This window comes from Megalops cyprinoides, chromosome 11 (assembly GCF_013368585.1).
Source record: "Megalops cyprinoides isolate fMegCyp1 chromosome 11, fMegCyp1.pri, whole genome shotgun sequence".
In the NCBI taxonomy this organism is placed as follows: domain Eukaryota; kingdom Metazoa; phylum Chordata; class Actinopteri; order Elopiformes; family Megalopidae; genus Megalops; species Megalops cyprinoides.
The window spans coordinates 15,045,420-15,106,367 of NC_050593.1; the positions used below are offsets into that span (position 1 = coordinate 15,045,420).

The 60,948-nt window shown below is 41.5% G+C and overlaps 2 protein-coding genes across 3 annotated transcripts; both read right to left on the bottom strand.

Annotated features, from left to right (window-relative positions):
• Positions 1-47,333: 47,333 nt before the first annotated feature.
• Positions 47,334-50,720, bottom strand: LOC118786269 (N-myc-interactor-like). Its single transcript, XM_036541395.1, has 10 exons — positions 50,637-50,720; positions 50,450-50,488; positions 50,204-50,263; positions 49,933-50,091; positions 49,237-49,353; positions 48,985-49,147; positions 48,649-48,755; positions 48,228-48,414; positions 48,001-48,104; positions 47,334-47,675 (listed from the first exon to the last, which is right to left on the bottom strand). Exons 2-10 carry the CDS (start codon positions 50,480-50,482, stop codon positions 47,472-47,474), a joined length of 1,134 nt encoding a protein of 377 aa, XP_036397288.1. The 5' UTR covers positions 50,483-50,488; positions 50,637-50,720; the 3' UTR covers positions 47,334-47,471.
• Positions 50,721-52,757: 2,037 nt separating this feature from the next.
• On the bottom strand, positions 52,758-58,684 carry LOC118785831 (UBX domain-containing protein 4-like). Of its 2 annotated transcripts, none has more exons than XM_036540771.1 (13): positions 58,530-58,684; positions 57,801-57,903; positions 57,528-57,556; positions 57,153-57,271; positions 56,438-56,645; positions 55,993-56,125; positions 55,822-55,876; positions 55,353-55,517; positions 54,963-55,090; positions 54,553-54,655; positions 54,180-54,311; positions 53,611-53,813; positions 52,758-53,412 (listed from the first exon to the last, which is right to left on the bottom strand). In XM_036540771.1, exons 1-13 carry the CDS (start codon positions 58,609-58,611, stop codon positions 53,274-53,276), a joined length of 1,599 nt encoding a protein of 532 aa, XP_036396664.1. In that variant the 5' UTR covers positions 58,612-58,684; the 3' UTR covers positions 52,758-53,273. The 2 variants fall into 2 exon arrangements, with proteins under 2 accessions (XP_036396664.1, XP_036396663.1); XM_036540770.1 differs by having other exon boundaries at positions 53,611-53,816.
• Between the last annotated feature and the right edge of the window lie 2,264 nt (positions 58,685-60,948).

The window sequence follows — 60,948 nt, forward strand, 5'->3', positions numbered from 1 at the left end:
TCGCCTTTCTTCTGCATTTGAGGAAGCGGCGCACTCCTCCCCTTTCCCCACATGGAGACAAAAGACAGTAGGAAGAACCGCAGCCACTGTGAAAACAACGAATAGAAGAGCGCCCTCCATCGGTTTTTGTTATAACGCACAAACTTTTTCAAATGTCATTGAAAAAGTCATGTTATGAAATGACGAATAATAGCAAATACGACCCCTCTTTCTTTAACTGTTTCTGGTAATCACCGCAATGATGACATTAGACAGCTTACAGGAGAACATAAACACAAGAAAGCATACACCACCATACCATAACCACTGACACCTGCACGCATTATATATGGGGAAAAACAGCACGAGAAGCAGTGGTAAAGTGAGATCATGCGCGTTTTTAAACGCACCTGCGGAAACGCGGCAGACACGGTGTCGCTGCTCTCCCCGGGAACAGACACGGCACATGTATGGAATTACTTCAAAGGCTCCTTTTCCTTTCTTGGGCCTGCATCTGGCTGCAGATTCACGGCCCAATTTGGCATTCACATCCTCGCCAAAGCCTCGCCTGCGGCGGAAGAAAAAAGATGAATTCAATTAACGTTAGAAATTTGTGATAAAGGGATTTTTAGTGGGGCTTGATGTGGGGGGGTGGGAATGGATGAGCTACATTCTCCTAAAATGGGAATGATTCATTTTTAAATTTGTGGACACTGTTTGTAATAGAGATAAAATATATTATTTTTGGCGTGTCTTTTTATGTGTTATTGTTGGTCCTTATAGATTTATTTATTCAAATGAAATAATGAATCTGATACATTCAAACATTTCTGATCGTGGACAAAGCTGTAATTGCAGTATTTGTGATTCTATTCATGTTATCCAAAGAGTCCTTCAAAGAACATTTTGAGCCGGAACACTTTGTGGCACACTTCACTCAGCATGTGGTTGACCACTCACACACTGCCCCACACTCTGGCTTGCTCGCTGGGGTTATTTGAGGTCTTCACTACTTACATAACGTTTACCTTATTGTGTGTGTGGAATGCATGGGTGGTTTCAACCTATGCAACCTATGAAGATCCATTTTGTGATGCAAGTAAGGATATCAGCACAGAGGCAGGCAGCTCTCCTCAGAGACGCCTGGCAAAAGTGCTGATCTTTTAGTCCTTCTTTCAGCGTATTCAAAGTGCTGTGACAGTGTCACACTGCATCAGCTGTTCCTGAACTCTGTCCAGACACTGCTCAATGGAAAATCTAAGATATTCCTTTTTGTTACAGCTGTCAAAGAAATGCTGGTACTGGGTCGTCACCTCACTCAGGGCATGAGTGTATAAATGGACTAGAATCTGAGCACGGAATGCAGCATATCGGCCACCTAGGATTTTGTCGGGAAATGTGGATTAATTCAGCCACGATATCTTTGTTCAACCATGCTGAAAAAATGTTACACTATCTATCGATGTTCTTCTTAGATTAGTTCTTCTTAGATTCTTCTTAGATTCTACTAGTAAAGACAATTGCCATGATCCTATTTGTACCATCCTAAGTGGCTTATTTCCAGGTATGTTTTGTCAATAATTACATTCGTAATTTTCTTGCAGTGATTTTTCCGTTTTGTACTTTGCTAAGTAATCTATGAAATCTCATTGTAAAAAGTGTTGTGTCAAATTTAAGGGATAAGAAATAATGGCTTTAATGGATTTTTTTTTTCATTCATTGGTTTTGTAATACAAGACAATGCTACACAAAATTCACATCGATGAGGGTTTCGCTCAGAGATCATTTATACCCTACTGAAACACATACAGTCCTCAACAAGGACAACAGTCTGAAACCTGGAACTTCAAACTTATTTGTGCAACAGTGACTGTGATAGTGCACACAGGATGTAGATGACAGTTCATTACCTCTCTATTAAGAGGGACAGTGAATTAATCCTGTCATTGTCCAGTGGGATTATATCCATCCCAGTGGTTAGAAATGATGAGTTCGCTGACATTGTCTAGCTGCAGTTAATCATATTACATGCATTAGAAGAGTGCACAGAGAGCATTCTCTATTAACAAATTCACTCTATCTGCAACTTCACTCAATGCCCAGTGTTTTCTTGTATAAAAGAGACAGAAATGGTTCCCACTGCAGTAAACCTCCACAGAGTTGTAGATATTTCATTTATGAATATGTATAGAGCTATAGTATATAAAATGGTATGATGTAAAATCATTACATGTTATTCTGGTAGTGCTCACTACAAAAGCTATATGAACAGAAAGATAGTGAAACCATATTAAAATTATTTTACCAATGATATCCTTTCAGACCTACCTGGATTGATAACACTGGCTGATTTTAGACTGTGTAATAAATAAATCATTACTTATCTTACAAAAGAAATGGAAAAGAGGACACTATATTTATGCCCACCTCCTTCTACCAACAGTTAAAATCAATGTCACATTCAGTAAATTGCTCTGCACTACAGCTGAGATGCTACATGCCTGACAGGTAGACTCTGGTATTCTATTTTCTTGTCTCCGATAATTGAAGGAAATTGCTGATCTGAGGTTACCAGAGTGCCTCTTTGGATTTTACCAGGTTGACTTATTAAGGGTGGAACTGGTGATAAATCGTTAGAGGGAAAACTCCTACTCTTGCCACTCACTCATCCCTTTCTACCAAATAAAAGACAAAACGTTCACAATGGATCTGTATTATGCACAAGACCAGCTCTTTAAAATGTTCTTAGCTCCATGACCTGTTATTTTCACACTTTCATGCCTCTTAATACCATTCTTGATTTCATTTAATGTGTAGTAACAGCTTCATTGTTGTGGGCGTGGGGGCTACTTAAATTAAACATCTTGTCCTGTCAGTTACAGGCCACAAGAAAGGCGCCATGGAAACTCAGCTGTAGGCTGCTCTGTGACGAGATTGTCATAGCGATTGAGCTGGTTGTTTGTGATCCTAAGAGTCTGCAGGCATCTGGCTCAGCTCTCTCCGCACACACCCTCCCACAGTGGACAGAGAGAGAGAGAGAGAGAGAGAGAGAGAGAGAGAGAGAGAGGAAGAGGTGTGAGCATGTGTGGGTGCGGGTGGCTCAGGCCGCCCAGAGGGGCCCAGACTGCATGTGGCTAATTATGCAGAATCAGCGTGCTTCAGTGGGCTCCGGCCTCACCGAAGTGCCATTGGCGGACACATGAAAGCGCTCACCAGAGTGCATTAATTGACTTCTGTCTGAGCACGTTTGGGCAAGGAGAGAGCAAGGGGCTACAGCGGGTATCCAACCCAGGCTGCGGGCTGTTTTGCCCTGTCTTCAGCAAAGCTCAACTCCCTGCATTTTTCAGACTGTCAGTCAAGCCAGGCCAGATCCATGTGCTGATGTAAGGCGATTCCAAACATGAAGTATTAGCTTTGCTGACTCACAGTTCCTGGTATGTGTTACCAACGGTAACGGGTTTGGCTGTTATAACACAGACCATGGGTGTTGACAGTAATGATGCATGCCCAAAAATGGGCATATGTGACTAATGTCAACATCGATGGTCTGTGTTACAATCTCTGCTTATATGTCACAATATAACTTTACAGAAAATGTGTCACTACTTATAATAATGAGAAAACACCTCTTACTTTAATGTAAACGGATAGATGAACAATGATGGTAACTGAAATATATAAATAGATATTTTGCATTAACAACATAAATAAATATTTTTAAACATTTAAATGTGTATCAAACGTGGCTTATTATTAATTCAGAATGCCAATTACAAATATAAACAAAGGAATTGTTTAGAAAACAGGAAGGAAATCTCTGCTAATGTTTTTGAGCTTTTTTTTCCATTTCTCTATAATAAATTCAGAACCTCCAATATTTCTGCTCCTCTCCTCATCTGCAGTTTGGATAGGGAACTTGAGGGTATTGGTACCATAGCAAGGCGGGATGATATTTGGGATAATCATTTTTCTTCTTGAAACAATTAAGCTCATCAGTACATACACTTTAGATTTGCTCAAATATTCTATACAACTGATGTCAGTCTGGTTTTGTTATACAGCTAAACCTGTTGTCTGTAGCTACACTGTACAAAGCCAGCATTATCACATTGACTGGATCAAATGTTAGTGTCAAATGTCAAATAAAGAAACATTGGGTGGAATAGCAGGTTGTATGAGTTAAGAGTATGAAGTCTGATTGGTGTATCTCCATGGACCAGCCACTGAAATTGAGGATTGCCTGTATTCTGCAAGTAACCACAGCAGCCGGCATTTTGTCCATCTCTAGTGTAAACACACTGGAAAGTTTTGCATGAGGTTCTCCAGTGCAGTTTCCTTCCCATGGCAAGAAAGAACGCTCATCCATTAAGCCCAGATTTCCAGGTGCGGTTTTTGGCAATCTTGCTTTGCTTCTTTTGATCAATTAATTTGTCCAGAATAAAGTTTCACTGTTTTGTGTAAAGGTAACTTCCAGAAAAAGGTATGTCTCATCAATCTATCTTTGGTAGACCTCTTTTGTATATCCTACAGCATAATACCATATGACATTGCCATTACCTGTCTAACAGCCAAGTCATCATTTTACACTGTATTGATCTGTTTTCTCTTTGATCTGTCTTTCTGAGGACATTTCTTAGTGGAGTACGGGACTGTTGATACCACACCAGCCCAGGCCTGGGATCCTCATTGCCTTGAGGGTACGGAGGAGCCATTATGCATGTCCTTGAGTCATGAGCTCACAATGCAGTACAACGAAAAATCGAAGCTAAGGTATCATTTAAGGTCATCACATGCTATTATAGTGTTTTCTTCCTCAAGACAAATACTGGCTTAGTATGAACCTAGAAATGGCAAGGTTTTAAACATCAATTTTGGTCTGGCCAAATTGAGGGGAGTGATTTCCTGTAATACAGGCATTGTTGGCACAAATGTCATGGAATGGTACAAGGAAACCACATGATATTGTGTCACATTGATCACAACCTGTAGGTTCAACCAGTGAGAGGCCATTCTCCCTTTCTGCCATGAAAAGTTAATGAGTGTGTAGATCAATAGAAAGTGTGTGAAGGCTGTAGTCTGAGAAGTGAAACCGCAGGTTAGAGCCAGTGAATTAAAGCTCTTCCTGCTTCATATTACCAGTCAAAAGTTTGGACACACAACTCATGGAGAGGTTTTTCCTCATTATTTATATTTTCCAAATTTTAGAACAACAGTAAATACAGAAGCACTGAAGCAGCCATTAAAGCCACAAGCGGGCCAATACACTATTCATTTTTTGTAATGATGACACTACTCATGTTCCATGACTTTTTGTAGGCTAGTGTAACTGGACACTCATGTTACCATGTTCTTAAAAGCATCTCAGTAGAGAAACATTGGCTGATGTGCGAGGTTTTACATTACCGCAGTGGCAGGGCATGTGTGTCAATGGTATTTATTAGCGCAAACAGTCGCCAGCAGGACATGGACTCTCACATGTTGACTGAAAACAAAGTGTAGAAACCTGCAGAGTCAGATGGGTGGAGCGTCCATGCGAGGAACCTCTCTTCCTCTCTACCTTTGTCTCTCTGAAAGACGACACCTGTGGTCTTGATAACAGCATTAATTGTAGAGTTCTCCCCCATCTGCTGCCCACAGTGAATAGGACTGAGAGTGGAGGGGCTTCATTTAAGCAACACTAAATGTTTTGGATGCTACAGCACAATGGTAATGGATTGACAGTCTTGCTTTATTTCCCTTTCCATTCAGCATGCCAGATGTACTCTGATCATTTTTATTCAAAGCTGCACATTCAATGCCTTGAGTGCTAGCACTAGAATGTGTTTATTTTAAGACAAATAAATACCAATGTACTCTTTACATTGTATGCACTGTTTTAACAAAATAAAAGTTTAACCAATACTAAACTTGATTCACAATGGCAAAACTATTGCATCCTTAGTCCTGCTTGTGAAAGGGAAAGGGAAACTAATTAGCACACAGGCTCGCTCAGTGTGCTTCACTGGTTGACTGTCCCTAAATGTATTGAGGGACAATCCACAGCAATCTAGCTCCAGGTGAAATCTAATGAAAACAGGTACAGGTTGACTGCATCTTCAATAAAGAGCTTCCCGCCTCCAGAGAGCCTTGATAAATGGACTGTTAAGAATAAGCACAGGTCCTGTCCTCAGCCCAAGACCTGCCTGTGTATCACACCAAAACCACCATTAGCTTTGGATCATTAGAGTTGGAGCCCTAAGCTTATTATTGTAACATATTGGATTTTACCACTTTGATATGATCAGTTTGTTGTGACTTGTGAGTCTTGCGCGTTTGGACTGGGGCAGCCTTGCCTCAGCCCTTGCCTGCAGTCTCATTCCTGCAGCGAAGTGCATTGTGTGTATTTAAAATGACAGAGGGATTAAGAGCTTTCTTCCATCTCCTCTGAAATCAAATCACACCCTAGGTGTTTACATGAAGGTCACATTCATTTGAAATTCCCATTAAAATGTTGTGCTAGACCAGTAGCGAAAGTCAAATGAAAATAAGCACTTACAAGTAGTCAAGTGAGGAAAGGTATAATTACACTTTTATTCACAGCAGACACAATTAAAAAGTCTTCAAAAAAACCCTGAGCCTCAGAGTAAATCGGTTTCTTCCATCCACAACTGCAGGTTTAAAATCCATTAGTACATTTGAATAATGTAAAGACCTGCTGCAAAGCTGTATTTCATCAATAATGATATTCAAAGCTGCCAGTTCATTTCGGGATTAAGTTACTCTAGATCTTTGTTTTGCATGTTCATTTGCAGAGGAGTGTAGAAAGATCACTTTGTCTGAATATAACACAATGTGTTGCGCATTATTCTAATAGTGCAATCAGTCCTGTTTAAAGGCAGGTATTTTGTGAGAAAGAATACTTTAAACATTCTTGATGTTCTTGTCTGGATTTGACTGGACATCCATCACAGCCTGAGTGAGTAAAAGCATCAACTTGCCATAACAAGGTCACATGACCACTTGCATGAACAGAATCTTTACATCATGCATATCAACACTTCTAAGATGGTCCACAGCACAGTATTGTAATGATGTCCTTGTCCTGCTGCACTTTCAATGATACGTATATTAAATGTAATCTATCCATAAGAGAATGTTAAAAATATTATTAACTGATAAAAACAAAATATGTTGAGCCATATTATAGCTGAACAGAATTCCATGTGTTTCAGATTAGCGTTAATTCAATTACAACTGTTAGCCGTACTACAGGCCTAGGGTGGAGATCTGCAGACGACAGGTTTTGGACTGGACCCAGACTGCCTGGCTTGATGTAGAACCAGGCTCAGTTACACCCTGGATATGTGCCAGATCTATCTAATGCTTTACGATTGAGCCCTCAGCAAATCATAAATTCAGCCAAACAGACTTCAGTTTAATATTTGAATCCATGCCAAAATTAAATAAATTGTACAGAGAAAAGTATGCTGCAGGTATTTCCTGTATGCCTCTCCCTATGTAACAGAATCACTGTGTAGATAGGAGTGTCTGTCTAAGGCATAAATGATAAGCTGATGGGAGCGCTACAACAGGCCCTGTGTGGGCTGAACTGGCAGTTTTCCTGCTGTTGTGTGGTGATTCCAGCCCTTCTGTTCTGATGGCAGAAGTGCTGTGAAATATCACAGGGAAGGTGAGTGAGACGGTTTGAAAGGACGGATAGTTGCAGTTGATAGAACAAGATAAAACAGAAATGTGATACATCACTGTGATACAGATGTAGACAACCCACTGCCAGAATCACCTTAGCTGTTTTGTATGAAATTAAAGAAAAAAAACATACATTGCATTGATGTGTAGATGATGGTGCATATTGATATTCCTTCACCAGCAAGCATTTCAGACCCTTCCAAGGTTCCAGTTATTCATTGCATTTACTCTTCATTTAGATTTGATTGGCAGCATGCCTAATTATTCCACTATTTTAGTAATGTGTAGCACATTTTGCTATATTCAGACAGAATAACAGTATTCACTGTGTCTGATATTGGGTGGATGGGTGGCAGAAAAGGAATGGTTAATGTTTGTTTTATTTAAATCTTCTACAATTAAAATCTTATGGAAAGCAATCCCAAAAAACATTATACATAATTCTATGGTCTCCTCATATTCCATCAGTGCATAGAAAATACAGTTAAGCATTCTTTATGTGATGAATCTGAAGGCCATGTAGTATGTAGGCCATACTAATGCAATATGCAATTTTTTTGCTGGTAGACAAAATTTTGCCTTGAGGGACAACAAGTCTTTGATTAACCATCCCCCAGTACTGCTACAGTTATGAAAATTAATGATAGAGAATTAGTGGAGCATCCTAGGAAATAATTTGAAAAGAAGTCATGCATACATGAAAAAAAATCAAATATTTCTAATACATGAGTCCAAAATGAAATGCAGCTGTGTCCTACAAGTTTTGGGACATTAATATTCATCCTCAGAAAATATGAGGTATTTCCTCATATTTCCTCATATGCAGTTTTTTTTAAACATAAGCAATCATTTTCCAAATACCTTTTCCTTCAGAACATGTACAAAGCACAATGAGAAGAATATCCATGATGAAATATTGACCATTTGAAAACTGATCAGGTTCATAATAATAAATCAGTCAGAATATTTGTGCGTAAGAAACAAAAAAACAGGAGAAATGCTTGCAAAGCACATTTCACCTTATCTCCTTATAGCTTCTCCTTTAGGGCACTGAAACTTCTCTCTTTAGCACAGAGGGCTGGGAATATTTGAGTTGTATTTTCTTTGATTTATTTTGTTTATTCCCATGACAATCCACTGGATTTTTCCTTAATTTAGACAAACAACAAAGGCTCTTGCTCCAGCTCCAGGAGGGGCACTGGTTGAACACGCTTGACCTAAGCCAATTCATTCACAAGAATCCTGCCAGAACAAGTCCTGAAGTAATTTTTTTCCATAAACTCAGCATGGTGACAGTTTTCTTCTCCATCCAGTACAATTTCTCTGGCCACTATAGCTCTCAGGATTGTCACAGTTTTTTTTTTTTTCTTGAGCCATTTGATCTCATCAGTGAGGGGTTTGTTCTTGGCCTCTGAGTGAGTGATCTGACCATTGTGTTCAGTCACTGCAAACTCAGTCTCGCCCACTCAAGATACCACTTCAGCTGGTGTTCTCCGAATGGCCTTCAGTGTAGGATTCTGTCCCTTTATGTTCTGCTGAGATTTTCAATGACAGAAAATGGCATCCTAGGAATATTTGCATCATGACTCTCATCGACATTTAAAGCTGGGTGTTCCCCCTTTCAACTATTGTGCACTTCTGTGGTCATTATGCATTTTAGCAGCTTTTTAACTACTGTCTCTGTTAATCAAGGATCTATTGTACAAGGACGTACTGCTCCATTTCATGGAAGCTTTACCATGTATTTCATTTGTAAAATATGAGCACTTTTGCTGTCATTGCACTCCATCTGTCTCTAATGGCACCAAATTTAAAAGGCAGTGAGATTCTACGAACCAAGAGGACCGTTTGTTTCTTGGTAATGCGTAATTAAACTTGACATAGTTTACCATGGGGATAAAAACTTGGCAAATGTACTCAAACAGCATGTGCCATCAGGTCAGCTAAAAGACTGATCAATATTGAGTGGAAAGCTGAGGAGACTGTTTATGTCTATAGTCAAAATCAGCTGCAATGTGGGTTAGCAGCAGCCACTCAATAACCATCAGAACTTCTCTCAGAGATTCCAGAACTCGTGCTGCACCTACAAGTGCAGATGGATGATGTGTAATTTGAGGACAGGGAGTCAGCGCTCCAACATATGCATATACTTTGTGCAAGCACTCTAATGAGCATCCTAAACCAGTGTAATATATAAAAACAATTCCTGGGCTCTGGTGAAATGGATCCTGCACAGACGTCCCATCATTCTTTGCACACCTATTTCAGGTTTGAGACACAGGCAGGGTTGAGAGAGCATTGCAGGTGTCAAAGGTGCAATCTGAGGTTTTCCTATAGACTATGCTGTAGTTATGTGGTATGTGATGTTTTGCTTAGACCAGAATGCTTAGGGCTCCCTATATACAGACCCCTCTTTCCTAATTGGGTGCACAACCCTATAGGGCCTACCCTATGGACCCATAGGCAGAACTGAACCAGAGTAAAACAGACACAGATGAAGGAGACGCTCAAGCTTGACTGAGCTTAGTGCTACATCCACTACATCCAGGAGCAAAGAGAAACCATCTGAACTGTCTGTTAATCTACCATGGCTACTGAACCATTTCAAATGATGCATAACAGACCAAATCCCATTTGATCATCTAATTATTCATTTAATTGGAGTGCCATGTATAAGTCCTCCAAGAAGCCATCTTTTATTAAAACCTCATGTGGCCTCCCTCATAGACATGGGTATGTTCTACACAGAGCTCTATGTCTACAGGAGACAGGGCAATTATTATTTCCCATGAACATATCATATCAAATCTCACTTCATAACTTCGGAAAATAAAGGGATGAAGGAATGTCTCCATAGGCAATTATTTTAATACGAGTGAAATGTATGAGTGTATGTATGTTGCTTGTGCTTGCATGTATAACACGTCATATATCTCTCTCTCACACATACACACACACACACACGCACACACATATATATATGTATGTATTTATACACCCATTGCATGTGATAAAATTTTTAGAAGATGACTGGGAAGTTATCTAATGAAACTTTTCAAATTTTCCAGCAAGGAGAAAACTGTATTTTTGTACTAAATATGATTTTGGGGAATGACTGAGTCATCTTACTTTGGATCCATTCATAGGGCGTTGTCAGCAACTGTAATCTAGAATTTTTTTTCCTGAGGTAGGTCTTCTAGCTAAATGGTTCAATCCACATCTCCTATGTTTATTTAAGAACCAGTTAACAATTACAGCAATATGTGAAACATTCTGCAATGGTCTTTCTCAGTTGTAGGCACACCTTCCATGTAAAATGCACCCCCCCCCCCCCCCCCCCCAACCATAAACAAGAGCTCATACTGGAAAATACCTGTTTAAAACCTGAACAGGCCATATACAGTGCAGTATATATACAAACACAATTTCAGATAAAGATATGCTGGCACACAACAGTCTTTGAAACCCAGCACAAAATACAGTGACAACCAGCTAGTACACAATATTTCCTCAACATTGATACAGCATTTCAGCATCCTTTTGAGACCAATGTGTTTTGACTGTGTGATTATAAACAATAAACACTGACAAGAGATTAATAAATATAATTCTTTCCCACCTGAAATGTCTTATGCGTGTGTTCTTTCAAGAGTCTCTTCTCTAGAACTCTGCTGAGCATCCCACAAGCGAACGTGATGACAATATATTTGGGGGTCCCATTATTTATTATTAGTTATATAAATTATTTTTCACAGTTTGCCATTAAATGACTCATGAAGGTTCATGGAATGTCAACTAACATTCTAGAGCGCTAAATTAGGTGATCTGTTTTGCCATACAATACCTAAAGCTGTTGGTGTGCTTTGTGTCTAGAATAGTAGGTATTGCAATAAATGTTAGTGATATTTTAAAGATGAATTAATCTGTGGTTAATTAATGGGTCTTGTCACTGTTACTGACAAAACATGTTACTGCCAGCTGAAATACAGTTTTTTTTTTGGGGGGGGGGGGGGGTGTATCTTCACAATAAGGGTTCAGGATAAAGTTGTCCTTGCTGAGGATGTGACAGAGAACCTGACTGCAGACCCAATAGCTCTGACCTCATCCTTTCTTTAATTGCTTTTTTGCCTCTCCTCAGGAATGCATTACATCACGGAACCACTGACATTCACAGCTGTCTGAAATATGCTTCAGATCTGCTCCTGTTTATTTGAAAGGTCATTTCTTAATTCAGTGACAGTGCTTTGGTCATCCGGTCATCCAGAATCCAAAATGCCAAAGAAAATCAGAAGTTGCTCAATGGCTAAAGAATGACCCTACTTTCATGCATGCCAGTGTTTTAAATTGCTCAGAAAAAAATCAACCTTCACTTCCCCTATTCATGAAACAATTCAGGAGCTGTACATTTTGCTATTATCACATCAAAGCATTGTACCCCACAAAAGTTGAAAAATACAAGAATATGTCAAGGTCTTGCACTTGTGATTAAAATCTTGTACAAAAATAACATAACATACAGGTCGATCCTTTTAAAGCAAGTTAAAGGGGGGAGCAAAGAACAGACCCAGATCGCTGAAGGATCCCTGTAAACTGTGTCCTCTGTAATAATAAATACAGGAATTTGGTCATGTCACACATGAAACGGAGGCACACAAATGGTGACACTGCATTTGAGTGGTGAAGGCCCTGGGCTGAAAGATAAATGTGGAAAAGATCAACTCTCAGATGGGGCACTGAGCAAAGTACCTCGCTTTCATTGTTTGAGAACGTATCCAGCTGTATAAATGGACAATGTGTAGAAAAACTGAAAGCTATGTTTGCCCCCCCTGGAGAAGACCATAGATGGGAAGGGCATTCTGGTCCAAATAAATAATAATGCAACATACAGGTGCTTTATCTTCTCCTTTCCCATGACCCTCCAAAATGCCCCCTGTGTTCTTACCCATAATCAAGCTTTTTAACCTCCAGTTCTGAGGACAGCCCATGTGGGACGTGCTCGGCCCCTGGTTATGAGGCATCGGGTTGCAGATAAAATGAGGATGTTATTTCAAACCAACTGGGGCTGGTGGACCTTTCGTCAGAGAGGCCAGGAGCTCTCCCAGTGGTGGTTTACCAGCCACTGATTAATCTTCAGCAAAACTGATTGCCTTGCAAGGTGTGTGGTCAGAAATTTTCAAGTGTGCACCATGGAGAAAGGAGAGTAGAAGGAGGCTGGTTTGATTGGATAATGGTCCAACAAAGATTATTCTATGGAGTGTATTATAACGGACAGGGGAAAGGATTATTGTTTTAACACAGCATCTCAGCTCCTGCACTCCCTGCTATTCTAGAATGCAAGGCTTTGCTCACGTATACACAATTAACTTCAGCAAAGACCTATTGGATTTCTTCTGCCCACAGCATGTGTCCCACTGCTTCATTTTACTTAGTCCGACAGTAACATTCAGCAGATGCTGACCATCATAAGCTGATTATGAAAATGTTTTGGTTGAACACAAAATTATGTCAGACTAGTCAGTCACTGTGCATGCTTATGAACTTTGCTTTCAGGTTCTTTCTCCTTACCTCATTAACTCATTCTGCAGTTACTCAAGCACCCATTTTCACCTTCCTTTGGTCACTTGCTATATGCTATCAGTTAATGGGTCCCATTAACAAAGTAATACAGACATCATAGCTGTCCATTCATTCAAATAATCAATATGCATTTTCAAATCAATTTCACCACTTAAGTCATCATTTTGTAGATTGCAGGGCCAGTAATGGATGATGCAGTCTAAAGCACGTGGTTTTCTACTGTTCCCTTCTCCTCAGAGCCGGAAGCAGGACTCCTCCATCCTGACATTGTGCAAACCAGGCATCCTACTCAGAAGGCTGGAGACTAGGAGTGCCCTCAGGTAGCAACCACACTACTACTTAGAATAATCACTGGAGCATGTGTCTCTCAATGGATTACTCCACCATTATAGTGCTTGGGACAGATGGCTGCCAGGACTCCGCTGAGCAGTTTTTTCGGCAGAAGGAGGAGAATTCCCTGAAGTTAATGAACCACTTCCCAGATACGCACAGAGAATGGCAATTATTTACCCATAAGTTATCTGCTATAGCCCCCACTACCAGCAGTGGAAACGGTCTGAGCAATACCCAGCAAAGAGTCTTTTCCACAGAATTCCCCACGAGTTGCAAAGCTTTCAGAGAGCGTGGTATAAGCTGCACACCTTTCAGTTACAATCCATTCTTTACTCCATCTAAATAATACTTTCAGTGATCAGTGTTCCCAAACATACCACCCTAATGTGGAGTAAAGTAAAGCCTTTCATAAGAATAAAAGATATGCAGTACAGTGCATTAAGGAAGCTGACCACTGATGAATTTCCATTATAATGAGAGAGAAACTCCATTAAGGCAACCTGGGCATAAAGCCTAATTGGATACCTACAGTGAGTAATGTCTGGCCCGTTATGAAGCAGCGTCCCAGAGAGATATGCTCCCATTACAATATGATATCTGATCACAGCTGCTCTCTATGAATAGTCTGATCCGTTTTGGGTTACTGTCTGGCTGGCTCAAATGCCACTGCTTTTGTCTTTAAAGGGTTCCTTAGGATAATGGGACAGGGTTATGCTGGGACAGAGGGACATGCAAAGGTTTGCAAAACATTCAAAAATATTCACTTACAATGTTGTCTTTTCTTCACATAGCCTCCCCCAAAAACCTCTCTCTCTCTCTCTCTCTCCCTCTCTCTCTCTATATATATATATATATATATATATATATATATATATATATATATATATATATTGCAACTCCATCTTGGGGTATGCACAAGGGATGCTTTGGTTTTATTTATTCAGCATATTTGCCTCCAAAATTGTTAAGCAGTCAGTAATTATACACACTTTATCAATAGACATTAGTGGTGCAATTAAACTCCTCTCCATTGCACAAGGGTAACTGAAATTTCAACATCTACAAACTTCTAAACAACCAGTAGGGTCATTATATTCATGGTATAGGAATATATTGCGCATGTCGTCTTTGGGGTGACCACACCGTCAATCACAGCACCCTTCTCAGAAGGAAGGGTCTGCTGTTAGAGGTAAGTCAGCTAGTATGCATGGATGTATTGAGATCCTGTTGTGGCCTTATTCTTACTGGCAGAGGCATGGGATGGACACAGCCAGTAGGGCAGAGGAGGCAGCCCCCTCGAGGGTCACAGCAGGCCCATTCCCCCTTTAACCAGCCACAGTTCCACATTGACTGAGAAGCGCAGTCCACCAGGCAAACATCACTACAGAAATGCACACCAGCACATGTCTGCCTGCCAAACACTGTTTATCTCACCGTAAAAGAAATTTAGACAAAGAGGAATATGCATTCTGCTGTATCCCTGCTTTAAATGTGTGCCTATTTGTCCAAGATTATGCTATAGAAATGTAGAAGGTAAAATTTTAAATAAATCTGAGGCCTGATGGTTCACCCCGGGGGGTCCGTTTGGCTGCCAATTGGGTGAATTTAAGGAGCCATCTACATCGCCATATGTCAATCCACATTGCAGGAAAGTAATGACATCTGTCAGTGACACCAGGAAAATAGAAGTCTAGGTATGTGGTGGACGAACTTCAATCAAACGTTTCCTTCACAGGGACAGTTTACTGAGGATATAAGATGAATATATGGTATATTACCATGCCACCACTACTATGATGTTTCAAGTAAGTAAAAGTATTACAAGCAAAGTTATGTCAGGGATACAGTCTTGAAAAGAATTTATCTAACATTTAGAAGTGCTCAAATAAATTCAGAAATGAACACAACTACACACAGACATTTGCAGCTTCTTAAGATTTTATCACTGCTTCATCCCATAGAGGTATTGGACAGCACAGATCTTGTCTGAATCAAATAATTTAAACCTATAAGCAGAAATATAAAAAGCAACAGTGATGCAGTTATTCGTGACTTGAAATATTGGACGTAAAGCCCAGCTGAATGTTAAGATGAAATGGACGATATATTATGCTGAATATTTCAATGCATTGAGGTTCCTTCCCCTCACTTTTCTTGGTTTTGAGAAGTACCCATTTTCATTGCTGAGGCAATTCATACAGTAATTTAAAACACTGTCTGGCAGATATTTAATTGAATTGCTTTGCAAATATTGCAGTTCTACAAGCCTGGCACATCAACGTGTCCCCAGAAATATTTGTTACTGTCTTGTTAACATGAATTGGGGTGCAGTGTAAAACGTTCCCATCTCGTAAATCTCTTCAAAGGGGTGTGGAATAGAATGACCTCAGGTCTCAACCAAAGGATGTCTAGCTAATGATTGAGCCCCTTTTTGAAGCATCAGATAGTGTCACAAGCTTACATTTTCAAATGCAGTATCATATGTAATGTGCATCAAAGTTCAAACTGTATGCCTAGGAAATATATAAAGAAACTCTTCAATTGCTCACTTAAGGTGGGAGCTTCCATGTAATTTATCACATTTTTCCCTCCATTTAGATAATTGATCTCTACCTCTGCTGTATGGTCTCCATAGAGGGATGTGAGTAGTACAATAACCTCTAATGACCCAAAGAGTGCAGAGTACCTTCCTGTACATTCCCATGAGGGGAGTCGAGTGTGCTCCGCAGGGCTTAGTAAGAACAGCTTTAAAGACCTACCGCAGCCCCTTTGGGAGACTTTCAATATCCATTAGGATGCAGGGGATTAACATAAGAGATCATTAAGGCACCGCAGAATTCCTTTACTCGCCCAAAGGATATCCTGCCCCCTCCTCGGGAAGGAACTGGAGGTTGGCTGCAGGGCATGTGGTGGACTGGTGGTGGTATAACCTAACCGTTTCCCCTTTGATACTCTCAAAAATCCAGGCTTAATGTGCACTTATGGGATCCTAAAAATTCTAATACGACTTCTGTGACAAACCGATAAGTGACATCACAAGTGTGATTCCACGTGTAGTAAGACTCCCTGTGAAAGATCTGTTAAATGGAAACTGGTTTGGCATGGGGAAATGCCCTCAAGTGTAACACGTGTTATACAAATCTTTTATGCGAGGAGACATTTTCTCTTACATGTAATATTAATCTTTGAGTCATAAATGTCAAATAAGATTAAGGCTTGATGTAGGGAAAGTCAAATAAATGTGTCACAGAGTATGAACTGTGTCTGACAGTAGATAAACTGAATAATAAATGTATATTTTTTACGGATGTGCTGTTTACATCTTGGACCACGAATGTACTGTAAAGCTACCACAGTGTTTAGAGTTAAACTCTGCTGCTGCTATTGTAAATATCCTCTACCGTCCTAAAGCTGTTCGCTTACAACGGGGCATTGTCTGATTTAGAATAAAAACTGGCAGCTTCATGCCCTCAGTCAAATATTCCTTTTTCATGTTCTTGAGCTACTCCCCTACTTAATGGTACTTTAAGAAACTGATGCTTCTGAGAATGAATAATCCATATAGAAGCTCACATTTTAATTGCCAGAACAGTAGAAGAGCCTGGAGAACAGCAGGCACTGACTCGAGCAGCGTGTTTCACATCTGTTTCACTCTGGGGCTGAAATGATGATGTCCAGCACTTTCCACAAAATGCAGGAAGTTACGTTACCTATTCAATCACCCGACCAGAACCAGAACATTCCCTTAATGAAACTTAAATAAACCCAGCGAACTCTGACAGTTGTGCATGATCACTCACGTGCACTATTGGTTTCGCTTTGATTGACCGGGAATTGCTGTCAGGCAGTGATTTATGAGTTCAGGAAAGTCTGGTTTGTGTCAGTTTCAGCGTTCTACTCTGCACTGTGTCATAGCGTAGTGAGCGTCTGCATCAGCACAAGCGTACTTTACAACATGCAGTGGCTGTTGTCACCATTAACAGGAGCCGAATGTAGTCAGATCACAAAGGTGCGATTAGAAATCCACAGACAAATTCAGCTCAGCCCTGCAAGTGTGAGATATAAGGTCCTCTTTGCCCCACATTCAGATTAGGGGGGAGCAGTGCACATTGTCATTGAATTGGATTTGGCTGTCCAGCAGCCTGAAGCCCTTTCTGAAACACAGTGACAAGGAAGTGATATCCAGATGAGGGCTCTACCAGGCTTATGAAACTCATCCAGAACTGGAGAGGTCTGCCACCACTAAGCGAGGGGTGGCTGCCTGCAATCCAAAGATGATCTCACACCTGTGGTTCACACTCACACAAAGCCTGTGAACCTGGCCAAAGCCACAGTAGGATTGGGGGGGGGGGGGGGGGGCAGACATAGCACTCTGATCATGTGGTAGTAAAAGAGTCAAGCCACAGCAAGCCATTGGCTGTCTTGTTGAGCTGATAATGGAGTCACAGCACTCTTGGGGTATTTACTATGGGGCCAAAGGGTTTCTCACAGCACTCCAGAAGGGAGCTGATGAGAGTCACTGAACATCTTTAGGAGTCACGGTACAGATGAGGGATGATTCACTGTGTGATTCGCTGACCACTGCAAGGTTACTGAAGGACAGGCTACTCTGCACCCTGGCAAGAAACAAGTACTGTTCATCCAACCCAAACTGGTCATTTTCTGGACAAGTAGGCTGAAAGCTGCAAATTATTTCTTTAATGGTCTGAAGGCATTTTTGTAATAAAAGGCACAAATATAGTACTTGGAAGTTCAATGCAATATATGTCAATTTATGTCAAGAAAAATAACCTATTTCTGTACTCTTGAAACCTTACACCTTTCAAAATAAGTCACTTGAAACAAGCAGCAACTAAGTCAAACTAATACAGACCTGACCCACCATTATTGCAGTCTGTGAATAATGAGTAACTGCAACTGACTGCCATTTATAAATATATTCTGAATACCTTGAACATGGATTCCAGCCGAAACATGACTGTGGAGGCAGTGGGGGGATCCTCCACTTTCCCTCTCGACATGACACCTATAAAAAGAATACCACCATTCAGAGACTAACCCTTAGCCAGATGGCCTGCTATATAATAACAGCAGTATGGCAGGAATGCCTTTGATGCAGGGCTTATTAGGAGGCCAGCTAATTCGAAGATTTTGCTGACACTTCCAGAAGACTTGCAAATAAGTTGAAGGCATAATCTGAAGAGTCTGAGCAATGGCGAATGTTTCAGACTGCCATTTGGTAGCTGAATAAAAGACCACAATGACACACACACACGTGCACACATCACACACACGTGCACACATCACACACCCCCGTCTCTAGTTCATACAATAGGCATACAGTCTAGAGGAAATACCTCTCAATTTCAGTCCTGACTCCTGTATTCCATTCATTTTCAATCTCTATTAGAACAGACAGGCTCAAATGGAATTTAAAATGAAATGTAATCTTATGTAAATGTTGATCGATATCTCCCGCTTAAGCCACAGCTTGCTGGGGGGCTGCACTATTCTACAAGACAGGTGAGCTATAAAAAGGCAACGGGGATTTTGTTATCTTATGCTAAATCCTTACATTAATCATGTTTGTTGAGGCCCTCTCTTTTTCATCTTTTCATCATACAAAAATGCACACAAATACTTATGCTGCGCTTGTTTGTTTTTACAACCATGTCAGCACCCATTGCACACAATGAAGAGTCTATTGACTGTAAGCAGGTCAGGCCTACACCATCATACAGATGTTAAAGCTGGGTACACACTCAACAGGCAATTGACATTTATGAAGGGTAAACACAGACAAAGAAATATGCACCAGACAATAATCAGAGGACAACACTCACACAGCCTCACAGCAATAAACCGAGGGTAGCTGTGTAGCATAGTGGTAAGGAGCAGGACTTGTAACTGAAAAGTTGTTGATTCAATTCCCCGCTGGGCACTGCTGTTGCACCCTTAGGCAAGGTACTTAACCCAGAATTGCCTCAGTGAATATCCAGCTGTATAAAGGGGCAACATTTAAAAAACATTGTAACCTATGTGAGTCCCTCTGGATAAGAGCTTCTACTAAAAGCCAACAATGTAATGTAATAGGGCTGGAAAGTAGTGGAATACTTCACCTTAGCACGGTGCAGATGCACAATATCATCAGTCACAATATCCATGACTCATCACACCAAAATGCGAACATTGTGTCTCACATGTCAATGTTTTAAATGTCAGAAATTTTAGCACTAAGTCATAATCCACATGAATCAGACACTCCCCTCAACCTGAATTCAGACTGGACAGGGCTGGTTACTTTGACATGAGAAAATGAATACATAAGCTTTTATGGCCAATTTGTTGTGGTATTTGCCATGTCTTCCTCATCTCTGGAATCATCAACATCCCATTTAATGCGGAGGATTGTTTTCATGTCTTAGGGAGGAGTAACCATAGCAATGGCATTTCGCAGGAATATTGGCATGATGAATGCATTTTACCAGCCCGCCACAACAAAAACATGTTCGCTGACTTCAAACTGCCTCGGGATTTGGAACAGCAGCCAGGCTCCAACAAAGTGCTTATTAAGGGCCACAGCTAATATAGCAGGCACATCAGTCCGTTGCAGTGAGGGAAAACAGTCTCTTTCAAGATAAACTCAAGGGAAATGGTGTGGCGGAGGAGATCAGACATGCTTCATGAAGTAAAAGTAATACCCCTGCCGAGAACCATGGGGAACTGCGCAGGGACAGGCACTGATAGGAAGTCCACAGCTGTTCTGATATCTTTGATTTCCATGTTATTCAGTTTAATACCAGAAAACACAATGAATCAGATTTCAGATTGCCCTGACTATTTAACATCATAAATCACAACTTCCTATGAAAATACCAAGATTTCCATTTAAAAAGAGGGAAATGACCTTGTGTAAAGGCCAGACTGGCCAGGATAAAGGAACGACACTGGAAATGTACTAGGAAATAAATCTTAATTATTAACGTATCAGTATTAAGAGTATTTTTATATGTTCAGCTGTGTAGCTGTGAAGGACAGGACTCCAAGCCAAGCCAAAGACACCACCATACCCACAGATCAGAGCATTGATTGATTCATTTATTTAACGGGTGGGACATTCCGCGGTCATTACATTTAAAGCTTTCAAACTATCATATTCAACAGACATGCTCTGAGAAAATGTGTTTGGACGGGAACATGACAGGCCTACAAAAATAATCTCTACATCTGAAAAAGAAACTTTGTAAGAATGTTGTGGGTTGGCTGGGAATAGCTTCCAGCCCCTTAGCTTTTATCACACCTCAAACAGTAACAACAAAAATAAACAGACATGCTCCTTCTGCATATCCACTGAAAGGCTTAGAGTGCCCTCAGATGTGCTTCGGGGCTCCCTCCGACCCAGATTGGTTTTATTTTTTACACATTTTTTTCATATGTACTAGTTACAGAACAAATACAACTATTTCAAAAGCTGCCATTTATCAACAGGAAGTTAATCCTCAGAGGCTGTCAAGAGTCAACTACTTACAGTTCATGTGCTACTCAGAAGATTTTCTCCTTTCTCATGACCGGATTTTAAACTGGCGTATTTTCGTACCAGTCAATCCCTGTGCAACCCATAGATAAGAGTCAGTGAGTCCACTGCTGTGTTTATGCGTTCAGTTTTGCTGCCCACTCACTACCTATCCAGTATCTGCAGAGCCGCGGCCATGAATGAGTCTTGTCTGTTTTTTTGTAATGCTTTCTACAGAATGCTGTGTAAATTACTCAGCGAATCATACAAAGTTCTTTGTAGCTCAGCTTTGGAGTATTTTGGTTGTGGTTGTGGTCATCGCAATACCTTTATTTAGCTTGGAGTCTGATGAAGGCATCGCACCTGGCCATGGGCTGAGTTTGACCCCGTTAGACATCATAAACAGGGAAAAGAAAGGGAGGTGGAGGGATGCCGTGAACAGCTGACACCGAAAGGAAGTGGCAAGTGGGATTGTTATGTTTATTGTTAGTCGTGGATAGCACTAGTTTGTCTATAATTATATAGGGAGAGCCTGAAAATTATCCTCTCCGCTCTTTGTTTGGAACTTCAATTAAATGTGCTCCAAGATGTTACTTTATCCAAAGTGTAAAATGTTGTAGGACTTGGAGATTAGGGAGCAGCACAGAACTGATATATGAACAGAAATTAATGGGTCGAAGATATCACATATTGATAGCTCAGTGTTATTGTAGTTGGGAATCAAACTTTCTGAATGAGGAGTCTTTTGGAATCCCCATTGGGTCATATTCTCCCCAAAACAGAATACAGTGGATAACTCCCTACATGTCTACAGTAACCCAGACACAAGCCCCATTAGAACACCAAATATAGTCACTCAATTTTTATTTATAATATTGGCTGCTCAATTACGGGTGTGGGAGTCAGACAGAGTGGCTCTGGACATTACATGCTAGAACTCCTTCGCTATCTAAAACACTACCCTGTCTGCACTATGTGGCTGTCTTCTGATTGCACTCAGAGAGCATCCTGCCAACATTAAAACATAGCTCAGGGAGCAGAATAACCTGTTCGGCTAAAGAGCATCCTAAGCTCTATCATTACGTAACTATAAATCTGGGGAAAAAAAACTGGAAAAGTAAAATGTATTTTTTGATGTTTTGTACCCATCTGATTTAGTTTAAGTGGCAAATATACAGCCTTGTGCCCAAATGTGAGATATAGGGTAAAATAGAGATGTCCAGTGAGACAAGCAAAGTGTTCAATATAATGAGAGTCTCAAGTTTTAAGAAACAAACAGAAGAATCTGTGTTTTCTCAGAACAGAAGTAAACCTGGGATATATTAAAAAGACTAGACGCTGAGATGTTAAACCCTCCTGTCTAAAACACTTCTCCTGATAAGATTGTTCAGGGGCTCAAATGCAATCTTTCATTTTCATCCACTTATGTCTATATACTTTTAATTGTATTTTGGGCCTTGTGTAGACTGTCTTGTATTTTACAATCAGTGCAGGAATCCTACTGGTTCTGTCAGCATACAGCAGCCCAGGGACATTGGTGAGGTCACACACTGTACAGCTTTGGAATTTCACATGCATAAAGCTGTTCAGTGGCTCAGTTAGGATAGCAGACCCCCTCCATCTATTCTTAAATACACCTCTCTCACAAGAAGAGCCAAGTCATTGACCAAGTTTAAGAGAGGGAGATTGCTTTCATTCCAAAGGAATATTTATCAATATTTAGGTTTTTGATTACATATGTTCTATGTTCCTCAGAATAATTGGAATATATCTACACCCATAGCTTTGTGCTGAGTAACATAAATTAATCACAGTTTTCAGATCACTGCATTTTTCTTCATAACAACACTCACTGGAGGTCTATAAAATACATACAAAATAAAATTCCATCTAAATTTCACATGAATTGTATGCTACATTAATATAGTGTGACATTTGCAGTTATGCAAATGTAAGATCAAAAATAGAACCAAAGTCCAAAACGACCATAGATGCATCATTGAGCGCTACCCAACAAACTGATATAGCTAATTAAAAAAAAACACATTAAGCAATATTCTAATGAATCTTTAAGTGAGTTTTCATAATGAGGCATACAGTATATGTAGTGTTCTATGGATTAGAACATCTTGCTCGGCTCAATAGCAAAGCTACTGTATACAGTCATGGTCAGATTTGTACTAGGCAGCATCTATATTGTTGACTCAATCACTAGACATTGCTCTGCTGAAAACATTCTGCCAGGTACCTTAATGTTACTTGTTATATTTTCTGCCATTAAACGTCTTAAATAAATACTGATATTTATTATGCCAGCTTTTTGTCAAATATTAAAACAGCATGACATCCTCTCTTCAGTTTCTAAGAATGCAGCAAAGCACAAAGAGCTTTGATGTCTGGCTCCAGTTTCTGTGACTTGTAAAAACCTCTCCTGTGTGGATTTATTGTGCTGAGGTCCTGTTAAAATGTACAGCAGACATGACTTATAGTCCTGTCTGCAACTCAAACCGAGGAAATTCTAAACAGATTGGCTGGATTCTTTAACACCATTTGGCCTGGGTTTAAAAATGAGCAAATCAATGTCTGCCAGACTACAGGCTATACTCCGAGAGGGAACGGTCCACCCTGATATTTCCCGGAGGGCGTATGGATTTCATATTCAGCTGAACTTGCTGGAAGTCAAATGCAAGATATCAGACATTAGATGACTAGTTTTGAGCTCTTACTCATGAATTGGAAAATGATAACCAAATTTGATGCTCATATAACTTTGCAGCTTTTTATTCAATATGATATATGAATTGAAATGTGAAATATTACATTTGCATTTATATTTTGTTGGTAAGCATACACTCTTTTCCAGATGGACTTCCAAACAACAAGATGCGTGTAAAATAGCTGAATGAATGACGGCACATACAGGACACAGTTACTAAGTTCTAACATGCTTTGGCTTTTTACAAAGTGCTGTAATAAATAGTGATAACCTGTACACGTATGCTTCAATCAGTTCATAAGTGCTGTATGTAGGTGCAATACAACATAATAGGATATACAAATAAGGGGAAGGTAGGTTATGCTTGGGTTGGGGAGTCAAGTGCAGTCTGAAGAGGTAGGTCATCCATTTTAGGTGGAAGGTAACTAGTGACTCTGCTGTCCAGACCATTATGGGAAGCTCATTCCACCATACTGTGGCCAGTGCAGCCAGAGGGCATAACCAGGATGCACACTTATTCAGGGGAGGAATGGCCAGGTGGCCTGAGGTCTGAAGATCGACCGCAGATTCGGGGGAGCTGTTCCCCTCACCACTCGATAAATCAATCCCAGCATTTTGAAAAGGATGTGAAGCATTACTGGCAGTCATTAGAAGGATATCAGGAATGAGACACGGGAGTTACTGGGGATATTGTGGACCAGCCAAGCTGCAGCAATCTGGATGAGCTGCAGGGGTCTGATGCTGGAAGACCAGCGCAGAGGAAGTTTCAGTAGTCCGGGAGAGGCCCAGAGCCCAAACTGTGCACTGAGTCATGGAAGTGGTGAGGAACAGGCAAACTGTTTGGATGTTGTAAAGGCAATCTTCAATGAGAAACTTACAAACATAAATCTCATAAAGCTCCACTTATCTGATGCGTGTTCATGGGAGTTAGTACAATTGTTGTGTTAATGCAAATGGTTTTGTGGTTGAGTGAGCCCATTATTTTATGCATTCAAAATGTGAGATGTGGTAAGAAGCTGGGGAAAAGTTACTTCTTCCTCTTATATAATGGCTCCCTGCATCATTTTCCGCTAATGATATTCAATGCCTTTGCTAATGATATATTCAGAGCACTTAAGAAGAGATGCACTTTTGAAAGCTGCTTTTATGCAAATGCAGACAATTATACTGAATTTCAGACTGGGGCTGATTGTTCACTATCAGTCCTATTAGGGAATACAGAATAGCAGACAGATTGTGGATATAAAATTTTAGAAATGGCACTTGTGTGGCTTTTAGCTTTATACGTACTGCTCAAGAGAGCAGACACTTCCGTGAATAAAAAACAGCATTGAGATTCAAGCCAAACCTTGTCTGTCGGCTCCTAATTCTCTGATGAATTATGTAGTTTTGCCCTGCAAAAAAACGTCAGCCACATTCACAAGAATGCTCATTACTCTCAGGAGCTCTCGGGACAGGGCTCCATCTGGGCGGGGCTGCGGGCTTTATTGAGAATGATGGTGGTAAGAACTTGAAGCAGACTCTGTGCCGTAGTTCTCCTACAGCAGCTTTCCACCCACCATGTCAGCCACCCCTCTGCAAAAACCACATCCTTTGTTTTTCCATATGTCATCTGCAGGGTAATATTATAGCGCCTCTGGCTGTGTGTTTTAGAGGAGAATTACATTCCTGTCTACCCACTTTTTCTGCAGTCTATTTTTAAATGCTCAGACGTGAGCAGCGTTGATAAAAGGCTCCCTGGTTTTGAGGAGGCGGCAAATGACAGAATGAGACAGCTTCTTCCTGAGAGGTAAGAGAGGCCCTGCCAACCCCACCTTTCCTGCCATTGTCCTGGGAAGGCACAGTTAACACCCCTGGGTACCAGCAACCCACATTCGTGAACAAGGCCATGGCCTTTAACCAAACCAGGAACCTACCTTACATGATACATGGGGAGGCTAAAACCACTTTTTCATGTTCTCCAAATAGTAGCTAGGTGACCTGCTGTACTTGAAGCTGAGAAGTCTTGTAAGCTATCATGTGTACTGAATGTTACGTGATAAACTAATCATGTTTGCACGCACAGCTTGTATGCGGTTTGTCCAGAGTCTCGATGCTAATTTGAGACTCAATGAACATTCTTTAAACCCTCTTTGTTGAAACAGACACAATTTTTGAGCATCATATCTAACAGCCATGATTTAACATCAGCATTTTCTGCAATTCATTTTTGTTCTGCAATTCATTTCTTTAATCCTCTCACGGTTTTTGAGGGGAAGAATAGGACAGGGGCAGAACTGACTGTGTCCACCTCAAGCCTCCATTCCCACAGACACGCTCTCCCACAGAGACGGCCTGTGGTCAGCACTAATGACTGTGAAAATATAATGGCACTAGCAGCAGAATGCATGCCTGATGTGTGAATATTTCTGAACAATATGAATGTTGATGCCCATAGCTCACAGATACCCACCACAACAGTTCCCCGAATCTGATGAGCTGGGCCGAGTTGTCACTTCTACTAGAATGCCTACTAGAAGCTCAGGATAAGAAGATTGAAAATGACACCCTCCCAAAAGTGACATGTAGACCGTGGCAATGATCCACAACTCCAAGAAATTCAGGCCAGCCTGATAATTTAACCAGCGACCATCACTACAGTCGCAATGACAAAACAACAAAAAATAAGTTTGTTTGCATAACTGTTTCAAAGTCTGACTACTTTGTTTCCCTTCCTTCAGAGGAAGAAGATTTATAGAAACCCATGGTTAACGGTGTGAGCTCCCACAAATATAACTGATCTTTAGAGCAAACACATAGCATATCCAGCAATATGGAGACATTGTTCCCTGTGTGGGAAAAGGAGGGGGAGTTTTCATTTTTATTTTATTCAGTCTGGGGACTTTTCTTCCAATTTTCTTCAGAAGAAATAATGCAGGAGGATATTGAGATCTGTCAGGTTGGATAGTCTCTCTACTTAGCAGGTCACTACCTAGCTGGTCACTTACTGGTAGCTAGTTAGCAGCTAGTAAATGACCAGGTGAAAGTTTTTTAGGCAGTTTTATAACGGTTACACTAGTATTTGTTGTGCTACTTGCCCGCACGCGTGAGAAAGGCCAGCTGACAAAGGAGCAGACATGTGATGTTTTTCTGTGTGTTTTCTGTTCCAAGGTAATTTAAGGAAATACAGTATTTTCAGACGACACATACCTGCTGGAGCCATCGATTTACTAGCTGATGGAGCCCTATGAGACGTTTGGGAGAAACGCTAAATTATCAGTGGCCATTTAGGGTCATGCATGCTTTGACGAGCCGCGGGCTTCGCCACATGGCATTGCGTTACAGCAGTCTGTTCCATTTACCTCAGCCCTCAGCTTCAGAGCGTCAGTCCAATTCCTCACAGACTTGCGGTCCTGAAACCGCGCAGAGTTCCCCTTTACCCAGCCCTGGCTGCATCCCCAGCCTCCCAGGAGCAGTCTGTTTACGCTCATCACATGACCACGTGGGCGACCAGACAGCCGAGGCCGCCGGGAGAACGGCCACGGCCACCGGGGAGCAAAGGAGAACACGTCAGAGCGAGGGGAGACACCGGCCAAGGCCTGACCGCAAAGCCCCAGGACGCCGCCGCTGCAGAGGGCTCCATCACACCCGCGTCCAACGGCAGTTTATTTGTTGTTTACAACAGAGGCTTCCAGCAGCATTCCTCTGGATACTGAAACCTCCCTCTGTCCCTCCAGCCTTCAATTAAGAGTATTTTCTCCCTTGCATGCATCTTGGTATTGTTTTTGCTGGATTCAGCTTAATAGGCTAAGCCATGAATTAAAGGCTCTGTTGTGCTGAGGATTCAGCTATTGAACATTTAGTGATTCAACACAAACAGCGTTATCCTCCCCCCTCCCCTTCTGAGTTAACGTCTGAGTATGTGAATGTTACCGACCAATGTGAAACTTGCCATTGATTTGGCAACATTAAAATATTACAATATGTCAGATAAAGTAATGACTCCTAAAAATGATCCTCCCAGCAGTGATGTCTGTTTTTGCTTTGCCTGGTCCTAGTAAGTGGTTCACATTTAAATGAAACAGACATAAATATAATTTGTGCTTTCCTACAAGGCTAACTCAACACTGCATTCTCTCAGCAGCATGACAGCCAGCTTGTTTGGGGTTTTGGTGGGGGTGTTGAAAAAGATATATAGCGTTTCAGTGACTCATCTATACGACATTTATGTCTAAATCACATTCTTATATATTCGTGTGGCCCAGTGACAGGAGCAAAGCACTTGGAAGTGACCTCATCACTTTAATGAATTCAGGCCTCCTTCTCAGGCATTCCGCATGTGCCCTTTAATGTCACACTTTCCTCACAATGAAATATTCATTAACATCTGATATTTCCAACCACCTCCTAGTGGATTGTGACCCCTGGAATGATCATTAGCATGTATTAAGAGCTGATTTTAATCTAATTGTTTCTGGATGGTTTTGCCCACAGTATAGTGCACTATGCCATAGGACACTACCATTATTCATTCTGAAGAGTAATCACAGAGGTGTCTAATAAGATGCAAAAAGAGAAGGAGAAAGTTAATCCGATAATGATGCCTGAATATGATTTTTTATTGTTTTACATGATTAGCAAGCCTGTAGATTAAATGAAGTGCACCAATTAATAGTTTACTCCATATGATATGGGTTTTCCAAGGGCTGACAGCACAGGAACTTTGTGTAAATCTATGTTAAAATAAAGATGTAACACAGTAAATGAGTGCAGCCAAATGCACAGGGGTAGTCAAATGTTGAGATGTTATTTGGGTTTCTCACAAACTGTGATGTCAACAGTGTTTTAAGGGGATAAATGCATTCTGCTGAGTCAAGAGAATCCAAGTATAGTGGTGCGATATTATTTTAATCCAGTCACCGTAAGGTTGACCCTAAAGACAAAGTGTTCTCCACTTATACATATTTCATAATATAATGTCAAAAATAAAACATAGATGTGTTAATGTTGGTGGATGAATAATTCATGTGTCTTAACATATATATTTGCTATACATATGCTTATAGATAGATAGATAGATAGATAGATAGATAGACAGTGTGAAGGAGCAGCCCTTCACCCCACACCAACAGACTAAATGTTAAATGTGAATTGTTTAATTGTTAAATTGGTTATTTGGATGTCCAACTGTGTAAATTGAGGATCCTCATATTGTCCATTTTCCATATTGTAAAATAAGTGCTTTAATCAATCAGCTGCAAATGAAACAGGTTTCATGTTTACCTTAATTGATTAGTTTATAATTGTATAGTTGTTTTGTTAATTGTCTTGTCTGTCTGCGTACCAGTTAACACCTGCCCTAATTAGGCTTGTTATAAACAGGTGTGTGGCCACACGGAGGGAGGTTCAGACTTTTGTAAACCATTTTGTGTGCTGGTGGCTGTAGACTGGTTCTCCTGTGTTTGGGTGTGGTTTTTTAAATAAATTACTGTTTTTTGTTTTAAATAGAAGTTTTACTCCTTCTGTTAATTTATGTGTAGAGCATTGGCCAGCTCTGTCACAGACAGCATGTTTCAGTAAATCTTGCTACGTTTTTTTTTTTCCTTTACCTATCAGCCCCATTACTCATTGGGCATTTCCATGGGGCAATCAGCTCTAAAATTGCAGCTCCATTGACCACTCTCTCATTCACATCCAGAAAAAAAACAAACCTGTCTCCCTGACTGAGATATTACAGTCCTCAGTAATAGCTGGGGCATGACAAGCTACCAGGGAGACCTCGATATTTGGCATGTTCCCAATTACAATTGGCTTCTAATCACTGCTGGCCTGAGTGCTTAAATACCCTCCTGATATTCCATTGCCTTCAGAGAGACAGAGAAAGGTGTCCCAGACATAAAGTAACCAGTTAGGCACAAACTCATTTTTTTGCTGCTGTTTTTTTTTATGATTTTGCTTGAAATGAACCTGCTTTAAAGTAATGGATAGCATGTTGCAGGCAGAATGGTCACATATGACTGAAAGAAAATGCTCCACTGATAGAACCAGCGTATGCAGTTTTACTCTGAATTTGCAGTTTGACTCTGTGGTCAGCGTTGAATTGTCAACTGAAGGGATAGGAGCAGCACTGAACATAGCCTTGGGGAAAGGAGCGGTAAGTGGGTAGGGAGGGCGGCCATATCACCTCAGGTCAAAGGTTAAAGACCTCTCCACAACCTCCCTGCTGCTCACTGCTTAGTAGCCAGCAGATGGCAGGTGCATGTGCAAACATCTGGGAGGCTACGGCGTGGCTGGGCTCAACATCAGTATGCACAGACGCATTCCCAGTTCACACCTCCTCACATTGTCTAATCATATTGATCTCCAAACAAGACAATGTGATATTCAGCTAATCAGAGTTGTAATCAGCACAGCCTGTAACACTGGTGACGGACAAGGTGTTACCTGTCAGCAGGGTCTTCCAAGATCACAGTTTTTTTTGATTTTCTGTTCTCCAGGTAGGGGCAAATATCATTTTCATCTGGGCCAAAAAGGAGACAATACAAATGGAAAGCCATTTCAGCTAACGGTAGAAGCACAAATCATGACTTAAATCATGACGCCTTTGAAATGCCCGATGTGTGCCGCTGCAGCTGCATCAGTCAGCGCCCAACACTCCTGTCAGTCCGCCCTGCTCCCCAATGCCACACAGCATCAGAGGGGCAGCAGCCAGTCATATTTCCCCCTGTCTGACATCTCCCGGGAGGGCGGCTTTGATTTGAGCACCGTAACAAAGCGTTCCGTCAGGAGCTTGGTGCACCCGCTCCCCTCCCCCCTTCTCCCCTGACCCTGGGGGGCTCATCAGTCAAGCACTCCTCAGGCTGGCTGCAGCAGAGCTGCGGGGCAGGGCCCGTCTGCTCTCAGACTGAACCGGAAACGCATTCCTGGGCTCGGGTCAGCGGAGGAACAGGGGAGCCATCTGTCATCCAGCCAACAGGGGGGGGAGGCCGGCTCACCTCAGCGCCCGCGGTCTCCCACCACGAGGGTCTCTGGCAGAGCCCTGGATTCAATCAACAGTTGCCTTTAACTTGAACTAAACATGTTTCTTTTTTTCAACACGAACAAGTTTGAAAAAATTATTTAATTAATTTTTGATGATCACTGAACTGACTGTGCGAAGTGTGTGAAGAAAAAAGTAACAGTTGCGTTTAATGTTCAATGAAGGTTAAGGAATATTATTAGATTAGATTAGATAATACTTTATTGCTTTGTTGAACAAAAATTTGTTTTGTGCCCCTGCAAAAAAGATTGTGCCATAGTGTTAAAAGTGGCCCACAGACAGGAGTAAATCTGCCAGTTTTTGCCTTTTTGCCAGGTGTACCCTTTTTAAACAAACATGTCATTCTTGAAAATCTACTCCAAACTGAAAAGTTACTCCTAAAGTACTACTCATTATGGCAGCATCACAATTTAATATTTGAGGCAATACATGGCTTTTCAGTGTTTTTTTTTCAGTGTTTTCAATGCAGATTATCTAATTAAATTATTGTAGATTCTATTTGTGGTACTGTGTTTTCACTTTACCTAATTAAAGACACCTGTGTGTAAATTGAGCTCAGATCTCCAGAAAAGTGTCTAATAAATACATTTTACAAACATCATTAAATGCACATATTACAATTTCAAACAATAAAGTTTCATTCCCTATCATCTAGTTGAAAGAAAACAACAAGAAAAGGTTGGGTGGCTTTACAGCTGCAGACTTAACCTTGACACCTTTCCCCCTTTCGAGCCTGTTTAATGCGGTGGGGGCTGGGGAGCGGTGAACGGCACCATTTGTTAGCTATTAAGATGGAAGGAGGAATTGCACGGGGGTCACGCAGGAAGTAGTTCAGGAGACTGCTGACATGTGCAAACGATTATCGCGGCTTTATCAGACTGTCTTGAAATCGTGCCCTTGAAAAGGGGGAGATTTATTTACACATTGGAAAAAAAATGAGCATCTTTGATACCGGCTCTTTTTGGACAACCTTACGTTATGCACAGGAAGCAGATTTATCTACCTCTATCTTTTATCAGCATAATCTTGGGAAGTGGGGTCTTGCCTGCATTCCTGGTTAAATGAGTGGTTAAAATGTTTGATACTGCATCAGCACAATTTGCAGTTATGAAAAAAGCAATTTCCTCAGTATTATGTCATACACAAAGCACACAGGGCAGGTGTTTGTTAAACCTCAGGCCAGGGCCCTCTATTGACCTGGTTCTCTACTCACAAATGACTTTCACAAAGTCAGAGGCATGTTGTCATGAAAAGAAATAGTTATACCAAGGAAGAGCTGGGTGGTAAACCTGTACAGCCCTCATTAAGAATTTCTGTACTAAACATTTTATGTTTACCTTATCATACAACATGCCAGGATAAGCGTCTTAGACAAAACTTTCAGAGCATCAGAGCTTTTAAATGTCTTTCTCATTTATATTTCTAGATAACAGATTCCATGTGACAGATTAGCGGGACACTGAAAGCCATGGAAATGAACCATCCTTGGTCTGCCCAGGGTGTCACCATGGTGATGGTACAGTAAAGGACACATTATGATGATAAATTCCTGTTGAGGCTGGACTTGAGCTAAATGCCTCATTAACATCACAGACATCGAAGTGTTGGTGCAGTGAAACCACCTATGAGAGAAATTGTGGAAATAGATGTCTGGCCATTATCTGGTGTCCACTCCCTTTACCAGCTCCTACCGCTCAACAAAAAAAAAGTGTCAGCAAAATGGCAGATTTCAAAGTGATGGAGGATTTCAGCCAAAGACCATGGCCACCAGCCATCTCTAATTAATGAAGCATTGAAGCCCGTATGTTCTGAATCCGTGCTGATGTCATAAGCCAACAGCCAGGGAAAAAGTGAGTCTGCAGTCCATAAAAGCCAGAGCTACAGGACGTTATACAAGAACTGTGCAAGTGTACATGTATTATTTATTATATAAATAATCCAAAAAATTAAAATACTGTTAAAAGAGTCATAAACCTTCAAGGTCTGTTTTGCTGACCACCAGGCTTTGTGTGTGAGACAAAGCTCATTTTCACATATGGACATACATGTTTGGATTTTTGAGTTTGAAAGTGCTTTTTTTCTCCTCCTATTGATCATAAGCTCAAGCAAGCCCACTGTTCAGTTTGACAGCACTCAGTGAGATGCGTCACACAGTGTCCCTTCCAACAAAAGACCCACTCCAGCAGCATCTCGCCACAATCCTACCAAAAATCTCCTTATATTTGTACAAAGATGTAAGTCACTTTCTTTCACTTTCTAGCGCCCACACTTCAAGAGGAGCTTTGATCTCTCTCCCACTCTGCTCACTCTGCCATTGTACGGGCTTCTCATTCACAGCATTTGGTACTGTGCAGATCAGTGCATCATCATATCATAAGAAGCTGATAATGGACAGACAGTTCAATGCATCATCATATCATAAGGGGCTACTAATGGACAGATAGACCGATGCATGAAATTGACACACAGAACAATGGATCTATACAGCAGCCACCCTAAACTGAGGTACATGAACAAGTGGGGGAACTCAAGGAGTCTAATTTCAGCGCTGTTGATCATGAGCGTACAAGTGAGGGGGAGCACAATTCCTGCCCATAATGCAGAGGCCAGAATGTGAATGGAGAAGCACTCTCTGAAGCAAAATGGCCAACTGTGTTCGGTTCTATCCTGAGCCGCGGTTCGACGTTAGATCTGTTGCGAAGACAGAGGCGTGGCTGCTGTTCCGTTAGAATTCTGGGTGCATGTAGCGTGCGAACCCATCCATCTGCCTCTCCATATTTCTGGTAGGGTGGAGGGAAGCTATTACAGTGTTTCTGCTGCGCAGTCTGGGGAAACCTGGACCAGCGACTCGCAAGGGTTGGTATGAGTTCTCCTTCATGTTCCTCTGTGTAGGAGGAGGCCCCCCAGTGATGCCCACATTCCCTACGCTTCCCTACGCGGAGTTCCCCCTCCCCCCCTCTGTTTATTATTGCTGCCAAGTCGAGGCATATTACTCCACACGTGCTGATGGAGAGGGAAATGAGCTAACGGACAGACATGCTCTTTCTCTAAAAAGCACCTTTCCCTGCAGGCGGCCTAATACTTTATGAGGGGGAACCGGGCGCAAAAAATTCATCAGTTGACTGTGAGCAGTATTTATTCAATGACTGAATACCTTTTTCTGAAGAAACGGGAAGCCTCCATGCAATGAAATATGCTGTACAATGGAAGCATACACATCTGATGAGAATTTCATTGTAAAATGTGCTCTTTTTGATTTCTTGGCTCAGAACATTTATGAATTATTCATCCCACTTTCCCAGTTTCTCCTCCTCAGTACAAAAATGTACAGAGTAGCAATTAGACAACATGCTAACGTCTCACACACATGCATACATACACCCACCCACACACAGACACACACACACACACACAAACTGAAACACTTTTCCATATTTTGTTTAAATGCCTGAATTGGTCATAACTTTAGGCTCCACACTGATTGCAGTCAATGTGCTCATACAGTTAAACCTACAGTCCATACAGCATTACACAAGAAGTAATCAGCAGAAATGAAAGTCAGCAATATTTATTGTTTTTATGCAAGCTCTGTTGAGCCTCACCTCCTGCACATTAAGGGCAGGTATTGGCTGACAATATGTTTAGTCTGTAGTGAAAATGAGTAATGAACACTTTCACCCTTGGCAGCGGACCAAATGGGAATAAGTCCGTGCAATAATCATACCCATAATTCATTTCAGGAAGGTAACGGTGCCAATGTAAGGGCGTGCAAAAACAAAAAGCTTCCTCCTGCTAACTGATCAGGCATCACAGGATTAAACATCATAGAAGTCTATTTGTCTTTTCATCTTGGAGCCCACTAGCCTCCTTTTAGATATGAATATTCATAGATGGATATATTCGTTACAGGGAAGAGTTCTCTGCTGTTTTGCATCCTGTGTTCACAGTTAATGATGTGTTTTTCCTTATAATATAGACTAATGAGTTGGCGAGGAGAGCTCCAGGGAGCAGAATAAACACAGTGGTCACGATTTTTCACGGACTTTAGCCACAGTCACATGCATCATTTACCTCAAGAGGAAAAACGTGCAAGTATTACTTTCTTTTTCTGATGCAGTAAATTTTTATGTGTAGTGAAATATTTTTAAAAGCGTTATTTAAAGAAGTTACCTGAACAGAAAATGAAATGATAGCAATAAATAAATAAATTAATTAAAGTCAGCATCTTCTGTAATCAATAATGATCCACCCAATGGTTGTGTAAGTGATTCAAGAGCGCACAGAAATTTTGCGCTTTGATTTAAATAGCAACAACAAAAAAAAAGAAAAGTTTGTTATAGAACTCCAAAACCTTGTACAAGAACATGAGAATGAGCACATTACTACACAAAATAATAAAGCGATCATTTATAACAGCAACATTCAGGAAATGAGGAACAACTACCTTCACATCATCATACAGAGAGAAACTGCCCCCTCTTTGTGACTAGGGGCCTCACCCTGAATCTTTGTAGCATTTCAAACGTTTAAAAAACGGTTCTGTTATGAGAGTCGCCATTTCAAGGCCTGTGCAGTGAGTCACTGTTATTCCAAATCAGCCGCATGCAAGAGGCATGGAGTTATGGCTTAGAGGAATGGCAGCGTTTCACAAAACAGCAGTCTGATGTATGAGCTCATTAATAACTACCCCCTCTGTGACTGAGCGCTCTCTCAGGACCGATATGTTTTGGTGGTGAACTATAGGAAGGACACACTCCAGGAGAGAGAACTGGCGGAGCTTACAGCGCCACACAGAGCCGTACCCCCTCTGCGTATTCACTTCAGTAAGAGCAACTTTTTTCTGAATGCTTTGCTTTGGTTTACACAACGAGCAATAGTTTTTGGACTCTGCTCAGCAGCATCAAGTTATTCAATGGTATAAATATAAGAAAATGGGTTATTTTATTATTAAAAAAAACAATAGCCACTTAAAAAAAAAGGTGTTTCTTTGTATTATTGTGTTATATTTTTCACTTTACAAAGGGTTGATATTACCTATTCACTAAAACTGTACATTAGAAGTAATGAATATTATTAGTCCATGTTATTTTTGGCATCATATAAGAATATTAGCTAAACTGATTTCATTTAGGTTAGATAAAACCTGTTAATATGAAAATAAAAATATTGTATATTATTGTAAACATTGACAACCAAACTGATATTTGGGCATTCCCTCATGCCAATATGACACCTTTCAAACAGGCTCCCTGCTATGAATAATATTGTCAGACATATATGTCTCTTGTTAAATAACTGCTTGTGAGAATGTGAGTTATTGGTTCGCCACACACAAGACATTGTTGAGAGATTGGGAACCATAGCAACATCTACAAAGCCAACACCTGCCTCCACTCAAGGTCAGTCCTCATAGCAGAGTTACATCTGTCACACAATGAGCCTGGGAGGCCATTCTCCACGTGTAACCAGCACACTGACATGATTGCCATTCACCCTTGAGGAATTGTTATAGCAAAAATACAGGTCCACTTAAGACATTAAGGTTTGACCTTAGCCTGCTTTATCCTTACAGCTTATACAATATGCTAAATCAAAGTATTAGGGAATAGGAATCACTGTAAAAAGATAAGCATTTTCAGACATGATATTCCCATGTAGGAAGGGATAGGGCCCAGCGGAGCCCTGCATTCTGCTGATGGTGATTACTCCGTGCATCTCCATTACTGTTCTCGCTGCTGACCTGCGGCGCGCTGCAGATGGGCATAGCCGCTTCACTGCGAGGCGGCGCCTGACAAGAGGGCATCCGAGGGACTGTTAAACGATGCCATCTGTTCCAGGGCCGACAGGTACGCTGCCTCCGCCGCTCCGCAGCCGCGTTCTCCCCTCCGCGATCCCCGCCGCGCCGCGCAGACGGAACAGGCTCCGGCAAACTGCGACAGCCGCTGCAGAACGACGGGGGATAACCCACCCAACGACAGAGGAAGAGCGCGTCACCTTTCAGTTCTGACAGCGCATTGCTCCCGGGGCCTAATGACTGGAACTTATGACTTTTTGTTGTGTTAAGCGCCGCAGCGCACGCTAATAATTTAAATGGTGTCAGTGCGGTGAAATATATTCTTACTGGTTTCTGTACAAAGAGGGCCAGACAGTGCACAGGAGGACTTGGAGAAAGACTCAGACACTGCTCACCTGAAAGAGCAGTGAAGAGAGAGAGAGAGAGAGAGAGAGAGAGAGGGGGGCAGTCTGAGGACAGCTTCAGTGTAAACTCTGCCATGAATTTATAATGGCTGCACATATATATAGTGTAGTAAAAGACCTCCGACGAGCCATTACACACAGTTTAGCCTTTCATAATGCAGTGATTTTCACAGAGCTCCACTAGTTCAACAACCTCTTTTGTCAATAATTCAGGAGCAGCCCAACCAGGCTGTCTCACATGCAGTGGGAATGGGACAAGGAAAAAGAAGGAGGGCACTGCAGCAGTTCTCCCAGTCGGCTCTTCAGCCTCCCCAGTCAGAAGTCCAAACCACTATGTAGCACTGGCTGGAAGCGTCCACACTTTGACAGACAAGCCCTTTGACTGTTCTTTGACACGAGAAGGGGTCCTGACACACAAAGTGAACTAACCACTAAGGTTCAGTTCACAACCAGCGTCTTTTTTCCTAGGGGGAGAGATTTGATTTCAGATCCCTTTTTGGTCAGTCTCCTCGCAGACACGCCTGTTGTATTGCCAACACACACACACACACTCACACACAGCATTGCTGCTCAGCTGTGTCTGCCTTTCAGACGCTTATTTGCCCAGGGAGAGAGCCATCGAGTGAAAGGATGAGAGCGCTGGCCAGACTGAGCTGAATCACAGCACTAATTAGCCTGATTGTGAGGACAGCCTTGGCCCTCCAACATGCACAAAAGACGCAGGAAGAGATGGGTTTAAAATATGCTGAGGTCTTGCGAGCAATGAATAGCTTTCAAAGAGATAAGAGGATGTCTAAAGGATCTCTACTGCACTACTGTGTGTGTATATGTGTGTATGTGTATATGTATGTGTGTGTTTGTGTGTGTGTTTGTGTGTGTGTGTGTGTGGTGGTGGGGGGGGGGGGGTTGGGGGGTATTTGAGCATGTTTTCTTCTTTCGGCCTTTCCCTAAAAAACACTAATGCACTGTAACAGCCCTGTACATCAGCAGTTTATTCCCCAGTCCTGAAAATTGTACAACCTGAATAGTTTGCTACCATGTTTCTATAGCAACCTGGTGTCTGCATTCTGTATGTTTGTAGGAGGTTGTTTGCTGGCTTATTATGAGATCAGATTTACTGGCTTAATATAACAACATATTCATGCGGTTTTACATGTCTGCCAACATCCATATTTATATTCACTTAGTCCTAAATTGATACTTTCATGTATCTCGCTTTTTCTCTCTTTTCTCACACACACACACAAATACATATATATACATGAATATATATGAGAGAGAGAGAGAGAGGGAGGGAGGGAGAGAGACAACTTACAGTCACCCAGGTGGGGGCATTATGGAACAGCAAGCAATCTGATTAATAACACTGTTCCTGCTCTTACATCCTGTTTCAGATCCATCACCTCACCTGACAGGTAAGCGCAATGCAATGCTCCTGGATTGACACACCCAGAACCAGTAGCTAGAAATCCTCCGGCTATGTGTTACCGTGGCAGTGGGAGAGCTTGATCTGGCTGAATCCTGTTACAACTCTTAATGCGTCCCTGGACCCCCAAGCAATATTCATCAAACCGACAAATAACAGGCTTTGTAGAGATGTCAGTGAGAGATCAAATTCATGGGAAGATCCCATACCCATTAATTATTCACAAGGCAGAGGCATAAATCTTATCTGGTTGATGGAAAGACGGCTAAATGATTCATGTTTGGAAATTAGTCTCAGTATTTCGGCTACTTAGGTTTTACAATAAATTCTGGCAAACTAATTAGCAAGTATGACTGACAGCATTTTAAAAAGCAATTTCCTTTACCAATAATAAACTGGTGCTCACTTGAGTGGGGCTAATATGGGAAAAACACACCATATGGAGATATTTCATTTATGCTGGTAATGAACTCCCTCCTGAGTCAATATGTGTAAATCACCTATAATGTAATAAGACAACAGAAAAGACAAGTATCTGCTCTCCTGAGTTCCCTGATCATCAGAACGAACCAATATTTGAAAAGGAATCATCTTCTCAAATTGTATCTATTCTGTAACACAAACTAATCACAAGTTCAAAAAATGAAACCCAACTAATCTTTGGGAGTGAATATATTTTTGTAGGGGGAAGTAACAGCAGTGGACTGGAATGTGTGAAGTATGGCTCTGGCAGAAGATCAAAAAAAGAGATTGACTCATTTATATGGTAAAAGGTTTACTGTGTTATGTGTCTTCATTGAGTTTCTGTGACCACCGCATATGAGGGGGTGGGGCCACCAGCTGCCACCCAGGTGTGAGTGTGACATCATTAAATCCCGCCAGCTGGCAGCCAACAAGAAGAGACTCTCCTGAGCATACCAGAAATTACCCACAATACCTGCATTGTCAGATGAGGGAAAGCTTGTTTAAAGATTTTTTCCCCCATTTTGCCTTTCTATCATACATCGAAGAACCTTTTCGAAGAAAATGCCGCTTTGAGGATGACGGGAGATGATGTAAGGTTTCATGTTTCCTCCTCAGAGAGAAACAGAGAAGTCTGTTATGTGAAGACGACATCGCTGACCTCTGAAAGCTCCGTTTGCGTGGCTCTCAATTAATTTCCTACTGTTCAGCTGCGCTGGGACACCCCTGGCAGCTATGGCCCAGCATGCATCCCTCTCAGTCACCATTTCAGATCACCCAGATGGAGGTAACGTCAGTCTGGAGCAGCCTCAGTCACCCTGTCATGGGCACATGTGCTTCATGTGTCCTTAAAAATCAATAATGGCTGTTTCGGCATTTCACAGACAGCCTGTACTTTTCAAAAGAGGCTAAAGATGATCAGACTTCAAGGTCCTTATAAGAGACAGAACAAAATTTCATTGAGTTCATTGCACAAACTGTTGTTATGCCCACCTCATTTTTACACCTAAGCCTGATAAATATTTTGAGTCAAATGCTCCTCTTTGTCATACAACGTTGTATACAGTCTCTCTAAGCTGGAAAGGCAGACATCAGTGGCTCAGGCACTCAGACACTCAGACCCCGCCTGTACCATCAACCATGCTGACAGGAAGCACCGCAGAGCACCGGGCTTAATCACCTGTCAGACCGACTCCCCTCTCCCACGCTATTAACACAAACATTAGCAGAGAGCAATGCCAGCTCCCAGTCAATGCCAGCTGAGCTACATTTCCACCAGCACCGCTTTAACTTCCATTTCATGAGCACTAGCAGACCCTCTGCCCTTGGACCGTACAAATGGAACAAAATGAGTTGAGATCTCCATAGGAACTTTCCAATGCCTTCCTATGTGTTTCTATACAAAAAGTCTGCTGATGCTGCTGCTCTGACACAGGGTCTTAAATACTTTTCAGCTTCCACATCATGTTAGCGCAACCAGAGCACGACAGGAATGACCTTGGCTAAACCGTCCGCCGCAGGACCGAGATGAAGTGGATGATAAATTTGTTACAGAGGAATTCCTGCAGGGCTCAGCTCTCCTGTGTGGACACAGCCTGTCTGTGTGTTTCTCCCAGCCTGTCAATCCCACCAATGCTGATATGAGCAGACCTCTTCAAACATAAAGGTTTCTGACCTCCTGTCATTAATCATTCATTAATCATTCCCTTTTTTCCCCAAAGTGGAGGTGCAACTCTATTCCCTCACACAGAACGTTAAGCTTCAGATCATGTACGCAGTAACCCTGGAGCCTTTTTTAATGTGAATCCTGTGTAATTCTTCATTTCCAGGTCCTTTCACGAAGACTAAGTATGCTGAATCAGATGGTTCAAGGCAACAGGCACATTAGGTACCTAGTAGCCAATAATTTCAATTTGTTGTGTGGTGAAAAACAAGTTAAATCAACAATTCACATAAAATATATTCTTCATAATTCATTTGCGACATCGCTCAGCTAAATGGCTACTTACTTTTGCAGTTTGCTTTTTTCTTTTGTTTTTGTTTTTTGTTTTTTAAGGTTTTAGAATATCTGTGAATATATATTCACAGGCACCAAAAAATGATGAATTTTACTAAACTTCAATGCGGGGTTGCTATCCTAACTCAAAACACAAAAGTGGCCAGTGTGGTAATCTTCCATCTTTGACCTAGGTCTTCTGGCAGATGTGGCTTATGTTCCTGAGGGATTTCCTATGCTGACCAGCTGGGGCTGAAACAAAATAATTGTAGAGCTTGACTTTGGCATTGGCTTCATCACTGGCTCCAATATGCATTAAGGGTACAAATACCATTAACGGGATGTTTTGCCAGTACAAGCCTGATAGGTTCAGTTTTATCTTGTCGGTTTCACAGACACAGCATTATCTAACTTCATTAGCCTCATCAACCTGAATTTTAATAAAAAGTATGATACTTTAGTCCCACCCCAATAGCAACGACCATCCTCTGCTGAGATTATGACAAGCAGGACACCTCATTCCCTGTTACCGCTGTCACCACTTCATCTCAGACCGCAATGGCCTAAAATGGTAGACATAAAGAGTCAAAACAGACAAATTCTGGCAAACTCTGAACCTCAATTGGAGACAGAGCGCAGAGCCCAAGCCGAGGCCAGGCCACCACGTGTAGATCACAGACACAAAGACACGGCCTCAGTGCTGCTGAAAGCAGATGCACCACACCCAAATGTGGTGAGGATTGCAGTAGAGGAGGCAAGGTGGAACAGAGCAGACGTCTTCATGATCCTCCAGAAGCTCCACACTCTTTACAAGACACAGGGGCTGGCTGCAGTCCAGCAGGGGCCGGGGCTAAGGAGGCAGAGAGACTTCTCTGAGCCTCATATACGACTCCTGCCAAATGGCCAGTTGAAGTCACAGGGTGGCTCAAAGACTCTGTTAGATGAAATTTAAAAAGAAACCCTCCAAGTACTGACCTGTGACCCTGGAGACTCTAATATTCATCATAATGTGCTTTCAGCATGAATGTATGTTAAGTGTTCATCTGCCAAATGTTATCTGTTTTTTGCGCTTTGAAGAAAGTGTACTGACAGTGTCGACAGAAGATAGCCTTTTGAAGTATGTTTTTTGAGATGAGTTAGTGCACAATCCTCTTCTTGTTCTGAGGAAGAGGAATGCAACTGGATAGCTTGAAATTTGAAATTGCATTTGGAGTGTCTGATGCCATATGTACAAGCAACAACACCCAAGGCTCCAGTTTAAAAAGGTTTCAAGAAGGAAATTCCTCTGCAGATTTTAAGGATTTCCTCATGCGAACATGCTTGAAAAAAGGCATGTATGTTTATGTATGCGTTGGTGGCGCCGAAATAAGTTGGGTAGCTCATCTTACTACGAACAAGAAATTATGTGCATTAAGGGTATAAAATGGAAATTCTGAAAATAGGGGAAAAGTGGTCAAGTTACCAAGAAAGCCACAAGCCGCCACTGTGGTCACTAAGTACATGGGAGTTGTACCATTACATGTTTGGCATGCTCACAGAACACATTAAGGCTACTGTATATCACCATCTCAGTATAGACTACATACTGGTTACAACAAGCTTCCTCTGTTTGTACTTTGTACGCCAGAACATTCAACAGCCCTGTCAGACTCTGGGCTCAGGCTCAGTGCAGAGATGCAGTGAGGAATTATGCAGAGAATTCTGAATGTGCACCATAAATATCAATCTATTGTACCGCGAACCCTTTTAGGATGTACTCTGCCCTGGCTAATTTATTCTGAAAGGACATCAGAAAATGCTTGTCTTCAGTAAAGAAATCACTGCTACTTCACATTTCCTTACATAATGGGCTGACCCTGTAGCGTGTGTGGGTGACTGCCTGGGGTGACTGGGGGTAACTCCCCTGACTGTGCCTCTTTCTATGATGCTACACCCCCATGTCTACTCGAGGATGTTTCAGAGGCAGCTAGCCTGCACATCCCTCTCTCTCACACGCAGAGGGCTGCGAGTAAATTGCCAGACACATGCACGCCACTCACACTCAGCATCCCTATCACAGGCACTGTGAGGCAGTAAGTATTGGGCCCAAACCTCCATTCTGCACAGGTTTTTCTTGTACACAATAAGACATGAGTGTCTGTAACTCCATTGCGCAAACTGCAGGTCTGTTCTCTCTCACAGGAGCAGCGCCCTATGAAAGCCCACAGCGGCGAGCTGTCAGAGGCGTCAGTCAGACACCACCCCCACTCCCCAGCCAAGGCCTGTCAGACTAAGGAGAGGCACCTCGGTGGGGAACCCCTGGCTCCTCTTTGTGTCCCAATCACTCCCCATCTGGCATCAATTAGTAATCCTGAGGGCGAGACCAGCGAAGGGGTTACAGAGGGCGTTCCATAAACACACTCCCAAATGATGTAATCATTCAATTTCTCTAAACACGTTCGCTCCGAGGCTCAAAAGAGTAAACTTTAAGCGATTCCCTTTCAGCTGGAAAATAAATGAAACGTTTGAGGAGCTGCAAGGAATCATGATCGTTTATCTTCAATGTCAGAGGCGAGTTTTCCCTCCATCACCCAATCCTTTCTTCAATGAAATATTAATCATCGACTCATCACCCCTAATTAAGTGATGGCTTCACAGAAAAATTAATTCCGATTGCTGTAAGCATATGATTTAATCAATAACAAAGGTGAAAAAATAATTAGCTGTACAGCGCTGTGTGATGCTCGAAGCTGGAAACAATGTGAACAATGTGAGATGACTATTAATATTACCGAGATGTCGGAGAACTTGAACAACACAATAAATTGACTGTGAAGCCCAGCATGTGATTGATGAAGGTCATTCAGTCAAGGTCTTGCCATCGTGAGGTTGAACTGCAGATGGAATCAAATGAAAACTTGGCATGTATCTTCTGTATGTTGTATGAACCAAATGTTGGTAATGATTGTCACAAACACCTTATGAATGTATAAATATATCTTACAGAAGAGATTTCTGTCCTAATGGTGATTCCATGATCTTATATCAACCTTATGTTGCAATCATATCTTTTAACTCTGTTAAATGCTGTGTGAGGCTGATTGGCAGTCCCCTCCTTGTATAAACAATCCATTAATTCAAAGTGTAATCACAACAGCCAGGGGACTCATTTAACTCATAGCTCCTCTGAAATATGCATGTTTGAAACAGAAATAACTTTAAATGTACTCCTCTCCTCACCTGCATACCAGTGAAGAAAAGAACCTTCAAACTGTGCGAATGTATTAGCCAACTTGTCCTGTATTAATACCTGACACACTGCAGGGCTCTTCCAGACATCTGGTTAATGTCATACCTCTGTCTGTGTGCTATATTGAGCTCCTGTGCTTCCCCTACACACAGTGTGTTATGTGCCCCACAGCAACGGCTGCAGCCAGTATACAGCCAGCATGTGTTTGTCAATTACATTGTTGTACAGGATGTCTCAGAAGTTGTACGACATCCAGTATCAGTTCTCAGTTTACAGCGAGTGCAACAAGTCTTCCTCCCATCAAACCACAAACTAGGTTGTTCATGTTTATGCAAGTAAGACACGTTACTCGATACATTGTGGTTTCCTATTCAGTTGTCAACGAATACTCAAACATGCCCAATGCATAACTGGTTGTAGCCAAAGTACTATGTAATCATGAAGATTCAGCACCTTTATGTTTGGCAACCATTGATTCATAGAGTAAGTTCTCCTCTTGCTTCTCCAGAACCCGATCGATCGTCACATTAAAAGGACAAAGGTCACACAGGCACTGTGTACAATTGTGCATCGACTAATATCTGTGCCTGATCTTTATGCATTTTTTCAATGTCGTTACACAGTTGGTGCCTGTATATGCGGCCTGCTAGCTACAATGCCCACAACTTTGATTCATACCTCTGACTAAAGAGGAACAAAATTTCTATAACCATGCTATAAAAGAATGGGATATTTTTTCTCTATACTTAAATAAACATGTTACACTTTATTCTTAACTTAAAATCAGATTTTTCACAAATAATGGATTTTATTCCAGAAAGCACAGGGGTTGCATTTGTTCACATCTCTGTAATTCATATTTTGTGAATTTAAAGGGTACTGTACATGGTACACATGAAGGCACTGTATCCTACTTACTTGGATTATATTACTAAAAGTGGGTATTTATACATGGATATTCATATTATGTTCTATATTTCAAAGTTCTGTTCTTTCCATGTAGGAAGGTATCTGTCAATACACTATGAACTGCCTCGTACTGAACAGCTCTGGTCTGGCAGGGCATCATGAATCATGTCTCACCTTGCTACTGTATCAAATAAACCTCTGAAATCCATTTTAGTGGAATATAGTCATCATAATTACATGGTAATTCTGTTTTAACTCCTAACATAGCTATTTATTGAAATTTTGAGAAGTAAGATTAAAATAAAGAGTTAAGCATAACCATGTCATTAATACCATCTGTATCACTATACCTCTAAGACCACTGCAGTGAATAATATGTAAGTACTGCCCTCTAATGGGTATAATTCATAACACACAAGAAATAAACAAGAATATAAACAACGGTGACCTCAGAGGTGCAATAACCTGTGCTTTGCTTCAAGATATTTTTACATCTCACCATGTTCAACCTGTTAAGCTTTTGACATTGACTGCTGTCAAAAGCTTTCAGAAATACTTACCATTGACAGCTGAGGTGATGTTGAACCACCATGTGGGTCATGCTCTCTGAATCCAAGTCAACAGTGACAATGGTAAAACATTTTGTTCAACAAGTTGTTGAAGTAAGTATCCTTTTGTAAATAAAATTACTGCAGACCAACCATAAACATCCATATACTGCAGGTGTCTTATAAAGATGCATAGGAATGATAATCCAGCTTCATGAAAACAATACTCCTCTTCACAGAGGTATTAAGAATTGATATTTTCATTACATTATTGGCATTTAGCAAACACTCGTAACCAGAGCAACTTACATAGGTTACAACTTTTTTACATGTTACCCATTTATACAGCTGGATATTTACAGAGGCAATTCTGGGTTAAGTACCTTGCCCAAAGGTAAAAAAGTAGTGCCCCAGCAAGGAATCAAACCAGCACCATTTCAGTTATGAGTCCTGCACCTTACCACTATGCTACATTGCCGCCCTCATTCTCATGTTAATGTTCATGAATAAACAAAAGCAAAAATCAGTGGTTTATAAGTAACATATGATACTGGACTAATGCAAAAGCAACACTTGAATTATTTAGTCATTCCCTAAAATCAGGTTTCATCTGAAGTAACTGACAGATGAAAGTTAGGATGGCATAATCTTCCATGTGTATACATTGTATATACTGTATTTGTCTCACAACCTTCATTGCTCTATTGAATATCTATGCAAATTGAAGTGTTCAAACCAACAGCAGAGCCATACTACACTTTTTCTAATATTTTTTTATCTTGTCTCTCCACATACCCAGCATTCAGCGAGAGATTCACAGAGTCACAGGAAGCCGGAGAAAAGATCTAAAAATCAACTCTAAAACACAATACAATGTGTCCTACTTCTACAACAGAAAACGTTTGATTTTCTTTCAGTCCATGTTTACAGCTGTAGCACCCTCTAGTGTTTGCTGCCATTGCGTCATTACTGCATATTAGTCAGGAATGCATGGATGCACATATTCATCTCTGAACATCACCGATTATGCAAAAACCACGAAAATAACCTTATATGCCTATTTGGACTTATGCTTTCTTATAATGGAGGCAAAACACAACCAAAATCAATCAAATCAATCAAACAACCACACAACAGGAAAAAAATAGTCAAGGCACAAAATAATGATGAAGTAGGCTTACAGTTGGCCTTTCTTTCAACACTTTCTTTTTTCTTTAAACACTTTCAAATAAAGACTGATCCACAGTGAATGGCAAAACCAGATACCAGAGGGAAATTTATTGAACAGATGAATGGAGAAGCTTCTGCAGTGTGTTTAATATTACATTTGTGTGTCAAGTCAAGATCAATCCTCTGACATGTGCAACAAAATTGCATATATGTATAAATTGTTTACTATATTACTTTATGCATAAGCAGTTTTCAATATGTATGTAATACAGAGGCCCGGCTGTCTGTAAGGGTATAACAAACAGTGAATGAATTTATTACAGATTTTTCAGACCCACCACAACTAAATGTGCTAATCATTTAAATGATTTATAACAGCAGCATCAGCAATTTTTTCAAAGCATACCCGTTCCACTCATTGAATATTGGACACATTGGTTATACATGTCACATTTTCAGCTCCTCCAAGATCCTATCCAAATATTCCCGAATAGATCGATTTCCACATTTATTTGCCTTAAGTGCACATCTCTTGCATTGAGTTTCCATTGAGATTAATATATAAAGGGCCTGGGTAGTAGAAAAGACTTATTCTGAAGTAAATCATGAGGCTAACTTCTTCTCTTCTATCACCCTATTATGAAAGTTGGTGGTCCACTTGCTTTCCATGTCTTCACAGCCTGACTCTAATGGCCGACGGTTACCCCTGGCTTAAGCCTCAGCTTCAGCAGCATCCTCGCTGAAGTAGGCTACAGCCGATCTCCCTTTGGAGAGGTACCTGATGCTCTCCACCTCTCCTCCGTGGTTGCTGGGCTTCTGGAAGTGGATCTCCAGCTGATCCTGCATATCCTCCTCTTCCCCAGTGTCCTGGATTCCCCCCAGCAAGACCGAGCGCCTGGAGGCCCCACAGAAAGTCTGCAACCAAGCACAGCAGGTCAAGCCCAACATATATATTCTTATACACGCTTCAACACGGAACATCTTTGCAGTCTACCACAGTAGAAGTAATAGGAAGTAAGTAATACAGTGCCAGTAATACAGACTACAACTACATATCAGGCCATAATTTAAAGAAATGAAGGATGACTAAAATAATGAGGTTAGGTTGTAGAATAGTACCACATAGTACCACAATGCATTCAGAAACAATAAAACACAAAACTGGTGAATCAACAGTCTACAACACTGAGGACTTATTAAAGACTCATGCAAAATCAAGCGCTTGAATATTTAACTTCACCTGAAACTTTCTCAGCTGGTATTCAAAATACGGAAAGATGTTGACATCTGCCTCACGACTGGCATCTATGCAGTACTTCTTCCTGAGGGTCAAACGCTCAGCAACTAAAAGAATGCAGGATGGTTAGTATAACAACACTATTTTTTTCCCTTCACTATTCATTCATTGAATGGTCATTGGATGAAACATGTATTTCTTGTCAACAAACGGCTTCGCTCTACAAATACCTCCAGTGTTGAGAAAGGTGATTTCGCCCGCTCCAGTGTCCTTGTTGTAAGCCACCTTCTCCACCTCCCCCCCTCCTTGGCTAGGCTTGGAAAAGCTAATTTCCAGCCGATCCCTCATACGCTCCTCAGGTAGGTAAGGGGTTGTGTTGGAGAACCGAATCTTTCTCTTAGAAACATTCATGTGCACCTGACGGGCAGGAAGATATAAACGATGATGGGTAAGTACTACTGGTTACTACACAATTAACATTCACAAGCAGATGAGAAGGGAGAACAGGTTATGTAAATGGTAACTGACATTCTATCTTTTTAATGAGTGGTCTGTCTAACATTGAACTTAGGTTGTCTATCATCTCGAACCTAAACGCAGACCACCACCTTGCTGTACATCCTTCCTTAATTAAAGACTGTAGACTCATACCTCAAACTTTACAGATGGATCCAGCGCCAAACAGTATGGTTTCACATCCATCTTGGTGTTGTCACATATGACTGAGCACTTGGTCAGCTTTAGGATTTTTTCTGCCACTGTAAAAAGGTGACACATCATTTATTATTCAACTGGACAATTTGATGTTTTTCTTTAATATGACAACACACAATATATATTACAGTAACAGCCAAGGCTCAACCCTTCATTATACTTTATGATACCAATGAAGGTTTGTTCCCCCAAGGAAATCCCTCAAGGTTGTTTTAACTTTAGATGCTGGCCAACAACAGACAGGCAAACAGGTAGAAGAGGAAAGTCCTGCACCTTTTTCTTCCTCAAAAGTGATGAGGGCATGGCCTCCCTTAAGGTTGAACGAGGGCCTCTGAATGATGGTGAACACACTCACGATGTCCTTACAATCCTCCTCCTCTCCCTCCTTTAACGCCTCTGTGAATATCACCTTCTTCTCCGGGATATCTGCGTGAATCTGGAGAAACCGCAAATAAGACCCAGGACCAGATGTGCCTGCATTCGCAAAATCTCTTCTGTAAGGTATCTCTGGAGTGAAATGTCTACCTTGAACTTTTGCTGAAGGGCGTCGCGCTCAGCCTGTTTGTTCTTCAGCATGCCCTCGTATTCCTTTAATTTTTCCTTCAGTGTCTGGTTGCATTTTTCAAGTTCCAGGATATCATCCTACGCAGAAATAAAGGATGTCAAGTGCTGAAATCATTGATTCAAACTAAAACAAAACAAACAAACAAACAAAAAATTATTATACAAGCAGATATGGGAAATGTATTCCCCGAACATCAACAATATTTTCCATTCAGGCAGTAGTCCAATGTGACTCAATGTGATTCCCATATCCCTAAATCACCCATTTCTAGAGGGGCCAGCTGTTCACCACTGATAATAAAACTGGCTACTTGCATAAGAAAGCTAAGGTACTGTCTATCTCAGTGGTATTCAAGTCTTGTGTGTGCTATAGTTTGAAGACAATGTAATCAAGCCACAAACTGGTTGGCCTCAACTTTCAGTGGCAACAGCAATCACCCCATACTTGTGCATAATCCAACAAATGGATCATTCTAATCTAGACAAGGTAAGAAATTTACATTGGTTCTAACTGGAACACAATTTGAACAAGTGACTGGTTTGTAAGAACTGAACAAGTGCTGTTGTTGCAGCAAAAAGAAGGTCATATCAAAACACAATGGTTGATAACTACGATCAGTGTTTAGTGTCTGATTTGATGCAATAAGTGTGATGCACCTCTAGCCCTCTCCTCATTCTTGAAGCTGCTTCAGCGTTCTTTTGCTGTTGTGCCAGAAGGTCCATAGTTTCTTTCTGTGCTTGCTTCTTGGTCTCTTCCATTTCCAATTTGTCTAGGATCAGCCTCGATTTCTCCGTCTCGGCATTTTCAACCTTCCTCTGAATGATAAAACAAGGCACTGATTTTAACATCTGCAAAGGCCATCCAGAGGAGCATGATACAAAAATTTAAAGATTAGTGAATCAAAAAAGACTACATTTCCCCCCTCACCTTCCACTTCTCCAGTTCTTCCCTGGCTTCCGTGAACTGCTTTTGTTCCTCTGGAGACAGCTTTATCAAATAGGGAAACGTTAACTAGACACAGTATGCATGGTTGATTTATTGGTAGTTTTTTTCAAAAGCATTGTAATGTTTTAACTATAGGCCTATTCAATTACTTATCTGCTGTCTGCTACCTGTACAATGTAGCTTCCCTCTGTATCTATCCATATAAATATTCAGTAACACAATACTTACCAACCCAATGTCGAAATCTTCTAGGGAAGCCATTGTTATCTGCATAAAAAGGAAAGCTAGTTTATTTACATTTCGCTATACACAGGCAGCGGCCGTTCAGAGATGCGGTTATACAAATGTCGTTACATGACAATATATTTCCACAGTATTAAGATACTTGAACGACTGTAGGCTTCTGGTTACTTACTGCACTCTTCTTCTTTTTAATGCAAAACCTAGCTCCTTAAGTTTGAGAGTTCAACGTCCACCGTATATGTGCCCGCAACTTGTGTGCTTTATTCCTAGGTTATGTACCTTCCCAGAAGTCACGGGGACAATTCCGAAACAAAAAGTGAAAGCTATCGTGGACTGCACACTTTGATAACCTAAATAACATACAAAACAAGTGAACTGACGAAACATATAAATAATTAGCAATATGTTGTTTTAAAACAGACACATATGTAAAATAAATATTTTTAAATAAAAGTGAATGTTATCTTTAACGAAGTGATATTTTTGTTGTCTGTCATCATAGTCGTGCAATTACCGTCCCTCTTCTTATGATTTAACGCCGCCTGGTGGTTATGTTAGGCTACATTTAAATTCCCATATTTAGTACTATACGGAGCCAACCTGCAACCGGACGGATCACACTAGATGAAGACAGGGTGCATACTTATCTATGGCCTTTTAGCCATATTTCAAGCCGTTGTTAATTGTATAAGAATACAGTCAGATTATGCTTTGCAGACAGGTGAGCCTGTCTGACGGAGCGGCATTGGCTCTATATGCTGCGATTTCATCGTTAAGCATAAAGGAAAATGCGCATGCCTTCAATGCGGTAACTGATCTGGACGCTCCGGGTATCATCACTTATTGGTGAGACAATGTACCTATATCACCGCACTCCACACTCCAATGTAATTCAGACAGCGGTACCACTTCGCACCTCAACCATTTCCCCCAAACGCCACTTCTTGGTTTCAGTGAACTGAAAATATTCAAACTGGGAGGCATTGATTGGAGGAGAACGTCTCTCCGTTTTTTCTTAAACGTGGGAATGTAATAGTCTGAAATACCAGAAAAATGACAATAGCTAAATCATCTTACCGTTCAGGTCCCATTCCATCGGGTGAAATTAGTCAGACTGTTTAAGACAATCGACAAACTACTGAACCCAAAAGCAATATCAGTGCAGGTTGGTCAAGTAATTTCTTCAACTTCGTAATGATAAAAATGAAGCTCCAGATGCCCTCCACAGCCATATCCCTGTAGAGTACTCTGTACAGTAAAGTCTGTCCTGTCTCGTGAAGAATGGGAAAATTACGGGCCAATCCACAATATTCCATTCCTCGCTAACCTAAAGAAAAATAGTGGCCATACAGCTTTGGAAAGATAATGAAGAAATTCCACTCTGGCTTCTTCTCAGATATTACACCAATCCCTCATAGTTGCCTTTCAGTGGGAGTAGGCCTTCAATTCCGACTACAGCTACAATTGATTTGATTTACCTGTTCACATGTCTATCCTTTGGACATCTAGCTGATTTTGTCATTTTTAATCTTACTGTAGAGCTCCCTGGAATGCTCACATGAAGAGCGACATATCACACTGAATTATAGCGTATGAATCTTATATGGAAAATGAGAATTCTTAATTATGCATAATGCGTTTACGAATCACTACAATCTGCAATCTGACATTTTTAACAAACCATAGACACACATGATGAGGCCTTCCAATATTGTGGGTACCCATATATTCCTTGCCCAGTAGAAACATACCCAGGAGTTGTGACAGGGTGTGTGTTTGCAGCATCAGCCCGGGTTCCATCATTGCCAAGGTCTCTTATGAGAGCCTCTTGTTTTCATACATAGCCACCGATAAAGTTAAATGGCTTTTCAAATATACCTCCAGGGATGTCCATAGTATTTTCTATGTACATTTGTATGGTAAAACACTGCTGTTATGCAACATCAAACCTCTGGATAAAGCATAGCCACTGTATTGACATCTACAGCCATGATGAGTACCAAATGAAATTGCCAGGAGACACACAGGTCAAAAGCAAAGGTACACCAATAATTATAGATACTGCCAGGAATTTCTTCACCCTGTACACACTGCACAGTGAATGGAGGCTATGATTTGGAATTCTGAATTCATCTAGTATGACATACAGATATGTGTAAGTCATGACAAATATATTAGTATTTGTCATGAACACACAAATTATATGAAAAAGAACAGATCAAAAGTCATTAGTTGAAAAACCTTTTTTATTCCTATTATTAAATGAGATCTGTAAAGTATTCCCACTTTCAACTAGTAGTAGTACATTCTGCTGCCTGGGCAGACGATACACGCATTAGGGAACAACAACCTTAATATAAAACACACAACTGCCACTCGTTTCACATTTTCGCCTGACTAGTTTTCTTCATTAATCCATCATTAAATAAAACAGATTGTTGCCTTGGAAATCACACTTTATTTCTTGAAACGGTGTTAATTAATATGATCAAGCTCTTGGCATACTCAGACCTTGTATCTCCTGATAGCCGATATACAGGTATTTCAGTGCCAAAATAAGGCTCTGGCCATATTCTACAGAGGGAGAATCAGTTATGAAATGATGACAAAAATCAAATGCTGTCCAAGCCAACTGGGAAGTCACTTGATTATATCTAGTTAACCATGCAAGGGGACAGCAGGACCAGGCGTGTACAGGAAAGCATTACTGCAGCCCCAAAAAAAGCAGAATCCACCACTGACATGTACTCAAACCTGGTAAGAAAAAAGAAAAAACAAACATTATTGCACAGTATCGAGTATCAGTGAGCTACATCTGCTGGGTAGAGTTGCCGTTCCAGGTATTGTTGTCGTCCTCGCTGTCTTCCTGAGTCTTTAGCCTGTAGATTTTGCCGTCTTTTTTGAAGTCTTCCGGTCGTTTTTCCAGAACTCGTTTACGAATAGATTCTCTGAGGATGAATGGAATAAAAACACTAATTAAAATGTAGCATTAAAAAAACAACTTTGTGACCTGAAGTCAGTTGCAGAGAGCAGTAATTATAAAATATGCTGACAGGAACAAATTGAGGGCTTTGCTTTCCAAAATCACATCTGTTTTCACGAGAAACTGCTGTCAGCTCTTCAGTTTCTCTGTGTAAGGTATCTACCTATTTGGCTCGCTGGAAGAGGTGGCGGCAGGACTGGGTCGCTGGGGTGGGGCCCTGTGGGAGGGGCCAGGGGGCGGGGGGCTGCAGAAGAGGAAGCTGCTAATGAACCTCCAAACAGCCAGCAGGGGGTAGAAAATGGTCCCCAGCACTGCCCAGATGCCCCCTCCAGAGGACTGCACAACTGTGTTGGCCGGCCTTCCCGTCTGCTGCAGAGCCAAAACACGAGAGACAGGCCAGCAGGCCCACCGGTATCAGTCTGATCGGTATCAAACTTACAAAGCACATTTTCTCTCGCATCATACTCACACAAGCTCTCCAACTCTCTCTCTCACACACTCACACACACACACACACACACACACACACACACACACACAGAAAATAATGGCCAGTTCAAGAAGGTTTTCCAAAATAAATCTACGTCACACGAAAAAATACACCAAAAATGATCACATCACCATTACCTCACAAACCTGGTGCCAAAAATGTGACTCCTTAGCAGAAAGTTCTTGGCAGAATTAGGTAGAACAAACATTAGGGGGGGTGCACACTGAGAAGTTAGCACTCACAGGCAGCAGCACAATAGAGGCGCTGGGAGCCAGCTCCAGCTCCAGTAAGGTCTTGTCGAGATCCTCCCCGGTGAACTCTCTCCTGGGGAACATGGTGGCCAGAGAGAAATGCCCATACCGGTTTCCTACTTCCTGTTTGGAGAAGGTGATGAGAAATCAAATCATATGTACCAGAAATGTTTGTTTTCCTTTATTTTTCATTAAATATAATACTTTAATTTAATGATGCATAAAGAACAGGACTGTGTGATCCTGTAATGTGCAGTGAAGTGCACGGTGTGCTGATTGTGGAGCTCCCGTTTCTGTAGGCAGCAGCCAAGGCCCAGTGAGTCAGCGCCATTTGGCCCCGCACCAGTGCGCACAGCAAACCAACCTGAGCCGCAAACTGCCTGGCCTCCTGCAGCCTGGTCTCTGATGGAAACTGGTTGGTGAAGGAGGAGCCGTCTGGGAGACGGAACTGTATTCTTGCTATCGCGCTGTAAAGGCAGCACATGTAGGACTTACAGAAAAGCCAAGTGGAGCATCAGGCAAATTCTAAGGGCTTAAACTTTGTTAAGAGGAACAACACCATTTTATTTTCAATTGCACTGAGAATATGAAAGTAGCATGTCACTCGAATCAATCTGTAACTAACGTTCATAATCACTACATTTACAGAGATTTCAGCATTGAGATAAATGCTTATATTACTTCTGTATAATTGAAACAAAAATAATTTGAATGGAAGGGACAGGTGAATTATGTTTATTCAGAGGTAAGTGGACTCTGTGCGGGGCTCCATACCTCCTCTCTCTCTGCAGGGCCTCCTTCTTGGCCTCCAGCTCTGCCTGTCGGGCCTGCAGTGCTGCTGCCTTGGCCGCCTCCACCTCTTCCTTGTTCTTGGCATAGCGAGCCGCCCGGTCCGCCCGGTCCTGCAGGCAGACATCCTCGTCAGCATTCCCTGCTGCCTTTAAAATGGTACCCTGCCTACGCCCTTACAGCCAGAGCCCACTATCCACCTGAGTCATTACAGCCAAGGCCTACTACTACCAACGTGTACTTTTACAGCCAATGGCCCTCTAGCTGCCTGTGTCATTACAGCCCACTACGCGACGCGGGAGAGCAGCGTCTCCTGGTGTCACTGAAACATGTCACTCCGTAAACCCGTGGCCTCGGGAGCAGAGGGGTCCTCACCAGGGCAATCTGCTGCTTCACGCGCTCCCGGGCCGCCCTCTCCTCCGCCTTCTCCCTGTTCCGCTCCTCCAGCATGCGCTTGGTCCTCTCCCCTTCCTGCTTCCTTTTATAGTCCAGCATCTCCTTTCCCAGCCTCCTGCGCTCCATCTCCTTCTTTATCTCATTCTGCGCAAAAACAAAGAGAACAAAAACATCAGCTAGCAGCACGGCCAAAGAATTCACACGGCTGTGTGTCTGGAGCAATTAAACCCATTTATGGATCCACATGCGTCTGAAGTAACACCCCTCCCTTCACTTTTTCTTACAAAATCTTACACCAAAAGCTTACACTAAAACCTTCTGCAAACGAGCAAATACACTTGTTTTAGGCAGAAGCTGGATCTCTCACTGCTGGGAGAGTGTAAATATGCAGGCAAACATGAAAGCCAAATAAAAGCTGCCTGGACACTGACTTCATCAGGGGAATTACCTCCTCCTCTCCTTTCTTCCTCCGCTCCCGTCTCTCCTCCAGTTTCTTCGTTAGCCTAGGCGGTGTTTAAGGACAAAGTACATCAACTGAGGATACTCAGCCCTCAACATGTCAGTTATATACACACATACACATATGGATTATATGGGAATTTCATCCATGGCTGCTCACCTCTCCACTTTGGCATCAAGGGCCTCTTCAGACTGAGAGCTGAGGGAAACGTCATCTGACGACAGGCTCCTGTCCTCGGCCGGGGTCACATACCCCGAGGCGCCCCCCTCCTCTGCTGGCCTGGACAGGGATTCTGGGGAAAAGACGGAGGGAAAAAAGTTAAGAGAGGCCACTACAGACTGGCATCTCCAATTACGCTACACATGAAGTGTGAGTCCTGCTAGTTCTTACTTTGTGACAGATCGTGAGAATGTAAAAATATGTTTCAAAACAGCATATATTCCTATCTCCAGCCTACTTTCAGACTCGCCTCTCACAGAACACATGGATCTAATTCCAGTGATTAAGGTGGCTGCATTCTGGTATTCATTTCTGATCTTCCTGGTGTGAAACATTTTTGAAGGGACAACAGCTATGACACTTCCTCTTGACTGGAGTCAGTCACCTTTGGATGTGGCTGGTGGAGCAGTGCTCTCATTGGCTGTGCTGGGTGGCAAGGTGTGGCCAGACTCGTCATTCTCAGCCGGGGAGGGCTGCCGCGCATTTTGATCTGGGGTGACATCAGGCACAGGGAGTACTTCTGGGGGTGCTTCTGGGTGCACGCTGGGCTGATCGCCAACCCTGACCTCCACCTCCACCTCCTGTGTATGCATCTGCCCATCAAGGGAATAGTCAGTCAGTCCAGCTATCACATGTGACAGCTACAGAAAACCAAACTCTAACTGCTCCCAAGAACATTCAGAGTACTATACTTTTTAATCTAAACAGTACCTTTGTTACAACATTTTCACATTACATCTAGGGTCAGTGCGCGTCATGACATTGATTAGTTGCTTCTGTCTAGAATAAGTCTAGAATAGTTAACAACGTACTGGAAAATGCTTATCAGTTAATCAGTCTTCACAGTTGAAAATGGTTCTGTAAAAACAGTAGGCAATCACTGACAGAATCCACGACAGAATTGTGAAGGAACGAGGAGCGATAAGCACACAACATCAAAAAAATATGTAAAAATATGTAGGCTCCAGGTGACCAATCTTTGTTTTCTACCTCTTCAGAGCTTGCTCGCTATCAGCGTGCACTGACAGGTTCTCATTGTCAAGGTAAGACCCTGTGTGCTGCATGGCCGGGATGGCAGCACTGCTGCTTTTGAGTTTTACCTGTTTGACCTTGTTGATCCGCTTCACAAGTTCCTCTGCTGATACGCTGCCAGCAATCACCTCCAGCGGAATTCCATTTTCTCCTATGAAGAAACTGGATGGGATGCAGACTACCGGATCTTTCAAAGAGCATTAAGGGAAGCGCACAGATGCAGCACAACACTGTAAGCGTTGGTTTAGAAGAGCAGTCTTTTTTAGAAACTATTGCGGAGGGGTAGTTCTGCCTTTTGATAAAGGCTGAGGGGAAAGATTCGTGTCACACTCCAGATGACTGATACTCACCGCCTTCTGTCCTCTCCCTATAACAGACTGGAGACGACAACTACAGTCAAAAAGCATGGCACCTGACTTCAAGTTACAACTCAAAAAGGATACAGATTTGTGAGAACTGCACACAGGTTTCACTGCAAGATAGAAAAAAATATATATTAGCTTCGAATGTGTAACTGCGTCGTACAGTGCAAAATAACTGCAGTACCGACTACAGTCTCCCGTCACAAATCTTGCCAAAAAGGTATTAACAGATCACTAACCTTACAGCTGAAGTGGTGTGCACCTATCTTTAAAACTATCAACATAAAATGGTATTTATGACTACTCTTTCTTAGCTTGAACGCCGGTGTTTTATGAAATAAGAGCGTAAATTACCTTTTGGCGTCTATCTTAATTGCGACAAAACAGTGATCCGTCGCCTCTGCCACTCTACCGTCCTCCCAGCTGGACAACATCTGTGTGGACTGCTCATCGTCTCCTGAAAGATAACGTCGCCAGAGGCCCGTATTGTAAGTGTCACCCTTGTGTAAACACCGGCACACACGGAGGTGAAGCCTTGCTCAAAACTGCACAAATTCTATGACAACCCACGGCAAATGTCAATTAGGTAGATGTAGCTTCCATACGTTCACCAAATACTGAAAATTCCATCAAATAATCGGTGGCCTTTCAGATTGCAAATTATGTTTACTGTAGCTATCTAGCAAAACTACCTAGTGCCGTACCGCTAAGGAGTACCTAAGTTAGCTAGGGAACAGGTACACTGGCTCGCAAGCTGCTACGAATAACGTTATACAGGAGCTATCTGTCAAACCTGTTAAGATTTTGCATAAAATTATGTCTCGAACACAGCAATCTATCTAGCTAGCTACCCAGCCATGTCGAATTCCAATTCTCTTCCAGTGTCCAAATGACATTAACTATAAGGTAAACGTTGTCTTTCCTTTAATCAAGCGAGGTGGTAATTAAGTGGGTAACGCAGAACAGCAAGTTGTCCAAACAATAATGACAGGGCTTATTTCTGCTATCTTCCAGCTAGCTAGCTAGGCCTTGTCTGGACTAACCAAGATAGAAAGCTAGGGAGCTAGATGGTTAGCTAGTTACCAGTTATCACGACGACGAAGACGGAGTTTTGCTGTTTGGCTGAGACGATGGCAGCAGGGATAGAGCCCTCAAACCAGAGCATTTTTGCAAAATGATGTCAGTCCCCCTTTCGGCGTTGTGATCTTCGATCACATCAGTTTAGTCTGAACCTTCACTGTTACGGAACTGGACTAGCCAGCCAGCTACGTTAAACGGATACAGAATGTCAAGGGAAATGTAGTCTTTTCATTTCAGGTCTCGATAATCATGGGAGTTGTAGTCCACTGGTGCGACAACGTCATAGTCGTGTCCCACACCCCCCCCCCCCCCTACCCCGGTGAAGGATATTTAATAAATATTCTTGTAATTTTTTGTTAAAAGAAACAATTATCCACCTCTGTTATCAATGCACGTATGCCAAAGTATTTTGGATTGATGTTGAGAACTTTGTAAGAAGAAAAACTGGACATAATTGTTTTGAATGGTTTAGATGTTTGTATTTATTTTTCAGACGACAACATGAATGTAAAATAATGTTTTTGTTCAATTTTTAATTATTATGGGGAAATTTCATATACACAAGAAGAGATGGACTGATCGTAAGTCGAATTTTAATCATATCCTCCAGGAACTGAAGGATCTAAAAAAAAACAGCAATGGAAGGATTTAAAAAAAAAGCGCAAAGGACTTTGGACATTTATTTTAAATATAATCTTATGTGACGATTTATTATACTTTCTGGCTTTGTTCATGTTCATGGTTTGTATAATAATTGAATAATTGATTTTTCGGGAAAAAAAGATGAGGGCGCCTCCGAGGAAGGGGTTAGGGCGAGCGGGCAGGTTGAGATGCTTCGTATGAACTCTTTATAAGTCCATATAATAACGTAATGACCGATTCACCTAGCTAGCTACCTCGTAGGGAAATTGCAGATGTAACTTTGAAATATGTGTATTATTGGACTGTATGACTCCAGCACAAACATGAATACAGGCAGGTCAAGGGCAGATCCTGCTAGATTTCACCGTTTGTTTAACCATGTTTGTTCTTCCAGTATAATTTAAAGAAGTAGCTAGTTCCATTAAGGCAACGTGCTGGTGTGTAATATTCGGGATCAAACATCCACACTATAAACAAGTGGGGGTTTGGGGTAAAGGGGCCATTTCTTGTCATTGTAGGCGGTCATAATGTGTGTGACCAGCAGATGACGCTATTTCCATATTATTGTAAACCCACGCCGCACTACAAAGCCACCTCTGCGAACGGATCTCGTTTCTCCATTAAGTGTAATGGCATAACAAATGTCCCCCCCCCCATAATAATACTGTATCTGTATATAATAGCGAACTTTGTATCCGGAGACACAATATGTTTTCAAACTTTTAACAAATGGATATCCATATGGTGTTATTTGCTCATTTGGGCGTTTGGGGGTAGACAATATAATAAACACTAGATGAAAAAGGACTCCTATTTGAAGCAGGTAATTTGTTATTAAAAAGGAGTCTAGACAGGTGTTTGTCTTTCAGTTCGAATTACCAATATATCTCTGCTATGAAATATGTTTTAAAATGAACACTTAAATGTGAGTTTCTAAAGCGAAATGAGGTCTAATTTGAAATAGGTGAAATAGTCGATGCTCGAATTGCAGGTGCGTCAATCACAGAAACTGGGAAATTATTGTGTCGGGGAATTGTGTAGAAAATCATGACGACATACGCAAAAGAAAGAAAACTGCATCAGAACCGTTCAAAATTTGTGTAACAGCATTTCGAGAAGAACTGAAACTATTGAAAGCTAAGGGCAATATTTCTTATTCGTTAATAAATATTCATATATTGTCTGGCGTTTCCATTATTTAGTCTACCCCAGGTATGGTGCTCTTTAATTGCGTGCTCTTAAAGAGATCCCCTTTCCCGTCTAGGACTAGGCGGTGAAATTGTTGGATCACCCCCTTCATATTAAAAACCCATTTTGCAGATATGTAGCTCGTAAGCGATATTCTAGACAAATAGGTTTTAGACATTTAGGTCACTTATTTATCAGAAAGGTCTGTTGCAAGCAATCTCCTTATCTGCTGAGGGTAATGCAAAGAAAAAGCTCCACATTTAATGGTCAAATAGCAAGGGCATTATCAGAAATCCCAACCCCATTTAAGGTTTCACATAAGGATGCTATAAATGTTACAAACAGATGCAGATTCAATGCAAAGTGCTAAAATAACACATTCTGCAGTGTGTCGGTCCTGTTTCCTAATGCTACTTGTCCGAGAAAGACGGAGTTGCAGAGTGCCGCTGGATCACTCGTCTGCAGTTCCATGAGCGCAGAGAGCTAATTTACTCCCAACCCGAACTGGACTCTGCAAAGTGCTGTTTTATTAAATCAGGCCCTGGATCGTTAAGACTGCACCCCTGGGGCTGTTGTGCTAAGTAGAGCAAAC

What these genes read in the sequence shown, in the direction of transcription:
- LOC118785831 (XM_036540770.1), bottom strand. Translation starts at nt 58,611, where the DNA reads ATGCTCTGGTTTGAGGGCTCTATCCCTGCTGCCATCGTCTCAGCCAAA. An exon ending in TGTGCAGTTCTCACAAATCT is followed by an intron (nt 57,272 to 57,527) that starts GTATCCTTTTTG and finishes GCTCTTTGAAAG; the next exon opens with ATCCGGTAGTCTGCATCCCA. An exon ending in TCCACCAGCCACATCCAAAG is followed by an intron (nt 56,126 to 56,437) that starts GTGACTGACTCC and finishes TCTTTTCCCCAG; the next exon opens with AATCCCTGTCCAGGCCAGCA.
- LOC118786269 (XM_036541395.1), bottom strand. Translation starts at nt 50,482, where the DNA reads ATGGCTTCCCTAGAAGATTTCGACATTGGGTTG. An exon ending in CCCTTCAGCAAAAGTTCAAG is followed by an intron (nt 49,148 to 49,236) that starts GTAGACATTTCA and finishes CGGTTTCTCCAG; the next exon opens with ATTCACGCAGATATCCCGGA. An exon ending in CACTTTTGAGGAAGAAAAAG is followed by an intron (nt 48,756 to 48,984) that starts GTGCAGGACTTT and finishes ACCTTTTTACAG; the next exon opens with TGGCAGAAAAAATCCTAAAG.